At 57.7% G+C, this 68,740-nt stretch overlaps 1 protein-coding gene across 3 annotated transcripts; it reads left to right on the forward strand.

The window, feature by feature from the left end:
- Positions 1–7,595: 7,595 nt before the first annotated feature.
- On the forward strand, positions 7,596–38,407 carry GFRA2 (GDNF family receptor alpha 2). 3 transcript variants are annotated; one of them, XM_063358741.1, is made up of 9 exons: positions 7,596–8,062; positions 13,753–14,070; positions 18,147–18,230; positions 22,246–22,594; positions 35,331–35,440; positions 35,525–35,665; positions 35,750–35,925; positions 36,912–36,965; positions 37,388–38,407. In XM_063358741.1, exons 1-9 carry the CDS (start codon positions 8,023–8,025, stop codon positions 37,514–37,516), a joined length of 1,401 nt encoding a protein of 466 aa, XP_063214811.1. In that variant the 5' UTR covers positions 7,596–8,022; the 3' UTR covers positions 37,517–38,407. The 3 variants fall into 3 exon arrangements, with proteins under 3 accessions (XP_063214811.1, XP_063214812.1, XP_063214810.1); XM_063358742.1 differs by lacking the exon at positions 7,596–8,062 and adding an exon at positions 11,466–11,566 and having other exon boundaries at positions 37,388–38,405; XM_063358740.1 differs by lacking the exon at positions 7,596–8,062 and having other exon boundaries at positions 13,386–14,070.
- The last annotated feature ends 30,333 nt before the right edge of the window (positions 38,408–68,740 follow it).

Here is a 68,740-nt window from a genome sequence, read left to right on the forward strand (position 1 = left end):
AAATTTCAGATGGCTCGTGGCACGGAGCACCCTGGGTCCGCTCCCCTGCCCTCGGCGCTGCTGGGTTGTGGTTGTCAGCGGCTTCACCAGGGTTTTTGGTGGCCAACCCTGGGCTCCGGGCTCCAGGCTCCAAATCCATCCCAGCTGCTGCGTGCTGGATCCTTCCCTGGGAGAAACCAGCAGCGCTGCCCGTTCTTCCTTCCCTTCCCCTTACACCCGTCTTGCCTGGAAGCCTTGGCGTCTTTGGAGGAGGGTGCACGGAGAGGGTCCCCCCAGGGGGAAGGGGAGCGTGGAGGGGCCGTGACACCCCCTGGCACCCTGAGGGAGGAGGGGGTTGGCCGTGCGTCGCCGTCGCTGCCCGTGCCAACAGCCTGGCCGGGCGCCCGCGCGCTTAACTCGCCCTTCGTGCCCGGACCGACGCCGGGCCATCTGCCCGCCTGCCAGATGGCCGAGAGGGTCGGCTGCCAGTGTGACGGTGCCAGCGCGGAGGAGGTAGAGGAGGGACGGGGACCGGTGCACCGAGGCCGAGCCCAGCCCGGCAGCAGGTCCCGCATCCCCCAAGGATGCTGAGCACATACTGCAGGGACTCCAGCTCGGCCTGCAGCCAGGACAACCCCCCCGCCCCCAGCATATCCCTGCTGCCGGCGCTGCCAGAACACTGATATATAGGAATTTAATGCCGTTTCCCGATGTGGGCCCCGGTCCTGCTAATCCACTTGAGCAGCGAAGGCATGGGAAGCGTCAGCCAAGGATGCCGTGCCCACGCCGGCGCTCCCTGCCCCGGCGCAGACCACGGCAATTACTCATTTATCCTCCAGGGAGTGGATGGAAATCTCATTCCCCGGGACAAGGGAGAGCTGGGGCAGGAGGGGGCCACCCAGCCCGGGCTCCTGAGCTTTTAGTGAAACTCAATTTGCTTCATTGCCTGATCAGGGCTGAGTGCGCGACGCTGGAACCAGGCCTCATTATTGCCCTGCTTTTCCCCACGTCATTCCCAGAGCGTCTGAAAAGCCCCTTTTCTCCTCTCTTGCCTTCGCCTCCATCCCTGCGCCCTTCGTCCCATGGGAACAAGGAGCTGCTTGCACATGGAGGGGTCTGTCACTCTGTCCCAGGAGGGTCCTGGGATAAAATCCAGGGTGTCCCTGGGCTGGTGTACCCAGCAAATCTTCCCTGTGGGGGTCCTGGGAAGCTGGGAGCCTCCGCTCAGACCCTGGGGAGAATGCAGAGTAAAACAAATATGTTCTTTTGCAAGAAAATCCCCCAACCGCTTCCCTTCCAGCTCGGCGTCTCGCTCAGGTGCCGTGGGCTTTTATTAAATGTCAGCTGTAATTTGGGGCCGCGGAGGCTGACGAGTGTGTGAGCATGAGACCTGACAGCTCGGCTCCGTGTGTCCCGAACGGAGCTGGCTGGGATCATCGTCCCCCTCCCAGTGCCACCAGCCCAATCGCCTGTCCCCATTCGGGTCACAGCAAACTCCCCCCAAAAAAACTCATTGAGGGGAGGGGAACAGCTGCAGCATCCCCTGAGCAGACCATGGGGAGGGATGACCCAGCGTCACTGATGGCATCTTCTGCCTCCCCAACCCTGGGACACAGAATCCCAGAGTGGCCGGGGTGGGAAGGGACCTCTGGAGATCCCCTCGTCCCACCCCCGGCCAGAGCAGGGTCACCCAGAGCAGGTGGCACAGGGACGCCTCCAGGCGGGGTTGGGATGTCTCCAGAGACGGAGACTCCCCCACCTCTCTGGGCAGCCTGTGCCAGGGCTCTGCCACCCTCACAGCACAGAAGTTCCTCCTCGTCTTGAGATGGAACTTCCCACGCTCAAGTTTGTGCCCGTTACCCCTTGTCCTGTCCCCGGGCACCACTGAGAAGAGCCTGGCCCCGTCCTCCTGACACCCCCCTTGAAGTATTGATCAGCGTTGATAAGATCCCCCCTCAGTCGGCTTTTTTCCAGGCTGAAGAGCCCCAAATCCCTCAGCCTTTCCCCATCAGAGAGATGTTCCAGTCCCCTCATCCTCTTGGTGGCCCTTTGCTGTCCCCTCTCCAGCCGTTCCCTGTCCTTCTGGAACCGGGGAGCCTCAGGCATCAGTGGGACATTCTCTCCGGCAGGACGGAGCTGGGAGCGGGATCGATAGGGCTGGTGGCTGTCACCAAGGAGCTCTCACTAGCAAGAGCCACCAGACGAGCAGAGGACGGGGCAGAGGAGGAGCTGCTGGCGGAGCTGGCCGGTGACGGGCCGGCATCTTTGGGACCTGGCAACCAGCCCTGTGTTTATTCAGAGGGGTCAAAGTGACATTTGGTATCAGCTGGGCTCCTCTTCGTTCAACGCCTCTGAAGGTGCCGCTTCGTTCTCCCGGGATCCCCGGGACATCAGTTGAGGGGGAAGCAATGAAGGGAAGGGGCTGGTTTCCCCAGCAGAGGTTAAAAAAGGGAGAATGAGATGGGAAAGCAGCCATGAGGGAAAAAATAGCCTCCACTTTGCGTGTAGCTGTCGGGGTCCATCAGTGTCAGGGTGTTGTAAGGACTCCCGTAGCCGGTGGCTATGAGCCGGCTGCTGTCAGCAGTCCCGCAAATGTGGTCCCCAAGGAGACACCCGGAGGGAGCTGAAGCGTGACCCTCGGTGCCAGGGTGAGCCCCGGTGGCATCGGCGGAGGCAGCCCCCAGGGATCAGCTCTGCGAGGGCACCCGTGAGTGGAAAACCCGGGTCAGACACCGCGTCTGAAGGAGGACGGGGACGCGGGGCTTCCCCAGCAGCAGCAGCAGCAGCAAGCCGGCAGCGGGCTGCGGATGAGCGTTTTGCACATCGAGGAGCAGCGCAGCCATTCCCCACGGGCGCCCCGCGCCACGTGCATGGCTTCGCACGAGGAAAATCTCTGCGCACACAGAAAATGTGCCCGCAGTGAAGCAGCCGCGCTCCCTCCGCAGCCAGGGCTCGGGCAGCCCCTCGCCCGAGTTCCTTCTCCTCTTGTTAAAAAATAATATAAAATGGAGTCCCGTCTGGAGCCCCTCTGCTGTGGGGACAGGCTGGGAGAGCTTTGGGGGTTCAGCCTGGAGAAGAGAAGGCTCCGGGGAGACCTTGGAGCCCCTTCCAGTCCCTAAAGGGGCTCCAGGAAAGCTGGGGAGGGACTCTGGAGCAGGGAGGGGAGCCATGGGACGAGGGGGAAGGGTTTTACACTGACAGAGGGGAGATTGAGATGAGATCTGGGGAAGGAATTGTTTGCTGTGAGGGGGGTGAGCCCCTGGCCCAGGTTGCCCAGAGAAGCTGTGGCTGCCCCATCCCTGGAGGGGTTCAAGGCCAGGTTGGCCGGGGCTTGGAGCAACCTGGGCTGGTGGGAGGTGTCCCTGCCCAGGGCAGGGGGTGGCACTGGGTGGGCTTTAAGGTCCCTTCCCACCCAAACCATTCCGTGATTCCATGATCTTCAGGCAAGGGGGGAAATCCCAAGGCTTTGGAGCTAAAAGGCACTAAACAAATGGAACACGGCAGGACCCGTGCAGTCGCCCTGCCGTAACTTAGTGCCTCTCGTGGCGCGGCTGAGTGATGGGGTCCTGCCTGCCATCACTCACAGCCCCTGGGGAAATCCCTCCAGCGAGCGCTACGGGAGCTGCGGAGCCGGGGCTGGGGGCGGCCGGTGCTGTACGGCGGGGAGTTCCCGTTACTGCACATCCCGGGAAGGCAAAACCCCGGCCTGGGAACACGCGGCCTCAAATTGGGCTCCGGAAAAACTAGAGTTGCAGCTTGGGGAGACGATGTGCTGGTCCTGCTCTGCCCCTGGGTTGCAGGACCCCCCCCGCCCAGGGGAGCAGAGGGTGCTCGCAGCCATCCCCAGGACCCACGCGGGACCCTGCAAACCCCCGGAGGTGCAAAAAAACCTTGTGTGGGACCCAGGTTTGCTGCGGCTGCCTGAAATACAGCATCTCGTGGAGAGCAGAGCCAGGGTACCAGCAGAGGGGGAAATAGCATCGCTGTGAGCCCTGGACATCCAGGCAGGGACGTGTCCCCATCCCCTCGGCCAGGCGTCCCCTTGCCTGCGCAACCAGCCGAGGGCAGAAAGCCAGCACAAAGCCGCGGACCCTGGGCCACCCTCTCGCTGCCCGGGAAGATGCTCATGCTCTTCTCGTAGCTGTCAGGACCAGAAGAAGACACCGAGCGTTGGGGAGAGCTCGGAGGCTGGTCCTGCCCCCCATGGATTACACTGCTAATGCATAATCCATCACTTTAACAACCTTGACTCCCATTAATGTGATAACGCTTTGCAGAATTAAAGTCTAAAGTCAGGAGGGTAAGCAAATCCAACTCATATTAATGGGACTTAAACGGAAGGAGGGGAGAAATCCTCCGGTCACATTTATCAATTTCGGTGCAGAAACAAAGCCCGGCTGCCAGGGGTCTCCTCCCCGCCGCCGCCCAGGGGATGCTCGAGCCGCCAGGAGCGGGATGCTTTGGAAATGGAAGGTAATTTGGGGAGAGGAGGAGTAACCTGTGCCTGCCATCCGCCGTCTCTCACCCCAAAACGTGCCCGGCCCCGACGAAAGCAGCAAAAAGCGCCCGAGCAACTGGCAGCAGCGCAGGCAGCCGGCGCCAGCCCAGCCGCTGTGTTTCTTGTAATCGGCTTTGGCGATTAACGTTGTCATTTCACAAAGGGGCTGAATTTGCCCAGCGCCGTGGCATAATAAAGTTGTTGGGTTTGTTGTCGGTGGTTTTTTTTTTGTTTGTTTGTTTGTTTGTTTGTTTTTTCTCCCCCCAAGCATAAATATCTGCAGGGCTGTACGGGTGCTCACGCCTCTTCCCTGGCACCGCCGTCCCTGGCAGGACTCCCGTGGTCCCGCAGACCTCTGCCCCCCATCCTCCTCCCTCCCTGCCTCCCTTCTCCCTCCCGCCGACAGCAGCAGCTCATCGTCGGCCGCGCAGCTTCGCGCCAGACAGAGCCCCCTTTGTGCTGCCAGGGCTGCGGAAGGGAGAGCCCCCACCAAGCCGCCGCTGGAAGAGCCGCCTCCGCCATCCCCCCCCCCCATCTCCCCTTCTCCCAAAGGACGGTGCCACCTCCCCTGTCCCCCAAAAGGCGGGCTGGGCGGCGTGATGCTTGCCGTGCCTAGCTCCTGATTTAAGAGGCTCCCGGTGACACGGGCTATAAATTCCCCGGGAATAAATTCTATATGAGAGGCCAGAGCTGGCTGCTCCTGATAACTCTGGAGCGGGGACGCACCACAAGCGATGTCTGGAGTGGGAGCGGGATTAACCCCGCGGGACGCGATGCTCGTGGCCCCTGCCCGGTCCCTCCATCAGGTGGCTGTTGTGGCCATGCTAATAAATGCTAATAAATGTGCTGCTTTAGCTCGGGTAATTAGAGGTGGGTGCTTCCCCACAGTGCCCAGCACTGGCTGGGTGCTCACCCAGAGGATGAGGAGAGGGGCAGGGGCAGGGGTGGGACACACAGAGTCCTGGAGGGGTTGGGATGGGGTTGGCCGGACATCACCCATCCCGCAGGGTCCTGCACCACCCGGATCGGGCTGGGAAGGCCAAAGCTGCCCCTGCTGAAAGCAGCAGCAGCAGCCTTTGGGGTGGTGGTGGTGGGGGTCCCTGAGGGTCTCTGGTGGCCTCCGTGCGCATCAAGGAAAAAAAATGCAGGGAAAAACCAGGCTCAAAGCTGTTCCTCTCCCTTCCAGGAGCTGCTGTGGGGACAAAAGTCCTCAAATGTCACCTCAATGGCGGCTGAGCGACCCTTCCCCTCCGACACAGCCTGGCCTTGAGCCTGGGAAGGCAGGAGAGGGAGACAGCGGTGAGGCCGAAGAGCCGAGAGAAGAGCGGAGAGCAGTTCCCTCTTCTGGCCGAGGAAATCCTTTCCCTCCGCTCGGCTCCGAGATGGCATTAAAGCAGGTATTAAAGCAGGTATTTGCCTTCCAGAGGTGCTGGCGATGGGCTGAAGCAGCTATTGCTGCTCCTGCTGCCGGGATCCCATCTCCGGCGCAGGCAGGGGACAAGCAGAGGCACAAAGAGGACAGAGGAACGGCGGCTTTTTTTGCGGCAGTTTTTGGCACTTTCTGGGTAATCTTACTGCAAGAAGACAAGTGTAACACCCAGTGCAACGAGGCACTTTGAGACCTGACAAAATTAAAGCGACGCCGGGCAGCTGAGGACACTACTTTTCACTGCCGTCTCCATTTAGGCTCCCTGAAAGAACAAGAACATCCTGCGAAGTCAGAGCCTAGGTGTTTCGCCGGGTTTTATTTTTTTTATTATTTTATTTAAAAAGAGAAGGCGAGCCAGGGAGAGCCAAGAGCAGGAAAAGAATAGGACGGGGAAGGATGTTGTTCAACGGGAAGCCTCACTAATGCGTGTTGCTCTGATCTGTTGTTTGTCGTGCGGTCGTGTCGTGCCCCCCCTCCCCTTTCCTCTCCGTCTGAACGTCTCCTCAAAGCGCAGCGTGATCCTGCCTGCCGTCGGCCAAGGCGATGTGCCAGACGGTTTCTCGAAGCCCCTTGCTCCGGAGACAAGGCGATGCGAAGCGGGGGGAGGCTCGGCGCGGTGCCCCCCCCTAACCCCACACGCTGCCTGCAGGGCTTAGCAAAGAGGGGCTGCTCCCCCCGCTCCGCTCCTTATTGCATTGAGGAGAACGGAGCTGAGCATCCCCCCCACACACAATGACCTTCATGGGGCTAGGGCCAGGACCCCCCCCCCATCACTGGCACTTGTGGGGTCCTGACCCCAAGTTGGGGACATGGAGAGGGGGCGAGAGGCTCCACCACCCCACGCAGGGCTGGGAGGAGGAAGAGGAGGAGGAGGAGGCACCATGCCTCTGCAGCGAGGACCCTGCTCGCTCGCAAGAGCTGGGGTGCATCAGAGGGGTCAGGGAGGGGGGTGACCCCCGTTCCCAGCCCCAGGGAGGGGGGCGGAGGGGGCTGGGTGCCGGGAAGGGTTGAGGAAGGTGCTGCTGCCCGGGAAGCCGGGCTGCCTGTGGAGCCTCCGACGTGAATGAATAATTCCCCGGGCTGAATGTGCGTTGTGTGCACATGTACGTGTGTGTGTGTGTGTACATGTACGTGTGTGTGTGTGTGTGTGCACATGTACGTGTGTGTGTGTGCGCGATTCCTCCCACACCCCCCCCGGCAGCAGGGAGCGCACATCAGCTGGTAGGTCCCCGTTTGGGTGGGCTCCCCTTCCCACCCCCGCCAGAGCTGGGGGCCTTTCATCCATCCGGCGACGAGGCACCCGTGTCCCTTCGCCCCTACGAGCACCCCCATCCCCATGGTGGGGAGGGGGGGCCGGGGCTGCTCCCAGGCGGCTTGGGGTGGGGGGGGAGCCTTTGGGGCGCCTCGCGGGGGCGGGGGGGGCAGGCAGGAGGGTGGGAGGGAGGAAGGGATGGATGGGGAGCCGGGGGTCTGCACACACACATGCCCCCCGGTGGAAGGGGGTCCGCGGTGCGCGGCTCTGGGGCCCGGCGGAGGGGCTTTGTGGGGGGGGGATGGGAGCCTTTGGGGCGCCCCGGGGGGGGCAGGCAGGGGGGTGGGAGGGAGGAAGGGATGGATGAGGAGCCGGGGGTCTGCGCACAACCCCGCACCTCGGTTGAAGGGCGTCCGCGGCTGCGCTGCCCCCTCCGCGGTGCGCAGCTCCCGGGCCCGGCGGAGGGGCGGAGAGGAGCGGAGGAGGTGGGGGGGAAGAACCGGGGCGGGGAGGGGGCCGGGCTCTGCCCCTTCTCCGGGGCTCGGCGGAGCGCAGCCGCCCCTCGCCGTGCCTCCCCCCCCACCCCCGGCAGCCAGAGCCTCGGCAGAAGCCGCCGGGAGCCCGGGCGGGGATGCGGGAGGCGGCGAGCGGCTGAGGGCCCCGGCTCCGCGCCGGGGGGAGCACACACATCCCCCCCCATCCCTCTCTTTCACAGCCTCCCCCGGATTTGGGATCTACCTTGGGAATTATTATATTTTTTTTTTTTTTGTCACGCCTTTTTTTTTTTTTTTCCCCTTTTTTTTAATTAAATTTTTTTTTAATTTTTTCTTTGCACACGTGGAGGAACGCGTGGATTTTACTAACATGATCTTGGCAAACGCCTTCTGCATCGTCCTCTTCCTAGGTGAGTGGCCCCGGCGGGGGTGCCCGCCGGCCGGGAGGGATGCTGTCGCCTGGCCGGGCAGGGTGGCGGAGGTGGCATGTCCTTCCCCGGGGCTGGGGGCTGCGGGGGGGCTGGAGAGAGGGACCGGCGCTCCTGCGAGCTGGGCACTGCTCGGGGCTCGGTCTGCATCGGGAGACGAACGAGGATTTTAACGAGGGGCAACTTTATTTTCCTATTCTCTATCAAAACATGGGGACACACACACACACACACCCCCCCCAACCCCATCGGGGCAGCCCCCGCCGCTGGCACCGCTATCGCGATCCAGGGGAGCGGGCAGGCTGAGCGATCAGCAGCGCAGCCCTGATCCCCTCTCTCCTTGTCATTCCCCATGGATTTGCATTTCGCAGGATAGCTGTACCCCCCCGCCTCCAGCCCCCCCCCCACATAGCTCCCAGCGCCCTCCAGCCGCTGCTGCCGTGGCTGCCGGCCCCCCCGCCCCCCCACCCCGCACCGTTCCTGGGAACTCGGCGTGGAGAATCGGAGAATCGGGTTGGAAAGTTGAGCTAATTGCATGGCGGAGGCGGGGGGGGGGCGGGGGGGGGGATAGAGAATCGTCGTCCCCCTCCGTTGGAATTCATGAGTGTGGCTTTAGCTCCTGTGTGAGTTCTTGAGGAGCCCTGTCCCTGCCAGCAGGAAAAGCTTTGCATTTCCAGGGCAGGCTCCTACCGCCGTGGGGAAGGCGCAGCCAAAAGAAAAAAAAGGGGGAGAAGCCGGATCTGGGGGGAAAAGGAAGGCAAAAAGGTCCCTTTTTCGCCTCCTGCGAGGCTGGGTGGCCGCAGGGCGGTGACTCGGCGGTGTGCCGGGTGGCTGTGGTGTGTGGGATCCCCCCGGCACACCGCAGCGGCGAGCCCCCCGAAAAACTCCGCCGGGCTCGGCTGGGCTGGAGCAGCGTCCCCCGGCCTGCGAGGACGCGGAGAAGGGACGGGCAGCTGCTGAGGGAGACTTGAAGGTTGGCAGAGCGAACCCCCTCCCAGAGCATCCCGCGCTGCGGGGCTTGGTGGGGGGGCGGGCAGGCAGAGGGACCACCCTGCCTGGGGTGCTCAGCATCCCCGGGTGGAAATTGGGGGTGAGGGGCTCCTGCCGTCTCCTGCTCCCCAGCACAATCCCCGGTTGGCGAGGGGAAAGGGTGACGTGCCGCCGGGGGGGTGCTGGTGCCTCACATGCCTTTGCGTTGGGTGGGACACAGGCCTGAGTGCTGGGGGGGGGGCGGGGAATGAGCCCCGATTTGGGGTGTCCTTTCTCGTGACCTGCCAGCAGCAGGGCACGCCGGGGGCTGTTGGGGCAGGGGGGCACCAGCCCTGCTTTCCGAGGCAGAGGGATCAAAGAGGGATGCTCCAGGGGCAGGGTGGGGGGCAACGAGCGGGGTGACGTGTGGGCAGGGGAGAGGAGGGGCTCTCCAGCGCTGGCTGGGGGGGCAAGCTGGCCGCTGGCCGTCTGTACGCATGTCTGACTCGCTGCTGGACGTCTCAGGAGCGAGATCCAGGAGGACAGGGATCTCTGGGATGCCCCCCCTCCCCAAGGCATCCGAATCGTGGTCCGTTCCCCCTGGTGGGGGAGGTTGCATGAAAGCGAGACCCTCTGCCCCCAATCCTGGGTGCCCCAAAGGTTTCATGGGTGCAGGGCTGGGGGGGAAAAGGCTGCACGGGGAGGCTGTGACACCCGAAGCAGTCATCACCGGGAAGCCGTACCCCTGGATCGAGCGTTAGGGATGGGGTGCCTGGGGGGCTTCGTCCTGCTGCCTTGGGGAGCAGCCCCCCCGTGATGCGGCCTCGTGGTGAGGAGCCCAGCAGAGCGGAGGAAGCCCAAGCTCTCCACGTCTGGGCTCTGCTTTCCCATGAGCCAAAAAAGCCCTTTTCTTGGGAGAAAGCGATCGCTGCCACAGCGGCCGGGCTGGGAGGCTGCACGTTCCTGAGTGTTTTTTATTTTTTTTTTTTTGGAGTTGAGTCGCGAGGATAAATATTTACCTCTAAAGCTGCCTGTGTCCAAAGGTCTCTGACAGGACCAGTAAAAAGGAAACATGTATTAACGGCTAGAAAAGAGGCAACACGGCCTGATGCTGCCGGGGGAAAGCTGCGGGAGCGAGAGGAAAGCGGGCCATCGCGGTGTTTGCTGCCTGGCTGTCGGAGCCTTGTGCATCTGCCTGCAAATCCTCGCTGCGCTCCGACACCCCGGAGAACTGCTGAGGATTAGGTTTAAATGCTCTGCAGATGTTTTATCGATAAGGGTTTAGCGGGTGGTGGATCTGCGAGGCGATTTCTGTTCGGGTCGGGGGGGAAAAAAACCCCACCCTTCAGCCGGCCCCTCCATCCGATCTCCCGACCTCGCGCCTCCGTGGGGTTCTGTGGAGCTTTCCCCGGCTTGGAAGCGCGGGGGGAGGAAGCCCCCCAGGAAAAAACACCGAGCCGGCAGCCAGCCTGAGCGTGCTGCTGGATTTTGGGGGGGACCGAGCTGTCCTGTGCAGGCTGTGAGCCGCGGGGAAGGGCTGCTTCTGCCCTTCCTCCTCCAGCGGCATGGCTTTGTGCCGCGCTCCGGGGTCTGCTGGCACTCCCGGCGCGGATGCAGTCTGCGGGCACCCTCCTTCTGCCAGGCTGTGGAAGAAGCAAGGTGGCAAACACCAGGAGAACGGGGCCAGCTTGCCGCCACGCATCCCTGATGGCTCCCTGCCGGGTGGATTTACTGTTGGGCTTCCCATCCCGGCATGGAGCGCTGCCTGCCACGCCGACCAGGATGCTGGGGTCCCTCACGAGGATGCTCCATGTGGTCCAGTGCCTTTTGCATCAGGGCAAGGCTGTCTCCCTTCCCTGCCTGCCTGCCCGGCACTTCCAGTCCCTGCCTGGGAGGCCCATGGAGCCAGCAGGGAGATGGGATCACAGCCCAGGAGAGGCTTTGGGAAGAGGCTTCATGGCGTCGGCTGGAGAAGACGGAATTGGAGCCGAGACCTGGGCGTGCTCAGGGCAGAGGGCTCAGGGCGAGCGCCGGATGGATCTGCAGCTGGGCTGGGAGGAGGAATGGCACACGGTGGAGCTGTGGGATGGCTCTCTGTGCCTGGGAGCCGCTTGCCCTGGGGCTGACGGCCACAGCAGGAACGGATTGTCCCAGCTGCTGCGCAGGGTGCCTCGGGATGGCATTTCCCGGCGTGTAAAGGTGCAGGACTGGCCCTTTTCTACTCGAAGCACCAAAGCATCATCCATCTCCTGGCGAAAGGTGGCATTTCTGCCCTGAGGAGCATTTAGGGATGCCTGTTTCTCCTCCGCCAGTCCAGGCTCGTGGATCCTGCCTGCCTCCCATGTGGAATATAATCCTGAAAGGCCAAGGAGGGCCTTCCCAAGGGACATCTGCCACCCCAGATTGGATCTAACGTGGGTGTAGGGGCTCTGCGTGTGCTCCTGGCTACCCGGACGCCCTCCAGACCTCTCCGGACCCAACGGTGTTTGTTTGGGAGCATCGGCTGAAGACCAGGAGGTTGGGATCTGTTCCTTGGCCTGTCTGCAGGCAGCGGCGGCGTTTCCACCCGGGGCTTGCTCGTTCACTGCCGGCGTTGCCCCGTCCCTCTCGCAGACCCGAGCGTCCCCTCTCCTCTCCCCGTGGCCCGAGGAGCGGGTCCCGACTGGGTGAGGCGGGCAGCGGCGTGCGTGGCCACTTGGCTCCCGTGGCCACTTGCCTCCCGTGGCACGCAGGAGGCACGTGGGGTGTCCGCCCCAGGGTGGTGGCAGAGGACGAGCCCTGCCTGCAGGCAGCTGCCTGCCCTGGAGGAGCCGTCGCTGGGGCTGGATGCCCACCAGACCTGGGACCTGCCTTTGTGCCCCTGGCAGGTGGGGGGTGGGACACACGGGTGGCCCTTGTCACATGCCTGTAGGTGTCACTGTCCCCCTGCCATACCCGGCCGAGCGGGCACGGCTTGGAGAGGGGCTGGGAGCTGTTGGAGAGGGGCTGAGGTTTGCTGTGCCCATCTGGTGGTGCCTCGCATGTGGCAGCCAGGGGAAGGGGAAGCTGCGCCCCGGGGGCACCAATGGGGGTGGGCATCGCACGAAGTGAGGTCTCCCCCTGCATCACCCCCCGGGGAGGTGGGGGGGGAGGCGCTGAGGATGCCTTCCATGTCCCATCGTGCCCGTCTTTGCCTGCTCCGAGGGCTTTCCCTGGCCTGCGGCTCCAGGGGGTCCTGCCCACCCCGTCCCCATCGCTCGGCTGGCGTGGGAATGGGGGGACCGGCGCTGCCTGTCCCCCTTCCCCGACAAGCCGTGATGGGACGGGTCGGTGGCCTTGCCGGGGGTGGACTTGGCAAGAATCTGTCTCGAAAATGCAAAAGCAAATGAGAAAACGGTGTGAGAGCCAGGGGAGTGCCGGGCGGGAAGGGGAGGACGTGCCGAGGCGGGGTCCCGGGAGCGGGCAGTGGCTGTGCACGGGCAGGAGCCAGGCGAGCTGGACGGTTGCCACCCCGAGGGGCGGCTAGCACGGAGGCACGTAGGAGGCCGTCCCGGGGTGGGGGGAGAAGATTTCGTACCGAGCTGCAGCCAGTGTGCAGCCCTGCCAAGCCCGAGGGCTCAAAAACCCATGAGTCAGATGCCCTAAAAACCCTGTGTCAGGCCTGAAAACGATGAGATACAACATAAAAACCCAAAAAGCGACGGGGGCAGAAAGTTTGGATGGGCTTTCTGCTTCCCTTGGCTCTTGAGAGATCGTGCCTGGACTGGAAAAATGCTGTGTTTATTTTTTTGCTTGTTTGGTTTTAATCGGAAACAGAGAGTCCCGCGGCATCACGTGGCCTCGTTGGGTTGACCCTCCACCTTCCCCGCCCCGTGCCTTGGGCCTCGTCGACCGCTGCCGGGGGGTGGCCCTGTGACATCCCGCTTGCTTTTTCAGGCTGGATTTTGCCATGTTTGGCAGCCCCCGGTGGGGTTATGGCTGGGGACACATCCCGGCTTAGTTTAGGCGTGATGGAAGGATGCTCTCCCTTTCTGGAGCAGCCCGAAGGTGGCTCTAACACCAGGGACCAGCTCTTGGTGGGGTTATGGCTGGGGACGCATCCCGGCTCGGTTTAGGCATGATGGAAGGATGCTCTCCCTCCAGACCAGTCCAAAGATGGATCTAACATCAGGGAGCAGTCCAAAGGTGCTCTAACACCAGGGACCAGTCCGAAGGTGGGATTATGGCTGGGGACACATCCTGGCTCAGTTTAGGCATGATAGAAGGATGCTCCCCCTCTCTGGAGCAGCCTGAAGGTGGCTCTAACACCAGGGACCAGTCCAAAGATGAGTCTAACACCAGGGACCAGTCCTCAGTGGGGTTATGGCTGGGGACACGTCCTGGCTCGGTTTAGACATGATGGAAGGATGCTCTCCCTTTCTGGAGGAGCCCGAAGGTGGCTCTAACACCAGGGACCAGTCTGAAGGTGGGGTTATGGCTGGGGACGCGTCCTGACTCAGTTTAGGCATGATGGAAGGATGTTCTGCCTCTCTGGAGCAGCCGGAAGGTGGCTCTAACACCAGGGACCAGTCCAAAGGTGTCTCTAACACCAGGGGCCAGTCGGTGACCGTGGCACGGGCTGATGTGTGGGGTCCCGGGGAGGGGACGCAAGGGTTTCACCCCACCCGGTCGCCCTCCCTCACCTCTCTGTGCCCTCGTCTCTCCTCCCCCTGCCCCTCGCCCAGATGAGATCCTCCGCTCGCTGGCTGGCCCCCCGTCCCCGCCGGGGCAGGACCCCCCCCATGGCTGGCGGGTGGCCGTGGACTGCGTGCGAGCCAACGAGCTGTGCGCGGCGGAGCCCAGCTGCAGCTCCCGGTACCGCACGCTGCGGCAGTGCCTGGCCGGCCGCGACAGGAACACCATGTTGGCCAACAAGGAATGCCAGGCGGCCCTGGAGGTGCTGCAGGAGAGCCCCCTCTACGACTGCCGCTGCAAGCGTGGGATGAAGAAGGAGCTTCAGTGCCTTCAGATCTACTGGAGTATACACCTGGGGCTGACCGAAGGTACGGGGCAGGGCTCTGCGGGGTTGCACTGGGGTGGAGGGTGTTGGAGGTGGTCCTGACCCACCGCGAGCTTGGGGAGCCCCGAGGGCACCTCGGTGCTTTGGTAAAAGGGGACTGAGCAGCGCCCGGGGCTGCGCGGGCACCCCGGGTGTTCTGGTTTGAGGAACCCACACCAATTTATCGCCCTTTAGACAGTTATTCCATCACCCGATGAGCCCTCCCCGCCCGGGAAGGGGAGTCGGGAAAAAAACAAGGAAACCCAAGGGTTGAAATACAAACAGATTTAATAGAATACTACTAAATAATTAGCACTAATAATACTAAAGAACCACTATTGATCCAGATACCAATATAAAACACACAAGGACTATACTCAGACCACTCTATCAGGAGGAAGCCGGGCAATCCCACCAGGGGACTGCAAATGTCGGATGCTGTGGCTTCGGGAGGAAGGAGGAAGGTCCGGCATCAGGGCAAGAAGTTCTCCAGATCAGAGCCATCATAGGAGAGAGAGAATTCCTCAGCAAACTCTCTAATTTCTATGGAATGTGATGTTCATGGTATGAAATAACCCTGTTGGCAGCTTGGGGCAAGTGCCCGGGTCTCGCTCCTCCTCGTCCTCACACCCGGGGAGCTCGAAAACACTAAGACTGTGAAACCCACATACCATCGCTGGCGATAAAGTAAATATTTTCACCAATTCAGACACCGGAGTCTTTAAAAGTGTGGTTTTCCCAAGCGTTAGAAGATGTATTAGTCCTATGTCGCTCCAACCAGGACACCAGGCGAGGCAGATCCCACTTTCCCAGGGGATGCTGAGAGCTGGTCTGCCCGACGTGGGCACGGGGAAAGGGAGGAACGGGCTGGGGGCTGCAGCAAGAACTGACCGTGGCCATGGCAGAACTCTTGCGCCAGGGTGTCCGGGCACCCACAAGCCGGGATAGGGCTCCCTCCCTCCCGCCTGCCCCGGAGGAGGAGAAGAGCCACAGAGGGGCACGGCTTTGCCCCTCAACACCAGCCCTGGGGATTTCTTGGGGTGCAGAGGTTGTCACTGCCTCCTCGCCCCGCTCCAGCCCCCCGTTAGCCCTCGCTCCGGTGGGGTTTTTTGGGCTGGGGAGCCGCAGGGGGGGCTCGCCTTGCGCAGAGAGGGTGCACCGGAGCCTGCCGTAATTGCAGCCTGGTGGAGGAGTAAATCAGAGGCTGGAGCAGTGCAGGTAATTGAAATTGGATTTTACTAGCCCCCGGGGCTGCTTTCTTCATTGAAGGCAGGATTATCTACTGCCTGAAGTCAGGGGGAGGCCGGGGGTGAAGCCCTGGCCCCTCTGCAGCGGCATCACCGGGGCTGGGGGCTCCTGCTGCTGGTCCAGGGCTGCGGAGGGGCACTTGGCTGGGCTCGGAAGAAGGAACCGGCTGTGAGGAGCTCAGCTGGGGCTGCTGCCGGTGCTGGTGGGGGTTTGCTTCACTGTCATGTCAGCTTTGCCCCCTCCTGCCACCCCTGCGCGGCTCTGCCGGGGCCCGGCTGGCCCCAGACTGGAGAGGAGCAGCGCCAGCATCAGTTGAGCAGTATAGATCCCTTTAATGGGCTTACGACCGGCTCTGCACGTGGAAGCTCTTAAATCCAGCTTCAGCTTGTGCAAAACTCCGTACCAGAGCCCTTGAGCTGCGGCACAGTCCTCGCAAGGGCACGTGCCACCCGCCTGGTGGCACCTTGCGAGCGGACGGACCCTCGTCCACCCACGGCACGGAGCGTGTTGGCGGCTTGGCCCCGCTTCCGCCAGCGGTTTGAGCCTGTAAAAGCGCTTGTTCCTCTGCCGTTTCATTAAAGCCGCCTCCTTTAGCGGCTTGAGCCAAAGTGGGGGGGGGTTGGATGGAGCCTGCGGAGGAACCCCCCATCCCTGGCAGCCGCCTTCCCGCAGCGGGCGCGGGTCTCTCACCTCCCTCCGGAGCTGGGATTGAAGCCGGAGGAGGCGATGGAGGTGCTGGGAGGGCTTTGGTGGCAGCGGCGAGGATGCGGAGGAGTCGGACCCCCGTCACATAAACCCCACCTTGGGTGAAATTGCCTTCAAATCTGGGTCAGCACAGGCAGGAGGGAGAACCGGCCCAGAGCAGGAATTACTGCTTAATTGTTTTCTACCCCTCATTAGCGGCCCTGGTTCAGCAGTTGCAGAGGGCTTTGCAAATGTGAATGAAGGATGCTTTAGTGCTTGATGGGTACTCCAGGAGCCCTACCTGGAGGAGGAGGAGGAGGAGGTGGGAAGAGAAGTGATTACACCAAATTTTAAGGAGACGTAGAAGCTTTGGGGACATCCAGCAGCTCATCGCTTTTAACGAGCATAAACCGATCCGCGTAAAAGCCACGAGGAGCCCAAAGTAGACCCCAAACTTCTGCCTTTTTGGCAAAGACGCTGTGCCTCCCGTCGGTCCAGCCCCTCGTCTGCGGGAGCTGGGCTGTCCCCACCATTAGGGAGGGCTGCGTTCACTCCAGTCTCATTCCTGGAGGTTAATTGCGTCTCGGCGAGCTCAAGAAAAGTCCGCTGCCCTTTTAATGCTCACTAATTTTCCTAGCAAGCAGCAGGGTTCAGCTGGTATTTAATTATTTATTACATTGGCAAAGCAATATGCCGGGAGGTTACAGTGTTTCCTAAATGCACTTTAATAAAGGTGCTATTTGTCATCGGAGCATTAGGAAACCCGGCGAGGTGAAGGGGTTTGGCCTGAAGCGGGAGGGCTCGGAGCGTGTTTCCTTCCCCGCCCTGACCAGCAGCACCATCGGGGGCTGTTCCCCCCCTGCCGTGTAGCATCACCCTGAGGGTGGCGGCAAGGCCAGGCGCGGGGTGATGGGCTGAAAACCCCCAGCTGCTGGAGATATTGTCCCATTGGGGTGTCCCTGCTTGGCCACCCGGTTCTGCCCCCCCCACCCCCGCCCCAAATTTCCAAGGAGCTGCTGGGTTTGGAGCAAGCCCTCCCGCATTGCTCCCCGCCTCGTAATGAGCTTGTTTTCCAGCACAGGGCTCCGAGTGGCTCCTTAATTACACGGGATAAATGCTGCCGCCTTGGGCTAATAATAACTGGGTAGAGCCCGTGTGGGCTGGAGTGGTTCCGGCTGCCGGGGACCGTCCCCGGGGCCGACCGGGCTCATCCGCAGCGAGGACACCCGGGCAGGGATGCTGCTGCCAGGCGCAGCGGAGATCGATGCTCCAGGCTGCTGGTCAACCTCCGACTGGGGCTTTCAAAGTCCAGCCATTGATTTTTATTTTTATATATATTTTTTTATATATATGGTTGTTTTTTTTTCTTGTGGCTGATGGGGTTGGAGGAGAGCATTTCCTCTCCTGAGAGCCGTGGCCGGCTCTCTTGAAATCAGCATCTTCTGGAGATAATACGAAGGGCAGGCAGCAAAAGCACGTGGGTTTGCACTGAAATCACAGAAATCGAATCGGGGGCTTTGCTCCCAGCCTGGGGAGAGAGGGAGCGTCTCAGGTTCCCTCTGGAAAGTGCGGATTGCGATGGATGAGCCCCTGGAGTGCAGCGTGGGTGATGCTCTGGCGCTCAAATGACGAGGGTCTCTGTTCCCCTGCTGGAATGATTTCCATTTTCCCAAAGTGCAAGAGAGACAGAGCAGAGTGGAAAACAATCTTTACAGTGGTTTTTTTTAGGCAACTGCTTTTTTTTCTTTTTTTTTTTTTTTTTATTGCAACAACGATAAAACAATCCAGCGTTGAGTGTAGGCCCTAAGACTTGCTGCTGGCCCCGACTCTGCGGACGTAGTCACGAGACATTGACCTTTCGAATCTAAATTCCCTCAATTCTTGAGGTCAGTTTGAGGAGCAGCCGCTGCCAAACCTGACTTGCAGAAGGACAGCCAGCAAGAGTTAAGCCGAGTGGTCCAAAATGGGCTTTTCCTTTTGTTGCAGGGCAGGGATTTAAGCATTTTTTGGTTTTTCCTCCCCAAGTCGCATATTGCCACGCCGGGGGGTTGCCCGCACCCGGCCTTAACCTCGGCGGTGGCTGAGGTTATTGGCTGTGGTTTTTAATTTGCTTTTTCTCCCCCTTCTCTTTCTTCCTTCCCACTCTAGGAGAAGAATTTTATGAAGCTTCACCCTACGAGCCAGTCACCTCTCGTCTCTCTGATATATTCAGACTTGCTTCAATTTTCTCAGGTAATAAAAGCACCGGGCTTCCGCTGCTTTATCTTCTCTCGCCCGTTGAAGGTAGACCTGCTACCGAGCTCCCCGGCAAGGAAAACCTGCAACTCCTTCCCCCATGGCTTGGTTCTTTGCTCCTCCGGCCCCTGTGGCCGCACTGAAGTCCCTCCTGCCCCTCTTCACCCATCACCCCAGACCTGACACCTTGAGCATCCCCTGGGGGGGGACACTTGTCCCCCCTGCAGCCAGCCGGGATGCCGGTGCCCGGCAAAGGGGAGCGATGTAGGGGCTGGTTCCCGAGTGCTGCCGGGGTTTGGTGCACTTTGGGATAGATTCTCTCCGTTTCCGACCTTCCCGGTGGGATCAGACGTTGCTGGGAGCGGGTGAGCCCCGGCTGAGGTGGGGGCGAGGGATGGACCAGACCCTCCCGCTGCCCATCCGTGGCTCCATGTAAAGCGTTTTGTCTTCTGGAAGATTTGGGACTGGCAGAAGACCCCGTCTGTGGGGAAGGCGGGGTGGGCCCCCCTCGCTGTCCCTCCCCAGCCTTGAGCCGAGCTACGGGATGCTGCTGAGAGAAGGATGCCGAGCCCGTTGGAGCATCGCGCTGCCTCCTCATCCTCCTCTCGGGAACCGAACCCCACCACCATCCTCAGGGAATGCCGTCTATTTCCATGACAACCCTCCGAGCTGCCACCCCCCCCCCCATCCCCCCTTTTTCAAATTAGGTCACGAAACCTTGGCTTCTCCTTCCTCTTCCTCCGTTTAACGCTTTCCCCAAGAGCCACCCGCCACTGGTTTTGGGGCTCCCTCTGTCCTCATGGGGTGCACATAGGGGGTGGTGGCACCTCGGGGACCCAGCAGTGATGCTGTACCCCCGCCTCCGTCTCACCTGGGGACACCTGGGAGGAGGGCTGTGACGCCGCATCCCCTCGCTGCCGTCACCCGCCGGGCTTTTAGCTCCCGAAGCGAATTTGCCAAGGCTCCCTCCTTCCCTCCGGGGAGGCTTAGCACCGGGTTCGGGATGACGATGCCACCCCCTCCCGTCTCCCGCACGCCTTTTTGGATTACATTAGCGTCAGGGAAATATTTTAGCTGCTGGAAAGTATGAAAAGCAAAGTGTCTGGAGTGGGGGATTAAACGCTCATGGGTTGATTTATTCATAAAAAGCAAAGCGAGAGGAGAAGGAAGCCTGTCTGGCAATTTTGGGGCTGGGGGAAGGGGGGGGGGAATTGGCCGTTGTTACGTGCCGTGGCCATCGGGGTGGCCTCGATGCTTCTTCAACCCCTTCTTTGCCCGCCTCGTGTGGGGCTGGAGGGGTGGGAGCGGCGAGCGGTTGCCCCCCGGGGACCCCCAGCCCCGACCTGGAGCCCGAGCGATTGAAGCAAATGAGCTGTTAGTGTTGTTTCTGGCTAACGAGGCTGAGGCCGAGCGCTGCTAATTGCCTGTGGGGATGGCGGAGGGATTACTTTACCCTTCTAGAGAGACGGGGCTGCGTAAGCGAGGCGAGCGAGCACCGCAGCCCTCCCCAGGCGGGGGGCTTTGCGCTCCCGGACCCCCCCACGGAGCAAGAGCATCCCGGGCCGGCGGCGAGGATGCTCTGCCGGAGTCTGCCCTGCGGAACCCACAGCCTGCGGGGAAGAAGGATGAAGGTCCGGTTGGGAAACCAGCCCCGCGCTGTGTTTCTGCCCGCCTGGGCACCAACACGGGGCGGGTGGGGGGGGGTCAGACCCCCAGGCTCTGCCTTCCCCATCGCCCTCCTCCTCCTCCTCCTCTGCCCCTGACCCCGTCCTGCGCCGAGAGGTCGGGAAGAGCCTGCCGAGGGGACAGCTGGTGACACCACGCGGTCCCTTCCCTGGCTCCTTGGCCCCCGTTTCCTCCTCACCTCATGAAATTTTCATGCCTGTGCTTTATTAATGAGCTCCCCAGGAACCCTGCGCTTTCAAGCGTCGGCTCTATTAAAATGCATCCAGGTCCCTGCAGGTGCCGGGCAGGGCAGGAGCGGCGCTCCGGAGGATTAGACAATAAGCTGGCACTTTGCACAGATCCCGCGCTTGTGCCGGGGAGCCGCCGCGCTGGCTGTTAACCACTCGTGGGGCTCGGAGTCCTCACCACGTCCCCCCAAAACTGGGAGCTAATCTGGGCAAGGAAAAAAAGAGAGCCATGTGCCCCCCAGCCTCTTCAAGCATCTTTTTCCCCTTCTCCTCTGACATCAGTGTCATGAGCTGGCTCCATCCTCAGCCCTCGGCTGGAGGGACCCCGTAGCACTCTCCAGGTCTGGGGTTTCCTGCTGTGAAATGGCAATTTCTGCCCTGTCCCATCCCTGGGGAGGGTGTGAGCCCCAAAAGACTGGCTTTATTCCGAACGGGGCTCCAAGAGGAGCAGGGAGGAGGATTTCTCCCCCTGCCCCCGCCCCGGGTGCAGCACCGGTTCGTGCTCCGACCATCCGTCAGCTCAAACGTCTCTCTCAGCTCAGGCGACCTTCTTGCCTCGCGCTGTTTCCCGAGGCAGATCTACTTATAAATCATACATCATAAGAACCATTCGCTTTACGTACGTCTCATCGAACTCCCCCGTCCCTCCTAGATCTCCACGGGGGGGGGGGTGTGTGGTGCGTGTTCATCGCTGGGATGACACGTTTGGCATTTTGAGGGTTCTCTCCTAAAAGTTTTGCCCCCGCCCCGGCCCGTGGCTGTGGGGTCTCATGGCATCGCCGCCCAGCTGGGGGGGCTGGCCCTGGGTGAAGGGGGTTATGGGGACCCCATGGCCATCATGGGAGGGGTCAGGACCCCATGGCCATCACGGTGGCACCGAGCCCCCGGCAGCTCCAACATCCCCCCAGGGCAGCGAAACATCAGGTTGGGTTTGCATGGGACAGCATCTTGGGGTGGGGGGGGGGTCTTCCAGCTTCGCCTGTTTAATTGGGACCCATTAATGTAGGCGGTGCTGTGATTGCGGCTCCCGCCTCAGAGGCTCACGCCGAGTTGGGTGAGAACATGGGAAAAGGAGACAAAGTTGGGTGCCGCGCTGGAAATGACACCCCCAAAACGCTGCCCCCCTGCAGGGCAGCCCCCGTGGGCAGCTGGGGGAGGTGGGGGGAAACGCTGGCCCGGGCAGCTGCCTGCCGTTCGCTAATTAGCAGGGCCCTACAAACAGGTCTGTGAGGAAACCCTCCTCCGGGCTCTCGTTTGTCTTTGCCAGCAGGAGCCGGGAGACAAGGGAGAAATCCACGGATTTGGCTGGGCCACGGAGGGGAGGAAACTAGGGATGTGGTGGCTGGGGCAGTCAGGTGGCTTCTAAAATAGCACCTGGGCTGCCGAGAGCCATCCATCATTTTGACAAAAAAAAAAAAAAAAAAACCAAACCAAAAAAAAGTGAAATTCAGCGTTTGTTCCCACGCGGTGGTTTGGCTTCATCCATCCTTTCCTTTTTTTATTTTTTTTTTTTTTTGCTGATGGCTGGGATTCCCAGGGTGGACGCGGTCGGTGCGGGGCTGGTGGCTGGTCCCCAGCTCCGGTGGCAACCTTGTCCCCATCGTCCCCGCCTGGGTAATGCTCAGCCCTGGGTGAGGGGGGGGGCGGCTGGGGGTGACCCCGTTTTGGGGAGCCCCAGGAGAGGAGGCGGGGGCTGGAGGGACCCTGTGCAGCTCGGCAGATTATTCTGCTTTGGAGCAGGCTGAATAATTAATAATTATTCTTTGAATAATTGACAAGGAAAAAAAAAATATATATATATCGCAAATTCATGGCATGAATTATGCACCGAAGGCTCTTTGACCAGATCCCCCTGCTGCAATCAGTGTGAATTAACCACTTCTGTGCTGGAGGATGGACCCCAAAATGGTGTAGGGTGATGGGGATGAAGGGGGGGGACACCGCGGAGGTGCATCCAGCCCTCCCCAGGGCAGGGAAAAGCCATGCCAGGGGGTGTCACCAGTGCCATCCCCCTTCCTCATAGCATCTCCCCAGCGTGAGGGCATCTCCCCATCCCTTGGTACCGCGCTCATCCCTCCTCCCTCTCGCTCTCCGGGCAGGAATGGACCCCGCCACCAACTCCAAAAGCAACCACTGCCTGGACGCGGCCAAAGCCTGCAACCTGAACGACAACTGCAAGCGCCTGCGCTCGGGCTACATCTCCACCTGCAGCAAGGAGATCTCGGCCACCGAGCACTGCAGCCGGAGGAAATGCCACAAGGCCCTGCGCCAGTTCTTCGACCGCGTCCCCAGCGAGTACACCTACCGCCTCCTCTTCTGCTCCTGCAAGGACCAGGCTTGCGCCGAGCGGCGGCGGCAAACCATCGTCCCTTCCTGCTCCTACGAGGATAAGGAGAAGCCCAACTGCTTGGATCTGCGCAACACGTGCCGGACGGATCACCTCTGCCGGTAAGGGCTCTTCGTGGGCTTTTCCCAGCCTTTCCCGGTGCCGGAGCGAGACCCGCGGGCTTTGTGCGGGGCAGTGGATGGGTTGCGTGACCCTATCGCAGGTTTTTTGGTTGCGTCTTCCCAAGGCCGTGCGGTCTCCTCCAGTAACGCCTGTGCGCAAAACCAGGGCAGAGACAAGGGGTTTGGGCTGCTGGTGGAGAGGCTGAAGCCTGGCTTTGGGTTTAGTCCTTCGTGCTGTGGGGGGATGCCGTGGGTTTGTGCGGGGCTGCGTGTGGGTGGCAAGCGGAGGGGCTGCCAACCGAGCCCCCCACCCCACCCTGAGCTCTGATCTGCTCCGAAACCCCTGGTGTAAAACTGTGGTTCTGCTTGGCTCGGGAGGCTGCCGTGGGGCGATGCCCTCCAGGGTGGGGTAGAGACGTGGGGCAGAACTAGAGCAGCGGGGAACGGAGCTGCTTTTCTGCCCTGAATGGTGGTGGAGCGGGGTCCCCGGGGACCACCCTGTCCCTGTTCCCCACCCGGGGCTGCTCCATCTCCCGGTGCTGTTGCAGAGGGGATGGAATTAAGCCAGCGATGGGCCCTGGTGGCCAAGAAGGCCAGGGGCATCCTGGGGGGCATCCAGAAGAGCGTGGCCAGCAGGTGGAGGGAGGTCATCCTCCCCCTCTGCTCTGCCCCAAGGAGGCCCCATCTGGAGCCCTGGGTCCAGTTCTGGGCTCCCCGGTTCCAGAAGGACAGGGAACGGCTGGAGAGGGGACAGCAAAGGCCACCAAGAGGGTGAGGGGACTGGAACATCTCTCTGATGGGGAAAGGCTGAGGGATTTGGGGCTCTTCAGCCTGGAAAAAAGCCGACTGAGGGGGGATCTTATCAACGCTGATCAATACTTCAAGGGGGGTGTCAGGAGGACGGGGCCAGGCTCTTCTCAGTGGTGCCCGGGGACAGGACAAGGGGTAACGGGCACAAACTTGACCGTGGGAAGTTCCATCTCAAGACGAGGAGGAACTTCTGTGCTGTGAGGGTGGCAGAGCCCTGGCACAGGCTGCCCAGAGAGGTGGGGGAGTCTCCGTCTCTGGAGACATCCCAACCCCGCCTGGAGGCGTCCCTGTGCCACCTGCTCTGGGTGACCCTGCTCTGGCCAGGGGTGGGACGGGGTGATCTCCAGAGGTCCCTTCCCACCCCGGCCACTCTGGGATTCTGTGAATGACGAAAGGCAGCCGGAGCATCCAGACCCTGCAAGCAGCAAAATCCATCGGCGTGCTTTCAGTGTCCCCAGCCAACTTCACGGCTGGCAAAAATTCCCTGTTTTCCCCCTTGGCGGAGCAAAGTCGGGAGATCAGCCTTTTCTTCCATTATGAAACTCATTATTCATACGGCAAAAAACCTCCCGTCACCCTCCGGGGGCTGGATCAGCCTCATAAAGAACAGGTTTCTGAGGAGGAGGGTCTTTTTGCCATCAAGGTGATGGAGTTTCCCGGAGCCTGGTGGCGAAATAAATAAATAACGCGGCTTTGGGTCCTCCTCTGGCTGCGAGTGCGTGTGGAACGTGGGAATGGGGCTTTTTATCAAAAAGTAATACAATAAGGCAACGTCTACGAATAAAAGATACCAGGGCCCGCGCCGAGTCGTGGCCGAATTAATGGTAGCGCCTCTCCGGCGGCAGGCGTGATGCTCCCTCGGATGTTGGATGCTGCGGATGCATCCGCTCGCGGAGGGGGATAAACCCCCGTTAGCAGCTCATTGAGGGCAGGGGGGGACACCAGAGGGGCCACAGAGCTGCCGAGCGTTAATTATAAAGCTGTTCCTGCATGGAGTGAAATTCCACCAGGAAGAGGTGAAGCAGGGAAGGGGGGAGCGTGAAGCGGCTGCTCTGGGAGCTCGCTCCGAGTTGGGAATGCGTTTTTTCCAGCAGCACCACGGATGCTGCCCGGCCCCGCGTGGGGGCTTTCGCTCTGCAAAGCCCCCAAATCCGGCATTTATTTACGCGTCCAGCTTTGGGCGCTGGTTTGCGGAGTTTCGCCTCGACCTCGGCTGTTTTCTCCCCGGGATGGGGCGGCGTGGGGCTGCCCAGGGATGCGCCCCGCGGATCTGGGCTTGCAAGAGCAGGTCCCCTCCCACCCGCTTCTCTCCCGGGGGGCTCTGGCGGTGCCCCCCAAGGCTCGGGCAGGTGGGTTTGCTCCAGACCCCCCATTAAAAGCGGTTCCATTACCCAGGCTGCAGCAGTGGGGTATGAGAGGGGTTACGAGCCCGCGGCGGGGCGCCGGGGGATGCTCGGAGCTGCTGCCATGCTCCAGCAGCTCGTGTCACCTCCTCGTGTTTGCAGCTGCGCAAGCGTTTTAGAAGCGATGACCTCCCCGGGGGGAGCTGTGCCTCGCACCTGAGCTCGGGGTGGGGGCAAAAATAAGGATTTTTCTCTGTTGATGCTGCGTTGCGAGTGGGAGAGGGTCTGGCTTTTTTTCTCCCAGGCTTTTGGGATGGAGAGGGATCTGGCAGAGCCTTCTTGCAGGGGACGGGTCTGCCCTCCGTGCTTGCCCTGGGAGCGAGCGCGCACGCGTAGGCTGCACTTTATGGTCCTCGCTGCTGTTTTGCCCCCTCCGTCTCTTTGTGAGGGAGTGGAGCGATAGGACGAGGGGAAAGGGTTTTACACTGACAGAGGGGAGATTGAGATGAGATCTGGGGAAGAAATTGTTTGCTGTGAGGGGGGTGAGCCCCTGGCCCAGGTTGCCCAGAGAAGCTGTGGCTGCCCCATCCCTGGAGGGGTTCAAGGCCAGGTTGGCCGGGGCTTGGAGCAACCTGGGCTGGTGGGAGGTGTCCCTGCCCAGGATAAGGGGGTGGGATGATCTTTAAGGTCCCTTCCAACGCAAACCATTCCATGATCTCTGTCTGGAGGTCTCCTGCTGGCACATCTTCCTCAGGGATGAGGGAATGGCCCTGCACGCTGTGCCTGGGCATCATCACCTCCCCTGGCCCATGGGGAAAGGATGGGGGGCAGAGCTGGTCAGGGAAAGCCGTCATTTTCCTTGGAAACTCAGACAAGCAAGAGACTTCTCTGAGAGCCCTGTCTGCTTGGCACTGGCTGCCCGACTCCAGCATCCGTCAGTCCGTCCACCCCGGCGCTGCCCCAAACATGGGCAGGGAGTCGCGGCTCCCGTTGCTGTGGGTCTAACTTCCCAATTTAAGAGCTGGGCGTGGCTTTACCCAACGGCTGAACCCCTTAGGATCATAGAATCATAGAATCGTAGAATCATTTAGGTTGGAAAAGACCCTGGGGATCATCGAGTCCAACCATCAGCTCCACTCTACGAAGTTCTCCCTTACACCGTATCCCGTAACACCACGCCTGAGTCTTAAACACATTCAGGGATGGTGACTCCACCACCTCCCGGGGCAGCCTGCATCCTTCTCCCGCAGCCTCCTCTCCTCCTCCCTGCACGTCCCTGGCGTTTCCCAGCTGCTCCAGGCCGAGAGCACCCAGTGAATGAAGGAGCTGAAGGAACTCTGGGCTGTCTAACCGCCCCGTGGGTGATACCAGCTCCTCCGGCAGCTGCTCTTTGCGCTTCCTCGGCGGGTTTTGACCGATGGGGGGGTGCCCAGAGGTATCCAGGGAGGATTTGGCTTGGAGCAAGGCGGGGCTCGTTCGGCAGCGGTGCAGAGGGGCTCGGTGCACCCGGTGTGGGGCATCCACAGACTCCGGTGTGTGGCTCCTGGACCCCTGGAGATGCTGGTCCAGCTCTGGGGGAGCAGCTTGCTGGGCTCCTTTGCAAAAGCCTGGTGGGGTTTGCACCCACGTGCGCCCAGGGTGGGTTTGGTTGGTTGGTGTCCCCTTTGCTGAGTGGCTCCAGGCTTGTTTTGCAGGGACAGGGTGGTCTGCAGGGTGCTTGGGGCTGGGGGGGGGCTCTCCTCTCTCTCCCCTGCCTCTCCAAGCCCTCTGCGTTTATAAATAACAAAGCATTGGCAGGCAGCCGCTGCCAAGATCATCACCAGGTGCCGGGAATGTGTATAAATAGAGCGTGCAGGCTTTGTCCTCCTTCCCACGGCATCTGCACCCACCAGGAGCACCCGGGCATGAAACCCCTCCGTGTCCCGTCATGCCGAGCCCCTGCCTGCGGGCAAGGCAAGGCTGGGGTCTGCCCTGGGCTTTCCCAGCCATGTCTGCGCTTAGCGGGCCGGCATCGCGGACGGATGCTCGTCCTCCTTATCTGCACGTGGGACTGGCAAGGGCATTGAACTTGGAAGCAGATCGGCAAGCTGCTCCGAAACCCAGCGGTGACAGGAGATGAGATAATGTTCCCCGCGCGGGCTGCGAGCATAATTAAGCCTCCTGGCTGATCGCCTAATGAACGGCGAAGCCCTTGGTACCAGGATAGGACTTTGCGGGGAGATTTTTGCTGCCATCTCGCCGCGGTGCATGGGGATGCTCCTCGTAGGGGCTGCTGCTCCCGCAGGACACAACCCACCCTGGGGTCGCGTTGTTTCCATCCTGCAAGAAGCAGAGGAGTTGGGGAAGAGGGGAAATCAATGGTGCAGCAAGGAAAACAGTCATTCTGGAAGTTTTAGTGGCTTTTTCCCTCTTTCCAGCTGCTCGGGGTTGGTGGCTAAATGGTCGTTGAACACCAGCCCATCAGCGGTCACCAAGCTGGGGAGATAAAAGCCACCAGCTTTTCCATCACTGCTGATGGAATGTGGTATTCTTGGACTGGGGTATTTTAACCAGCAGGCAGTGTCCCAGTGCGGGGGGGGGTGTCTCTGGATCACCTGGGAGTCCCTGTGGCTAGGAGGAGGGTGCTGGGCAACCCCTCCATGTGCTGCACAGTGTAGAGGCCGAGGGCATGAATCGTAGAATCAGGGGATGGTTTGGGTTGGGAGGGACACTAAAGCCCACCCAGTGCCACCCCCTGCCCTGGGCAGGGACACCTCCCACCAGCCCAGGTTGCTCCAAGCCCCGGCCAACCTGGCCTTGAACCCCTCCAGGGATGGGGCAGCCACAGCTTCTCTGGGCAACCTGGGCCAGGGGCTCACCCCCCTCACAGCAAACAATTCCTTCCCCAGATCTCATCTCAATCTCCCCTCTGTCAGTGTAAAACCCTTCCCCCTCGTCCCATGGCTCCCCTCCCTGCTCCAGAGTCCCTCCCCAGCTTTCCTGGAGCCCCTTTAGGGACTGGAAGGGGCTCCAAGGTCTCCCCGGAGCCTTCTCTTCTCCAGACTGAACCCCCCCAGCTCTCTCAGCCTGTCCCCACAGCAGAGGGGCTCCAGCCCTCCCAGCATCTCTGTGGCCTCCTCCGTCCCCGCTCCAACAGATCCCTGCCAGGATGCGGCCCCGGAGCTTGCGTGCATCCCTGCCATGGGCTCAGGTACTGGCGAGGGCAAGCACTCAACTGTGCCCTTCTCAGGAATAGGGTGCCCCAATCTGGGTTATTCTGGGCTGAAATCCTGAATTTTGCTCTAGGCGAAGCAATTCGAATGGCCTTGACCCGTGAGGCTGCTAAAAAAAGTCCCCGGTGAGATGCCCGAGCCCCTTTTCCCAGCTCCCGTCTGCGAGAGCGGGAGCAATCAGGCTCAGATCGCTGTAATTTGTGAAGCTTTTCGTGCCGGGAAGCTTTTCCCAGCACAACGGAGGAGCCTGACAAACTCCCCGAGCTTTGCGTCTGATTGCAACGGACAGGTTTTAGCTCCCAGAATATAAAAACCTTTCACAAAACACTAACCTCAGCTAAGGGGAAAGGGAAGGAAAGGGGAGAAAAGAGCTGATTTCAGCAGCTGCAGTTTGCTGTATTTTTCATCTTGCATCAGCAAGTCAGGAACACAAATAATCTGGTCTTATATGCTTCAGTGATGCTGGTGCTGAAGAATTTCCCTGCCTCCACTGGCTGTAGCTCCTCGGCATCCAAAAGCAGGGCGACGATTCATTTGCCTGAGGTTTTCCCCCTTTTTTCAGCATATCTGTGGCTCTGGGGAGGGAGTCGGATCCTGCCCGGCTCCTCGCCGGACCCCTGTGTCTGCGCCCAGTGGCAGAAAGGGCAGAAACCATCACATTTTGGCTGGGGGGATGCTGACTCAGGAGCGATACCCCAGGGAAGGGGGAAACTTTGCTTCATCGCCCAAGGACCCGCCAGGGATGCTTGGCTCGGGGAGGGATGGATCCAGCCTGGCTTGGTATTGATTAAACACCAAACATGGGAACAAAACGCTTTTTTTTATTATTATTATTATTTTATTTTTGTTTTAAACCCACGTCCTCGCCTTCACGCTCTTTGTTTAGCGCGGGCAGAAATGCCATCTGTAATGGATGTTTCCTTGATAAACAGCCGCGCGGCAGCTCAACTTTCTCATTACGGCGTGTAATGAGAGCGGCTCAGAAGTACGGCCGGGCTGTCCATAGAGCTGTCTGGGAAGAAGGAGGAGGAGGGGAAAAAAACGCTCCCGGATTTTCACAGCGGCTCCGGGAGCTGGCGGAGGGGAGCGATGTGCGTGCCCGGAGTCGGGGGGGGACAGAGCTGTCGGGTCCCCAGGGTTGAGTGGCTGCACCGGGGATGTGATAACCTGCGGGGGGGAACCTTAAATTAGCAAATCTGTAAGGGTTGGTGGCTTCGGCTTCCCTGTATGATGGGGGGGACAGAGGGAGGGGGACAGTGGGGCAGCACCCCACGGGTACTTCTCCACCGGGGACCCCACGGTCACCCCATGGAAGGGGTCTCTCAGCTCCCCGGCCACCTTGCTGAAGGCTAAGCGCGCTCTTAACACAATAATAAGTCAATTTGCACTGAATAATTAAATAGAGAGCCTTCATAAGTATTGACTTAATGTGACAGCAAGTCTATACTGACTCAGGGTTTGCTTATGTAAACACAATCTCCTGTTCGGCTTAGTTAGCAGTTCAATGAAATAGAACAGTCCTTCAATTAAAATCAAATGATGCGTGCGTTTAATTCTTCCCCTCTCTTACGGGGTAATGATAGGGTTTGAGCAGAGGCAAGAGGATTAAGAAAGAAAAAAAAAAAACAACCCCCAAAAAAGTCTTTCAACTGCTCTTATCTGTGATGAATCAAGATGCGGCGTCCTAAAAATACATACGGCGAACGGAACTTCTTAATTAACGGCTCCTAACTTAGCAGTCGGTCTGTTGTCTGTCTGTCCGCATTTTCCTCCCCCCCCCGCTCTCGCTGGCTTAGCTCTGCTTTAATTTGGGGGTTTCCAGATCGTTCTCTTTTTGCCTCTTCCCCGCTGCCCCCGTCTCCCTGGGCGAGGGGCGGCTTTGGGATGGGGGACCCCATCTCCCACGGGGAGATGCTGTGCTATTGCAGGGGTGTGATTTTTCCCTAAAAGCAGGAATTAAAACCCTCCTCGCTCATAACCAGAGCAGGTGACTTTGGCCTCCAGAGGTGGCAGACAACTTTTCCTGGATAAAACAAATATTTCCATTGATCTTTTTTTTTATTTTTCGCCCTGTGATCTGTTTACTAGTTTGGCAAGGGGTCATCCCAAAAAGCAGAGTTTTGCTCCAGCAAATTATTTTTTTTAGCTGATCCCCATCCCCGGGGCTCTTTGAATTCCCTGACTGCTCTTCTTGGTGTTTGAGGCTCTAGTTTGTTTTTTTTTTTAATCTCAGCTTCTCCAGGCTTGGAAAGCCTTCATCCCCAGCAGGACGAGCAGGCAGAGCGCGTGTCGGGAGGAGGATGCCCAGCGGGCCGGTGGTTTTTTGTTGTTTTTTTTCATGTCTCGCTGAGTTTTTGCATGTTGTCGCAGCTTCTTGAGCATCCGCTGCTCTGCAGGGGGGGAAAAACGCTTTTCCGAGCCGCCTCTCCACGCTCGTGTCTATTAAAACCATTTTTCCTTGGTCCCTGTAAATTGCCTGTGAAAAAAAAAAAACCAACAACACGCAACGTCTTGAGTAATCTCCGCATCTCGGACATTCTCTGCATGAAATATTCAAGAGCCTGATGCCGTTCGCTTTGATGGGTGGTGAGTTATTACCAGCGCCCGGCTTGGACTTCTCATAGGCATGCGGTGACGGGAGCAATTAGCACCCAATTAGGCACCTTGCATCTGTTCCGGGGATTTTTCTGCTTAAAAAAAAAAATAAAAAAAAATTGCGACGCACCAACGAGCCGGGGATGGCGAGGCGGGGAGAGGGAAAATAAACTCGCAATCAAAAAATCCTCTGCTGTGTAGGTAACTTTTAATGTCGGAGCGAGGGTGTCTCGCTGGCAGGTTGAATTTCTGCGTGATAACAAGGGTAGGAGATGAGTTGGCGACCAGGAGGGGATGGGATGGTCCCTGCAGCGACGCACGAAGTCACCTACGTGGGAGATCTGTGCACTGAGGGATACAGGCACCCCAGGGACCCAGGTCCCTGGGAGGTGTCTGGAGATGGGCAGAGGGAAAGGGACACATTAAAGGCCCCGGCACCCTGGAATTGCCTCCCCTTGGTGTCGTCCTGCTCTTTTCACCCAAAAAACAAATGTGTTTTTTAGATGGATCAAAGAGAAACAGCTTGTAACCCCTTCACTTGGAACCGTTAGTAAAAGATGTCCCAGCTCACTGCGGGGGGGTTGGACTCGATGACCTTTAAAGGTCCTTCCCAACCCAGCACAGTCTGTGATTCTATGAAACGTAGCACTTGGAGCGGGTTTGGGATATGATATATGTGTGTGTATATAGAATGATGGAATGGTTTGGGTTGGGAGGGACACTAAAGCCCACCCAGTGCCACCCCCTGCCCTGGGCAGGGACACCTCCCACCAGCCCAGGTTGCTCCAAGCCCCGGCCAACCTGCCCTTGAACCCCTCCAGGGATGGGGCAGCCACAGCTTCTCTGGGCAACCTGGGCCAGGGGCTCACCCCCCTCACAGCAAACAATTTCTTCCCCAGATCTCATCTCAGTCTCCCCTCTGCCAGTGTAAAGCTCTTCCCCCTCGTCCCATGGCTCCCCTCCCTGCTCCAGAGTCCCTCCCCAGCTTTCCTGGAGCCCCTTTAGGGCCTGGAAGGCTGCTATAAGGTCTCCCTGGAGCCTAAGTATAATATATATATAATTAATCACTTTTTAACTCTTTTTTTTTTTTTTTTTCCATTTGGAGGCCTTTCAGGAAAAATACCCTGTTGGCCGGGGCAGTGCCCCGCAGCTCCCCGTTGCCACCGTCCCCTTTCCCCGTCCCCAGCCCAGCTCTGGCCCTTGCAGGCAGAGCCTGTCCAGCCCCACCTGCTGCCTGGAGCTGCCAGCCGTTGATTTGGCACCAATTCCTCCTGTTTCTGCTAAGATGGACTTGGCTCCCTCTCCTTTTATTTTTTTTTTTTTTATTTTTCCCGGGCACTTAAAAGCAGAAATCTGAGAAACTATGGGCCGGCTCCAGTAGGGATTATTCCTGGCAGTTAGAGCCTCATCCAGTGACTGCGAACTCATTGTATACAACGGAAAGAGTGACATCTGGCTTGGATATTCTGGAAAGATTACCAGCTGGCTTGTCATGTATTATGAAAAGAATAACATTTGCCTTAGAGGATGCTACAAGCCAGGAGCAGGGCCCCGGGGAGCAGCGTGACAAATTTTCGTGGCGCTCGGTGATGAACTTGCCACAGTTCTTTAAGAGAATTGACGTGCCTTCGCCTCTAATTTGGGGAGAGGGGGAAATGCTGTCGGAAACTTTATTCCTCTCCCGCGGAGGGGAGGAGGAGGGAGTCCAGATACCTTCCCTGCGACGGGGATTGTGTGAAAGGAGCGGGGTTGGAGCTTTTCTGCTCTTCCCGGGCTCTTCCTTCTGCTCCCAGTTGGCAAATGGGGAGCAAAACCCCTTGAGCCGAGGCTGAATTTGGCTGTGGGGAGGGCTGAGCGCTGCAAACACACAAAAAAAATCCCCTGGCAAAGCTTTTCTGCACACGCTGGGCTTCGTGTGCGGCTCCAGCAAGGGGAGAACGTGTGCCGAGGGCTGAGCATCAGCCCCGGGAACGGGCGCAGGATGGGAACCCCCCTCTTTCCTCCTGAGGGAGGAAAATAAATGTGGGTCCGGCCAAAATAAACCCGCACACGGGGTGAGGGGAGTCGTGTTTGAAGGAGGGAGGGGAGGGACAGGCGGTGCCAGTTGCGTTACGGCTCTTTATTAGCATCCAGCGTGCCCGGGAGTTCCCGTCTTCTCGTCGGGAGAGCTGGAATAACCCAGATGGAGAGGCTGACCTTGCCCTGGAAACCTGCAGCCTGTCGGGAGGTTGGAAGTGGGTCAAGGCAGCTGGTGGAAGTGGGAAAATAATCCAGTTCCCGCTGCTGGCAGCCCGTCAGCGGGCGACAACTGAGCGCAGCCGGCCCTGGGAAGAAGCGAAAAGAAGGTACCCAAGTGCTCGGGTACCGAAGCTCGCGGTGGGGCGATGCTGGGATCCCCAAAGGACTGGGATGTCCCCAGAAGAGGCTCAGCCGCTCCACAGAAGACGGTTGCGCCGGTGGCTGCGAAACCCCGTGACCTGGAAAAAGCCCCAGTCACGGATGGCTGGAAACAGCAAAAAAAGACTCCAGGAAACCGCTGCGTTCCCCCATGGAGCATCCCGTGCTCTGATCCAGCCCCCGGCAGCTGTGCTTTATTCCTTCTTCTGTCCTTTCCCCAGAATATAGACCACGGAATGGCAGTGGCCGTCTGGCTCCAGGCTCAGCCGCAGCATCTCTGCTCCCCCCCGGCACTGGCTGCATTTTGGGGGTACCTGCCCCCCCCTCCCCCCCCAACCACTCCCTCAGCGCCCTTGGGATCAGGTGCCATGAAAAGTGCCGGATGGATGTAAAGTATCGCTGCAGGTCCCTCCTGCTCCGTTCAGTCACCGCTTCATTTGTTCCCACCTTTAATTTCATCAAAACCTGCTGAAAACAAATCATTCCTATTTAGAAAAAGGAAAAAAAAAAAAACAAAACCCCACCGCAATTTCTACCCTTTATTTTCATCCGTTCTTATGGCTTTAGGCAGGTACTGTTGGATGATTCAATCCCCGGTTGGACAAAGATGACATTTAATTAAGAAGGAAGGAAAAGGGAGCTAAAGAAAATAATGTATGCCTTCTTCTTTCGGTATGAAGTGTGGGGGGAAAAAAAAAGAAGAGCCGAGGAGATTTTCTGTTGTGAAATGCAAGGTCTCATCGACAGTGTCAGCAACTTGGCGGCTTCGCGGCGATTCCTGCCCGTGATTGAGATCCAGCCTGGGCCACGGTTCAGCCTCGTGTCGCTTCGTTTAATGACTGAGTCCATTTGGAAAACCGCAGCCCATCCATCTGCCCGCCTGGTCCGTCTCTCCCTCCTCTTCTGCATCCTTCCCCCGTCTTTATCCTCCTGCCTCGGTGATTCGGTTCATCCCAAGGGGGGAAAAGAAAAAATAAAATAAAAATCCCCAGAGCATCGCGTGGGAAGCGTGGGTTTGTGTCGGCAGAGCCAGATTATGGATACACCTGGAAATAACTGCGCTTCCATCGCTCCTTGGGCTTTTTCTGAGCAGTGGGAGAAGATGAGAACGGGGTAACCAAGCCAATAATTGGGTTAGGAGTGGAAATCGCCTCCTCTTGTCCCTTCTGTATTCCTCCTGGTCCTGCTGCCGCTCTCCCCATCTTTCTGCCCCCAAAGCCGAGTCTGGCAGGGCACGAGCATCTCCATGCCCCGAGGCCTCTGCGAGGTTTCCTTTGGGGTTTTTTTTTTCCCCTCTTCTCGGCTGCCAAAGCAAGAGAGGAAAAAACGTAACCCCCAACCTCGGGTGCTTTAATTTGCGCTCTCCGGGCTTTAACATTTCAGGGGAGGGAAGGTAAAAACGAGTGGTGAAATTTTACAGTCGGGTAACGGCGCCGGGAGCAGCGCGGCCGAACGAGGTGGTGAAGTTTATGGTGTGCTCTGCCCGGCGGGAGGCGCTCGGGAAAGGGCCGGGGAGGTGGGGAGCCGTAAAGGATGGGGGCACGAGGGTCCCACACCCGGGGGATGACCCCCCATGGGTACCCGCCGCGGGCAGACACCCCTCCCTCGCCCGTGACCGTCCGGCAGGCTGCGGTGAGACAAGAATTATCACCTCCTGAGTCTAGATCTCATGTCAATCTCCTCCCTCTGTCCCATTTATCCTCTTTTTTTTCGCTTTTATTTTTTAAAATAAAAGGTCATCCCCCCCCTCTGCTCTGCCCCAAGGAGGCCCCAGCTGGAGCACTGGGTCCAGTTCTGGGCTCCCCGGTTCCAGAAGGACAGGGAACGGCTGGAGAGGGGACAGCAAAGGGCCACCAAGAGCATGAGGGGACTGGAACATCTCTCTGATGGGGAAAGGCTGAGGGATTTGGGGCTCTTCAGTGTGGAAAAAAGCCGACTGAGGGGGGATCTTATCAACGCTGATCAATACTTCAAGGGGGGTGTCAGGAGGACGGGGCCAGGCTCTTCTCAGTGGTGCCCGGGGACAGGACAAGGGGTAACGGGCACAAACTTGACCGTGGGAAGTTCCATCTCAAGACGAGGAGGAACTTCTGTGCTGTGAGGGTGGCAGAGCCCTGGCACAGGCTGCCCAGAGAGGTGGGGGAGTCTCCGTCTCTGGAGACATCCCAACCCCGCCTGGAGGCGTCCCTGTGCCACCTGCTCTGGGTGACCCTGCTCTGGCCGGGGGTGGGACGGGGTGATCTCCAGAGGTCCCTTCCCACTCCGGCCACTCTGGGATTCTGTGACCCTGTGAAAATTGTCTCTCCTCGCTGCTGAGTTGCTCCCTGCCGTGAGCGGCGGTGAAATCCCATCCCTCTCCCTGTTCTTCTTCACACCCAGGTCCCGGCTGGCTGATTTCCACACCAACTGCCAAGCATCCTTCCAGTCCCTGACCAGTTGCCCCGGGGACAACTACCAGGCGTGCCTGGGCTCCTATGCGGGGCTCATCGGTGAGTGCCGGGGGGGTCGGGATGGCAAAGGGTCTCTACCACCGCGGCCCTTCATCCCTCTTCCTCCTCCTCTGCTGGGAGCAGGCTTCGACATGACGCCCAACTACGTCGACGCCAGCACCACCAGCATCACCATCTCGCCCTGGTGCTCCTGCAAAGGCAGCGGCAACATGGAGGAGGAATGCGAGAAGTTCCTCCGGGACTTCACGGAAAACCCCTGTCTCCGTAAGGCATTTCCCTGTCCCCCTCCTCACCCTGCCCCATCACCCGGGGGGTGCAGCCCCCCAAATAAACATCTCCTGTCCCCAGGGAACGCCATCCAAGCCTTCGGCAATGGCACCGACGTGAACCTCTCCCCCAAGAACCCGTCACCCCCCATCACCCTGCCGCCGAAGACGGAGAAGAGCCCGGCCTTGCCGGACGACATCAACGACAGCAACACCATGTACGACACGAGCGTCATCACCACCTGCACCTCCATCCAGGTAGGAGACCCGAGCCCGGTCCCTGCTGCAAACTGGGGGCACTGGTCTGGACCCTCGGTGGGTCCATCAGACGGGAGATGGGCTGCAGCCCATGGACAGCAAAAAGTCCCTTTTTTTTGGGTGGAGTGGGTGGACTCAGTGCATGCAGCTCGGTCTGGGTGCCGTGTTGGTACCCAGGTGCCCGGCAGGATCCGGCCATCCCTGGTATGGGAGGGTCTGGCGTGGGGAAGGGAGGGATCCATGCCCTCCCCATCCCCTTCCCTCTCTTGGGCATCGCCTGGCACAGGGCTGTGCTGGTGTCCTGGGGCAGGGGGGAGCCAGGGAGGGGGGTCCTGGGCTGGTGTAGCTGCCCTGAGCCCAACTTCTCCTGCCCCCGGCTTGTTTAGGGTGAAAACAGCTCGAATCCCACGTGGTTTTGGGAAACCTGAAAAAAATACCTATTTTCTTGTGTTGCGCCGGGCTTGTGGGTTCGTGCTTCTCTCCCTGGGTGGGAAGATGCTGCCGGGAGAGGAGTGGGATCGGGGCGGGCTGGGGGGGGGGTGCTGTGACCGGTGGGTGTCACAGCGGTGTAGGCAGGAGGATTTGCGGCAGGGAGCAAATCTGCGTGAGTGCTTCCAGCCTTATTTTGTTTGTCCTCTCTCCTGCTTCGGGCGGGAGCCCAGCCAAGACCCTGAGCCGCCGGGGGGAGAAGGGATGAGCCCTTTTCCTTTCTTCTCTCCTTTTGCCGAGCTCTTCTGAGAGCCCGGGGCGTCTGAGGAGCACACGGGGAGGCTTCATGCTCCGACACCAGCTTGTGCTCTGGGTCAGGATTGCCGATGCCCCACGCGCAGGGCTGCAGGCATCGCTTCGCACCCTCACAGGGCAGCTCTGCAGCTCCCGGGGGGGATTTGGGGACCCCAAACCTCAGGGTGCGACCCCCGGCAGGAGCAGCCCCGGCTACACGTACCTGCCCTGAGCCTTTTGCCTTTCTCCTCTCTCCTCTCCAGGAGCACGGAGCAAAGCTAAACAAGTCCAAAGAGCAGAGCCTGTGCTATTCAGAGGTACGTTTGGGGCAGGGGGGAGCCAGGGAGGGGGGTCCTGGGGCACAGGGGAGCCAAGGAGGGGGGTTGTGAGGCAGGAGGAGACAGGGAAGGAGGGTCCCGGGGCAGGGGTAGCCAAGGAAGGGGTGTCCTGAGGCACAGGGGAGCCAAGGAGGGGGGTTGTGGGGCAGGGGGGAGCCAGAGAGGGGGGTCCTGGGGCACAGGGGAGCCAAGGAGGGGGGTTCTGGGTCAGGGGGAGCCTGGGGAGGGGGGTCCTAGGGCTTGGGAGGGCTGCAAATGGCTCGGGAAGGATATGCCAGACAAGCGCCGTGGCAGGGACCGCTGGTTTCACTGCCCAGAGGGCAAAAATAGGTGTTTTCCCAATTTGGATGGTTTCCCCCCAAAAGGAGCCTGGTGAAACCCTGCTCTCCCCTCGCCCGCAGACCCAGCTGACCACGGACATCATGCCGGACCAGAAGACGTTCGTGGACCAGAAGGCAGGCGGCAGCCGACACTGGGCGGGCCGGATCCTGCCCATTGTGCCCACCCTCCTGCTGAAGCTGGTGGTATAGAGGGGGCGAGGAAGGTGGCCGGCGGGGACGGGGACGCTCGCCCAAGCGGGCTACCGGCACCCTCGCTCCCGCCTTGGCTCCTGCTGCGGCCGTGGGGAAGGGAAGGACCATCCCGGTGCCGGAGACTGAAACGCTCAGAACCAGCGGGGAAGCCGAGCCCGGGCACGCCGGCGGCTGGAGGACCCTCACCACGCTGGGAAACTTTGGTGGTTTTCTTCCTATTTTCATTTTTTCCCCTCTTTTTTTTTTTTTTGTTTGGTTTTTTGGGTTTTTTTTGGGTCTTTTATGGTGCGTCCGGGTTTCTTTTCTAAAGCAGGAGCCCACGGTTGGTGGTGAAATCCCCCCAAAGTGCCCTGCCGCGGGGGATCCAGAGCTGCGAATGGCACCGGGGAGGGACAATAATCCTCGAGCGGAGGTTATTTGCCGGACCCATCGGCCCGGGTGCGCTGGGGACGGCGAGGTTTCCGTATGGGAGCATCCCGAAGCATGGACGTGCCGTTGGGAAGCTTTTCCGCATCCTCCGAGGGGAACTCGCTCGAGCCCTTGACGTTGTTAATTGGGGTTGGTTTTTATTTTCTTTCCCGTGGTTGGCGAGAGTTTTAAAATGGAAGAGAAAAGAAGCTCCTGTTCAAACGTTGTGAGGTTGTCCTGGTGTTCTCAATCTGTCACTCGGAGGGGGAGATATTTTTTATTTTTATTTTTATTTTTTTTTAAAACCCGTGTCCGGTCGAATTTGGGTTGGGATCTGACCCATCAGTGGTCAGAAACCTCTATATATTCCTCTCCATTTTCTTTCTTTTATATATACATATATAGTATATATGTATGTATATAGCGTTCACCTATACCTACATATATGTATGTATATACATAACCATATACATCTACAGTGTGGCTTTTTTGATTTCCTTTTTTTTTCCTTTAGTTTTCAAAAAAAAAAAAAAATAACGCTCAAATGGCAACAGCAACTTAAAAATGTATTATTGTAAAAGTTTATTTTTTTTAATAATGTCTATAATGGAGAAAAGAAAAAAAAAAAAAAAAACAAAAAAATAAACCGAGAACAACCAACCGAGGACCGAAGCAGCACGAGCTCCGCCGAGCATCAACCTGTGCCGGGGTCTGTATCGGGCCGAGCATCCCGAGCCCCCCCGGGGAGGGGTGTGTGTGTGGGGGGGACACGATGGGGGGGACCCTTCAGCTGCAGAAACCGCAGGGATTTGGGTCAGTCTTCAACATTTTGCAACGCTGCCAACAATCCCCTGACTGTTTTGCTCCGGGAGACAGGCAAACAAGCAAACATTTCAAAGGAGCTGACACGTTCCCGTGCGGCAGGGTGGGGGGTGGTTTTTGTTGGTTTTTTTGTGTTTTTTTTTTTTTTTTTTTTTATGTGCAATAGCTTTGTTTTTGAAAATACCATCCCTTTCCCTTAACGTCTTCTTTTTTTTTTTCCCCCAACCTGACAACGCTTAGAACCAAACCGAAACATTGAGATTTGGGTCACGCAAAACATCGAGCTGCTCGAGTCAGATGAAGATATTTATTTAATTTTTACGGTTTTCTTCCCCCCCCCCCCCTTTTTTTTTTTACGGCTCGTGCCAGGGAGCAGAAACATCCACCCCCATCCAGCTCTGCCTGCGGAAAATGGGGTGTCGGGGGCATTTTGGGGACCTGGGGATGCTGAAATCTGAGTTAAAGGACTGGCTGGGCTGTTTGCAGGGCGCTGGTGGATAGGGGAGGGAGGAATATATATATATATATATATATAAAAAATATATATATTCCCTTTTGCAGCGTGGAAAAAAAGAAAACACGTTTGATGTGGAAGTTGGCGCGGGGAAAATAAACATGTCACGTCTCTCGCAGGAGTCGCATTGCAAACCCCGGCTGCTCTTTACCATATTCTCTCTCCTCCAACAGCCAGGAAAACGACAGCTCTCGCCAGCCAGAGCCAGATGCGCCGAGCGGTTCAGCACCCCCAAAATAAAATAAATTAAAAAAAAAAAAAGGCATCTAGGCGTGGAAGGCGGCATTTGAGGGGTTTTTCCAGCAAATTTTGGGGTCCCTCCTGTGAGCTGAAATCCCAGCTGCTCCCAGCCGACCTCCTGCTTCAGCCCAGGGTTCAGAGTTTCAGGATGGACCCCCCCACCGTGCACCGGCAGCGTGGTTTTTTTAAGGAAAGGGGATGTAAAATAGAGTGCGGCTTGCTCTTCTTGGGGGTGGTTTGATTTCCTCCTTCCCCGAGGAGGCAAGAAACGCTCGAGGCTGTTCTGAAAGGCGTGTGAACTCCTTTGCGGGGGAAGGTCAGGGAGAAACGTCTCCGTCCTGTAGCTGATGCCGTGTCTGGTTCCCGATGGATACCCGCACCCGCAGGAGGTGTCCGTCCTGCTCTCCGGCTCTTCCCGCGAAAGCGCAGAAAGCAAAGAGCTTCCAATGAGCCTGAGCTAAGAGTTGTCCCCTCGCTTTTGTGGGTGTTCTGGCGGTGCCCTGCCCTCCCTGAGCACCATGGCCGTGCTGGTGGGACAAGGGATGGGGCAGCACCCCGGATCCCAGCTCTCCCCCCGCTTCCCGGCTGGGTCCTGTGCACAGAACTTGGGCTGGAGCTGCTGAGTGTCCGTCCGTTGGGGATGATGGCATTAGCCGTGCTGATGAGCCGCCTTCATCCAGGTGCCGGGTACCTCCAAGCTGCCGGAAGCAAAGCTCTTCGAGGTGGACGCGCTGATGCTGGGGCTGGGGAGGCCGAGATGCAAAATCCCGGCGAGCGAATCCTCCCGAAGCCTCACTCAGCCGCTCTCTCCAAACACAAAGCCTTTCCTGGAAGGAGGGCGAGGGGACGAGACGGTCTCTGCTTGCGCAGTGGCGGGAGGAGGCCGGGGGAAATCGTTGTGGAGGATGCGGCGGAGCTAACGTGGCGTGCTAAAGCGCTGCCCTTCCCGCTGGCGGAGGCTACGTGAGGGACACGAGGATTGCGTTCGCGTGGTGGTGTTTTGGGGACGGTCCTTTTCGAGGAGCAGCACAAATGGAGCCGTGAGGGTCCAGGGGGTTCTCCAGCCCCTCTCAGCTGGAGCCAGACCTCATCTCGCCTGGATTTGGAGACACCCCAGAGATGCCGGTGGGATGTTTGGAGACCTTGCGCGGGCTCTCCGGGGGCTGCATTGCAAACGGCACCGGGGACAGTCCTGCTCCGAACCATTCCCACCCTCCTCCATCATTGCAGGAGGGATGCGTTCTGCGTGCCAGAGGTGGGCGTGCGGGCAGCGGAGATGCTCTGCTGGTTTTTGGCTAGTGGGAGCTTCGGCGTGACCAGAGGACCAGAAAACAGCCTGCAAAATCCATGACCCCAAGGAGCCGTATGGAGCCGGTGGCTTCCAGACGTCCCAGCGGAGCGTGGGGTCCAGCGACTTGCACCTACCCGAGGGCTGTAAAGCGGGAGGGACCAGGACTGCCTGCAAACGGGATTTTCCTTCTCTTTTTCCTCCGCTGACACAGACAACACAAGCAAGATGGTGCAAGGAGGTGTCTGCCACCGCTTCCCAAGTCCTGGGGAACATCCGAAGCCACGCATCCCACGGGCAGTCAGTGGGCACCAACCACTTCCCTGCCCGATGCCGCCGTACCCCTCACCTGCGCCCATCCTCTCTCCACGGCACTTCTCCCCCCCCGCAGAAAAAAAGGGATTAAGGGCAGTTCATTTCTCTAAGAGCAAGTTTTCTGGTGCTGCTTGTTTGGGGTTTGGTCCCCCATGGCACAACCCGTTGGGTTTCGGCCCGTCTCTCCCGGCAAGGGCAGCTTCACCGAGAGGCTTTTCCAACGTGATTGAAAATAGACGGGATGGCACCTTTGCCCTCTGTAATTAATTCGGTGTTCTCCTTTAGGCTTTAATAAGCGCCTGAACCAGCGTGGTCGCCCCGGTGTCATCTTCCTCCTCCCTCTTTTTAATCCCCTGTTAAATAAGTTGTCACCTTGGGGCTCTCCTGACACCTCCAGGTTTCCCACAAGCAGATATTTTTGTCTCATTAACTTTCCCCAGCTGCTTCACTTCACAAGAAACATTTTTATTTTTTTTTTTTCCTCTCCCCATTGTGCTGTGTTTAATTTTAAAGGTGTAAAAAAATAACCCTTTACCGGCCACGTGGCGTCGAGCAGAGCTGCGGGTCGGGGATGGGGATGTGCCTGGAGCCGGGATGCTCAAGATTAGAAACCTCTTGATCCTTGAGCCCAGAAATTCACTTGATGCTGGACCAGTGGGGGGAGAAAGAGGAGGACGTAGGAAACTGGTCCCTTTTGTTAAATAGGAGCAATTCCCACCAACCATCTCCTCAAATCACCCATCCTCGTTAGCTGGGATAATCTCACCAGGGGAGGAAACCAGCAGGAGCCTCGGTGAGGGCTCTGCCAAGGCGAAGGAACCAGAATTGATTAATTTTCTTATCTTTAATATTGAAAGTGAAGCTTTGGAGACTCTCACAGGTCCTGGGGCCTCGGATTGCCCCGGGAGATTTAAAGGATTTGCAGGAGCGGGATGCCAGAAACAGGAACACCAGGACCCTCGGCTTCAACCCGGGGGAGCGGCTGGAGAGGTGATTTCACAGAATCCCAGAGTGGCCGGGGTGGGAAGGGACCTCTGGAGATCCCCCCGTCCCACCCCCCGGCCAGAGCAGGGTCACCCAGAGCAGGTGGCACAGGGACGCCTCCAGGCGGGGTTGGGATGTCTCCAGAGACGGAGACTCCCCCACCTCTCTGGGCAGCCTGGGCCAGGGCTCTGCCACCCTCACAGCAAAGAAGATCCTCCTCGTCTTGAGATGGAACTTCCCACGGTCACGTTTGTGCCCGTTACCCCTTGTCCTGTCCCCGGGCACCACTGAGAAGAGCCTGGCCCCGTCCTCCTGACACCCCCCTTGAAGTATTGATCAGCGTTGATAAGATCCCCCCTCAGTCGGCTTTTTTCCAGGCTGAAGAGCCCCAAATCCCTCAGCCTTTCCCCATCAGAGAGATGTTCCCGTCCCCTCATCCTTTTGTTGTCCCCTCTCCAGCCGTTCCCTGTCCTTCTGGAACCGGGGAGCCCAGAACTGGACCCAGGGCTCCAGATGGGGCCTCCCTGGGGCAGAGCAGAGGGGGAGGATGATCTCCCTCCACCTGCTGGCCACGCTCTTCTGGATGCCCCCCAGGATGCCATTGGCCTTCTTGGCCACCAGGGCCCATCGCTGGCTCATGGTCATCCCGTTGTCCCCCAGGACTCCCAGGTCTGTCTCCACAGAGCTGCTCTCCAGCAGGTCACCCCCAACCTGTCCTGGTGCAGGGGGTTATTTCTCCCCACACGCAGCGCCCCACTCCTGGGGAGGTGGCACGGCAGGGGTCTCTGCCCTATGAACCAGGGCTGGGGACACCAGGGAGGCAAAAGGGGGTCTGGACTTGCCCAGGCCACTTGCAGCCACTGTCCCTGGGCAGAAGAAGGGCTCGGGGGTGCCCAAGAAGTCCCCAAAGCTCATGGGGCTGGCTTGAAAACACAGAAGGGTCCTACTTTATATATTAGCATAAAAATCTGTTTTTCCCATCAGCATGAGTGAGCTCTACCACCTCCCCAATAAAAAAAGGGAAAGTTTATTTCAGTGGCACCCCCTGATCTCACCAGGCAATTAGGAGGTGGGTAACGAGCCCGGGGCTGTGGGGCTTTGCCCCAAGTTGTCTCAGCTGCAGCATCTCCCTGAGGGGAGCCGGGCTGGAGGATCCACGCGCTCCTCTCAATTACTGCCCGAATGGCCTCATTCCAGCAACAATTAGCAGCCTCCAAGGGACTCCGGTGTCCTGCGTTACACTTTCCTAATATAATTACCGCGGTAAATGAACAATGAATTAAATCAAGGAGAAAGGCGGGAGGAGGCACCAGTTGTGCGTGGCTGCCAGGGGTCACAGCTCCGGCTCTCCGGAGGCAGGCGATTCCTGGCGTGTTCGAGGCTCTTCTTTTTTGGATCATCTTCTTCTTTGGGAAAGGGATGTCAGCAGGGATGGCGAGGAAAGTCCCGGCTCCAGCATGAAGAGGCGCAGGCGAGCACCCAGGTAGGTCCCCGCAGCATCGCCCTGCTGCCGTGCGGGTGCTGCACGAGCTCCTCCGGAGAAGGCAGAGCTGCTGGAGGGATGCAGCAGCCTCCGTGCCCGGAGGGGATTCCCAAAAGTCCGTTAAAATCGGGGAAAAAAAACCCAGGGCCGGAGCAAGAGCCCAGCGCAGGACGCAGGCTGCCTGGGGTGGAGAGCAGGGATGGATCTGGGGGCTCCGAGCCAGCGGTGGATGGAGGGACACATCACACCTCTGCTGTGAGACCTTGTGAAAGGTGATATTTATTTTTCTTTTTTTATTTTAAAGCAAATTTCACGCGCTTGTAGCCACATGCTCCCATAGCGAGGCACCATCACAGCCCTTTTAACACGCTGGTACCCAGACAGCCCCACCGGATCCGAAAAAAGGGGAGTTCTCCCTTCCCTTGGGCTGCTGGCGCAGCTTTGTGAGAGCAAAGGGGCTTTGGAAGAGAAACGTGGAGCCCCTTCCCCCTCAAAGCTTGCTGTCATCCTTGCTTGTGTTTGCTTTCCTGCTGTGGAGGGATGAGATCTGCATTTACCGAGGGTCTCTGTGCCCGGCGCGGGGCGTGGGATGCTGCAAGGCTCTGCCGTGGGGATGCTCTTCTGCTTTTGCTGTCGAGAGGTGGGAAAAGCTGGAGAAAAGGGACTTCAATGTACGTTCTGCTCCGGGGGGAGCTGGCGCTCGCTCTGCCTCGCCTGCTGCGCCGGGGCTGGTGGGGGAACGGTCCTTGGGGATGCCCTTCTGGTTTTGGTGTCGAGGGGTGGGCAAGGCTGGTAGAAAGGGGACTTCAACGTGTGTTCTGCTCCGGGGGGGAGCTGGGTGCTCGCTCTGCCTCGCCTGCTGCGTCGGGGCAGTGGCGGTTTCGAGTCCCTGCTGCGGTGGGGGAATGGTCCTTGGGCTGCCCCGCACTGGGTCAGGACTGGGAGGCTCAGGCATCCCCTGCGCGGGGACGGGGCTGAAAGGGTCCCTCCATCAGCGCTGGAAAAACCTCCTCAGCGGAACGTGGCCGTGGGGAGGGAAGGCGACGAGGAGGCTGCTCGCGTCCTCCTGGCTCCGGATGCTCGGAAACCCCAGACCGATGGCAGCAGCCGCTCGCGGGAAGCAGCGACCGGTTTCTGTGCAGGCGCAGGCTGCGGCGAGCGAAACGCTGCTTCGGCTTGTGCGAATTCAAGCACTGGCCCGCGTTAGAACGGCAGGAGCTCCGGGTTCCCTTTCTCCCGGCGTGGGGAAGGTCCCGGTCGGAGCAGAGGTCCCCGTGCTAGTCCCTCGCGGCTCCCAAAGCAAGCCTGGCTTCGGGGCCACCTCGTCCCCCGGTCACGGGAGTCGTCCCAGCCCGGCTCAGAACCCTCCTGCCTGGGCTCGCTCCGCTTTCCCGGCATTGCCATCCCCCTCCGGCTCCGGTGGCCAATAACTCATCTCCAACGCACGCTCCTCCAACCCAAAACTAACCCCTGATCCTTTCTCCAATGTATTCCGAGTACATTAATTACAGGAAAGAAAAATGCCTGTGCTTCCAGTTACTGCGTAGTAGTGAAAAATGACTGAGTGTAAAACATGTCTCCTAGATAATTAACTTCATAGATAATTTCTTCTTCATTTTGACTCAATTACTTCCCTGATACGAGAAAGTGCTGAAACCACTATTTTTTTTTTTTTTTTTGATGTTGCGTAAAACAATAATTGAAGAAAGCCGCTAAAGCTTTCCCAGAGAGAGCCACGCTTTCCTGAGATAAAGGAGCCAGGGAATAAATTGTATTTAATTCTTGCTCTAGAGTTACAGCTTGTGGCTTACACTCCCGCGCGTCGCTTCTTGGTAGGGGAGGGAAAAACAGCGCTCTGTTTTTGCTCTTTCTTTTAGCAAGCCTGGCAGAGCCGGAGCGCCAACGTCACGGCCCTTGCCCGGAGGGAAGGCTGCCCTGGCGAAATTTGGGCTCGCAGTGAAAGGCAGGGCTCGTGCCGGCCGGTTTGCAACTTGGGGCGAGCTTAAAAGAAGAGCCTGCACCCCTGAGCATCGCTGCCTTCCACCCGGGGCTGGCACCCGGCGCCCTGTTACAGCGGCTCCTCCGACTCTCCCGCGAGAGCGGCGTCAAAAGGGGCCGCAAAATCGCCTAATTAGAGCAGATTAATCCACGAGGGTTTCCCCCGCCGCTTACTGGGCGGAAGGCTCCGTTCCGCGGCTGTGCCTCGCGTCCGACCGGCTCGCAGGCAATTTAAACATAGCGAGCAATTTAACCGAGTTGGAGACCAAAGCGTCTTGCTTTAATGCTGTGCATAAATTTCCGAGCTCTTCGCTCCCGGCCATGAAAGGAACGGCCAAATGCTCCGTGTCCCCAGAGCCTCGGGGGACGCTCGGGGGCAGAGGGGATGGGAAGTTTGTCTCCGTTAATGGTTTCACCTCCAGCATCCTCGCTTGCTGGGTGGGTTTGGGTTTTTTTTCCCCTTTTCCTCCCTGGGGGACTCACCTGTGGCCCCTCGCTCGCTGCCATAAATCGAGCTCAGCGCCGGCACGAGGTCAATTCGAGGCAAATTGCTGCAAACAGGCTTTTTAAGCGGTGGGAAAAAAAACACAAAACAAACAAAAAAACCCCCCAAAACCAAAACCTTCCTGCACTCCTTGCAGGAAATGCCAACTGGTGGGAGTGCTAAGAAAATTAAAAAAAAAAAACAAAAAAAGGGAAGAAAAAGTGTTTTCGGAGACGTTTTTAAAAATAGCTTCCATTTGTAGCAAAAATATACGACTGTACAAAGCTAAGGTACCATCAAGCTCGGGGATGGGGACGGAACGGACATATTCTAGAAAGCTGGTTTTAATAACTTTGTGTGAAGAGTGGTTTATGGGAGGAATGGCACGGTCTGGGGGTCCTGGGCGGCTGGGAGTCCTGCAAAAACAGGTAAAACAGGGGTAAAAAAGGGCAGAGGAGGGATGCAAGGCTTTCCAGCCACTTGAGATGTAAGAGGAACCGTCTCCAATGCTTCATCCCCTCCTCTCCCGAGTTCAGCAGCTTTGCGGGACAGACCAAACCTTCCAGGGGAGAAAAGGAGATTTAAACGCCAGTAAAATTGCCCTTGCGGTGGCCGTGTTGGAAGAACAAACCCTCGTCTTCTGCCAGGAAAATTTACAATCACCAAAGCTCTTTTATTTACCCTTTGGCCTTGGGAAGAAATGCGTGGACGCGAGAAGATCCTGGGCTTTACGTAGGGTTGTATAAAGCTAGTTATAAAACGCGCTTGTAGTAATTCTCGGCTGTGAGATACGGGGCCTTACCCCGGGGTGGGACAACGGGGGTTGTCGGGATGTGGGACATTCGCCAAAGGAATGCGTTGGGTTGAGCTGGTATATTTTGAAAGGGCGGTAAAGTTTGGGAAAACGGTTGAAAACCTTTGTTCTGGCCAAAGCCCGGGCAAGGCACGCGCGGGAGCGACTGCTGCCGGGCTCCCTCCTGCCCGGCCCCGTCCTCCTGAATTACTCCTCGCTGCCTGCTCGAGTGCCGCCTCTTGGCATACCGTAATTAGACTCAGTGGGTGAAATAAAACCCAGAGCAGGCGCTTCTAACTCCCTGTCCGTACATTCGTTATAGAAGCGGCGGCAACTGGGGGATGTCAAGGAGGATTAAGTAGAGAGCTGGGAAGTCACAGGTGGTTGCAGCACGGATTGCCAGCCCTCCTGGCGTGCAGGGCCAAGCTTTGCATGCCGGAGGAAAATTTGCTGCCCCTAAAAGCATCCTCCGCCTTCCCCATCGCCCCTCCTTGGAAGGGCACGGGATGCTCCGCTTTCCGATGATCCCGAGAAGGGAAAACCCCCTCCCCACGCTGGCAGTGAACTGGTTAACGGTGTCTTGCTTGCAGCCCTGTTTTGCTGGGGTGTTGATAAATGGGGCCCGGCTGCTCCAGCCCCAGGAATCCCCGTTCCCAGACCTCGCTGCATAAAGGCAGCATTTTGCCGAGCATCCTCCCGCCGGCTCCTCGTGCGGGCGAGGGGGTCGATCCCCCGGGGCGGGGAAAAGGGAGGAACAGGGACTTCACTGTTTCCATCGGGCTCTGTGGCCTCGGGGTCCTTTCGGTGACCTTGTACGGCTGATTTTTGGAGAAAATCACATGTGTGGGGAAGGCGGCGGGGGGGGACATGGTCAGCCTTGACATTCCCCACCCAGCTCTGCCGGGGGTCCCAAACCCTCCCTGGTGCCTGGGCAATGCTGGGGGGGCACCGGGGGCTACGCTGTGGGTACCCAGCTTGATGTCCCTGCGTCCACGTTGCTCACCCTTCCTAATTAACAAAATCTCTAATTACCAGTAGAGCTTTTTAGGAAGCAAAGCCTCAGCTCGCCCCCGCAGGACGGGTGTCTGGAAGCCATCACGCGTGCCCGAGGGCGAGCGGGAGCCCAGCTGCACCACGCTGGCCCCAGCAGCGTGGAGGTGGCCCGTCGAGGCAGCCGGCTTGGCCAGCGGTATTTAATTAGCTGCGAAACATGACGCTTGTTTTAATTCCGTGCGTTCGGAGACGTGTGCTGCTGCCCACACACACCAGTTGCCATAACAACTTTAATTTGTTTTGTAGCCTCCGCTCTGATGGATTTGGGGATTTTTTTTATTTTTATTTTTTTGTTTGTTTGTTAATCTCCCTTCCCTCCCTCCTTTTGCCCCCCTTCCTTCTTCCTAATTGCGCTCGCTCCCCCTCTGGTTCCCTGTGTTAATAAGAGGCAAAAAGTCATTGCGTGGGTCCTGGGCCCCCAGCCGGGCATCTGCAGCCCCCCCAGCTGGCAGCATCCATGATTAATCCCAAGCAATCCCAGTGCAATAGCAGGGGCGAAGCCGGTGCCTTCCCAAATTACTGCTCTGCTACTGAAATGTGAAGAGATGCACGGCTTCCCTGTCGCCCACCACCCTGTCCTGCAGACACTGGGTTGAAAACCATGAAAACCGTGCAAACCATGCCTTGGACGGCAAGGCTGTAGTGTCAGGGCCTCAGAGGGATTGTTTGGGTCATTGAAAACCATGAAAACCATGAAAAAGAGGCCTTGGAAGGCAAGGCTGTAGTGTTGGGACCTCGGAGGGATTGCTTGGATCGTTGAAAACCATGAAAAGCACGCCTTGGAAAGCAAGGCTGTAGTGTCAGGACCTCAGGGGGATTGCTTGGATCATTGAAAACCATGAAAACCATGCCTTGGAAGGCTGGGCCGCGGTGTCGGGACCTCGGAGGGGTTGCTTGGATCGTTTTAAAGGGATTGACCATCTGCTGAACCATTTAGAGAGAGAAGTCAATGCAAAGCGCAGGAGGGAGAGCCCTGACTCCGCACGCACGGGTGGGAAGCTTGGAAAGGTCCCCCCTGCTTTTGGCAGGGCTTTGGGGTCCCCTCAGCACCCCGAGGGGTGCTATGGGGGGCTGGAAGCCATGGAGCACCCCCACCGGCCTCTTGCCTTTGCACTGGAATGCAAGGTGGGTCTCCAGGTGGCTCGGCCACCACCGGGGCGGCTCCAGGAAGACACTGAGATGGATCAGTTGGTGCCACCAGGTCTTTCCCTGGTGGAGGAGAAGTCATAGGGTTGGGATATCTGGTCCTTAGCCCTTCCCTTCCTGAATCCCCCTCCCCTGCTCCCGCCTCCGGGGTCAGACCCCGCTCCAGCCTCCTCCATCCCGTCCAAACGCTGGCGTGATGCAGCCGGAGAACGTGACGTGAAGCTGCTTCTGCTCAGCCTGGGGGCTTGGTTTTGTTTCTGCTTTGCTCTGGGGTTTCTCGGGAGGGAGGGAAAGGCTGAGACTTATTATACTCTCATCAGAGCAAAATGATGGAAAAAAAACCGCAGTGCTGGCCAAACGGGACAAAACGAAAAAGAAAAACCAGAGTTATCTGCAGCTCCTCTGGATTCGGCGGCAGCAGATGCGCTGGGGGCATGCAGAGGCTGGTGGGGCGGTGGGGATGTGCTGGGAAAGGGGTGACCTGGAGGAAGAAGAGCTCGGCGGGGAGGAAGGTCAGGCTCTGGGCCGGCAGGACGCGAGGTCAGGGCTGTCACACTGATTTACAGCAGCTGCCAGCGGGTCCGTGGCCCCTGGCTCCCCCTCCTCGCCCACGCGGGTTTTACCTCGCCGTACGGGTGGGTGCTCGGCCCCCTCCCCGGTCCCGTGGGGGTGACTTTCTGCAAAGGGACTGGGCTGGGAACACAAACTGGGGAGTGCTCGCGATGGCCGGGGTGCAGGGAGCGTGTCCTGCCCGCCGACATCCACGGCCCGGGAGGCTTCCGCTCCCTGAAGGATTAATTTGCACAGGAATAGGTTTGCAGCGGAACCGGCATTAATAACAGGCTGAGTTAGAGCCCTGCTGCGGAGCGGAGCGGAACGTCAATGGCTCTGCGCAGGGATGGAAGGGGGCTGTTATTGAAAACAACCTCCGGGCTGGTGGTTTTTGCCGAACCCTGGAATCGGGAGGAGTCTGTGAGGAGGCGAGCCCGTCCCCAGCCCCCGGGACAGGATCCAGACCTGTGGCCCTATGGCAGGATGAGCCCTGGATGCTCCGGCATCACTTGGAAAATCCCAGCGCTGGTCCCCAAGCAGTTTGTTGGCTGGTCTCACCAAGCCTTACGTGTGGGATGGGGAAGGGTGACCACGGGCAGATAATACTTGGGGGGGTTGAAATGCGTTTGTGTTGGTCTTTGGTCAGCCCTGGGCGTAAAGGGGATGTAGCCAACTGGGATGCAGCTGCCTGGGATGCAGCAGAGGGGGATGCAACAGCCTGGGATGCAGTGGAGGGGGATGCAGCTGCCTGGGATGCAGTGGAAGTGGGATGCAATGGCCAGGGATGCAGCAGAGGGGGATACAGCAGCCTGGGATGCAGTGGAAGTGGGATGCAGTGGAAGTGGGATGCAGTAGCCTGGGATGCAGTGGAAGTGGGATGTAATGGCCCAGGATGCAGCGGAGGGGGATGCAGCAGCCTGGGATGCAGTGGAAGTGGGATGTTATGCCCTGGGATGCAGTGGAAGTGGGATGCAGTGGAAGTGGGATGCAGTGGAAGTGGGATGCAGCAGCCTGGGATGCAGTGGAAGTGGGATGCAGTGGAAGTGGGATGCAGTGGAGGGGGATGCAACAGCCTGGGATGCAGCGGAGGGGGATGCAGCAGCCTGGGATGCAGTGGAAGTGGGATGTTATGCCCTGGGATGCAGTGGAAGGGGGATGCAGCGGCCTGGGATGCAGTGGAAGCGGGATGTTATGCCCTGGGATGCAGTGGAAGTGGGATGCAGCGATAATCATCTTGGTAGCTGTGGTTTTACGGCTTCCCATAAACCGTCCCCTCCATCTCTCTCTCCGTTTTTAATTACCTAGAAAATAACCTCCATTCAATTTACAGCTCATTTGAAGCCATGAGCAAGGGCCCATAAATATTTAATGTGTTTAGAAGTGGCACCAACTGTCCAGGGCTTTTTTTTTTCCTTTTCCAGGAGTTGTCTTTGGTTTAGCATATTTATTCCCCCACGTCTTTACCATTTTCTACTCCTTCCACCTGGAAAATCTGGTGGGAAAAGACATGGACGTGCTGGCAAGGGGTTCAACCCCCGAATTTTCTTAGGGGTTATGGAGCAAAATAAGCATTTAGAGCAGCTTTTTGTCTAACTTGGGTAATTAAGTGGAGCAGCTTCCCCAGCATCTCTGAGCCCTAGAGCTCTCCGTGCCGGTGCCTCTTCCCGGGAGAAGCCAGGTTACGATCCGCTCCCAGGCTGGGTTCCAGGAGCTTTTGCTAGAAAAAGGGGATTGCACACCAGGATTTCTGCCTCCTAATTGTGGCTGAGCTTAGGAGCGGGCTCTTAAAGCAGAATTCAGCCTGAAAGTCTGCCCTGCCCTACTTAAAAGTTAAAAAAACCCATATTAATAGTTACCGCGGTTAAGAAGAATAACAGGGAATTTCTGTCGATGCTGTGACTTCAGCTGCTGAGATCACGTTGCTGTGCCATCCCTCTCCGAAGGAAAAACTTCTCCCGTTTTCTGAAGTCCTGACAGTTGCCCCGAATCCCAGACATTATGCAAACAAGCGACTTCTACTCCTGGATTTTTGTGGGTTTACCCAGAACACATTTTGGTTGTGTGTATTAATCGCTACAACACAGATTTTATTGTAACATAATAGATATATTTACTGTACGAGGAGTGACAGCATTTATTAATTATGCACAAGCGGGCCTAGAAAACGGATTTGTTTGCTTTGATGTCTAATGCGGCAGACCTTTTTTTTTTTCTGCTTGTTAAACTTAATCAAAAGCAATCAAAATACGCTCCCATAAATTATAGCAAATTAATTTCAAACAAAAGGGAAAAATATTAGGTAGCACAAATGGAAATAAAATTAAAAAAAAGAATAAGCGAGATAGGAGTCAGGCTAATTTAAATACTGTATTTGTTTGTAGTTTTTTCCTTTCCTCTGGGTGGACGGACCAGGACTAGAAAAGGTGCAGAAATGGGGTCTGAGGGGCCCAGGGCTTTGGTTTCCCCTTGAGGAGCGTGTTGGCACAGCCGAAAAATACCAGAGACTGGGATGCTCGACACAGACCGGGTGTTTTATTGCACCTGGGTGATGGTGTGAGCGGGTGGCGCAGGATCAGGGCTGTGACACCGTCCCCATCCCTGCAGCATCCCCGCGGGCTGGCTGTATCCGCATCCCCGCGAGCATCCCAACCCCGAATTGCCCCGTGGTCCCTCCTTTTACCCTCTCCACCTGGGTAGAAATCGAGCCTCTCCCCCTCCTCTCCTGCCGAGTGCTCAGGCTCTCAACCGTGATGCTTGACATGGGCTGGGTGTTTTACTGCACGCGGGTGCGCGCAGGATCAGGGCTGTGACACCGTCCCCATCCCTGCAGCATCCCCGCGGGCTGGCCGCATCCGCATCCCCGCGAGCATCCCAACCCCAAACCACCTCGTGGTCCCTCGTTTACCCTCTCCGCCCGGCTGCAATCCAAGCCACCGCCTCTCTCCTCTCCTCTTCTTTCTCATCCTGCCAAGTGCCCAGGCTCTCAATCGTGATGCTCGACATGGGCTGGGTGTTTTACTGCACCTGGGAGACGGTGCGAGTGGGTGCGCTCAGGATCAGGGCTGTGACACCGTCCCCATCCCTGCAGCATCCCTGCGGGCTGGCCGCATCCGCATCCCTGCGAGCATCCCAACCCCAAACCACCCCGTGGTCCCTCGTTTACCCTCTCCGCCCGGCTGCAATCCAAGCCGCCGCTCTCCTCTCTCCTTTCCCATCCTGCCAAGTGCTTTGGATGTTTAGTACATCCTTAATTAAAAGGCGAGCAGCTAATCTATTCCTGTCAATTGGCGGTTGGTGCTAAAGGACATTCCCCCGTGTATGGGCACCTTCTCCCGCGCGTGCAGGGCTGGCACACGCCGCCAGCGCGCTGGGCTCTATTTACATAATGCTATTGACATTTTGAGGGTGAAATTATGTATGCCGCTTTAATTCACTGTTAAATTAAATTATGAATGTTTGGAACGTAGTAATTTCTTTTGTTCTAGGAACAGATTGTTTTATATATCTGCCTATATTACCAAGTTATTAATTTAATGATTTCATAATAGCGGTTCATTCCTTTGGGTAATATAAAGCGAAAAGTGTGCTCGGTGCACAGCTTAGGCTGACTTGCTTGTCCCCCCGCAGGTTGCAGGGGGTTAGGAATAAAGAGGTCGGGTTTGGCAGAGAGGTTTAGGAGGTTGCAGAGCGGGACGAGACACTCTGCTCGTGTCCGCTGCCAGGGATGCGGGATGCCAGGCAGCCTCCGCGCTCCGGGGTGTCCCCGAAGGGACAGGGCAGGATGCAGGGGGGCTGCTCAGCACTCGGAGGGTCATGTCCCTCCTCTGCGTCCTCGGCATTGGGTTTTTTTCCAGGTGCTCAGCTCCCAGCCACGTGTTTGGAGCCAGGCTCTGCTTTCCAGCTGCCTGGAGCTGGGGGTGTTCAGCCTGGAGAAGAGGAGGCTGAGGGGAGACCTTCTCGCTCTCTACAACCCCCTGAAAGGAGGGGGTAGCCAGAGGGGGTCGGTCTCTTCTCCCAAGGAACAGGCGATGGGACAAGAGGAAACCGCCTCAAGTTGCGCCAGGGGAGGTTTAGGATGGATATTAGGAATAATTTTTACACCAAAAGGGTTATTAAGCATCGGAACAGGCTGCCCAGGGCAGTGGTGGAGTCGCCATCCCTGGAGGGATTTGAAAGCCGGGCAGACGTGGTGCTGAGGGATGTGGGTCAGTGGTGGTTCGGGCAGTGTTGGGTGGATGGTTGGACCTGGTGATCTGAAAGGTCCCTTCCAACCCAGGCAATTCTATAATTCTGTGATTCTATGAAAGCTGCGTGCCCAAATGGATGCAGCCCCTTGCCCAAGGACGTCATCCAGATGCTACTCGCATTAACGGCAACCTCGAGGCATGAGCAGGGCTCGCCAGGACGCTGATGCATGGGGAGAGGAGGGAGTTGCACCCTTCATCCCCACCCCTGTCCCCCTCTGCTCCTCCCGAGACCCCACTGCTGGCACCAGCCCCCCACAAACCCATGCCATACCGACCTCCCCCCCCCCCGGCGAGGCTGGCTGCATTTCCACTTTTCCAAAACTTTGACGACTCTGCTCAGCCGCCTCTTTTCATTGCTAAAAAGTCTAAACAGCTCTGCAAATGTCAGAGGTGACACCAGGTCCATGAGAGCATCCCTGCCAGCCCGCCGGGGCGGGTACCAAACCTGGCGACATCTCAGTGCGGTGCATTTAAGGGCTGAGCTCCCGGAGCCAAGTGACTTCGCAGGCACTTGGATATATATTTATATATATTTATCTTTTTATCCTCCCTGGCACCACCCGCTGTGGTGCGGGGGTAATCTGGGAAAATTTGTCCACCTACACGCTCAGAAATCAAGGAACAGGAGCAGAAGCGGCGCCTGCGAATTTGTCCTTTAAAAACAGGACTTCGATAAGCGACGTGACGCGGGGCCGGGGACCGGGGAGTGGGCTGCCTGCTGACGCGGGCGGATTTTAACATCTCGGGGCGGTGGGGGGGGAAAAAACGCAGCAGAGTCATCATTTCAAGCCGCTGCTGGCTTGTTGTGGCCGGGGAGAACTTGGGCAAGAGGGAGCTCAGGAGGGTCAGGCTCCTTCCACCCCCGTCCCCAGCTCCGTTTCCCGTCTCTAATCTGCTTTTCCAAACACACGGCACCTTCCCTGCTCCCCGAATTTCCCAGCCAGCTGCCGCCTGGGTGCCCGTGCACCCTATAAATGGCAAAGCAGCGAGTAAATCAACAACCCGGTGAGGTGGCGGGGAGAATCGCTGAGCCCTGAACCATCCCTGCCCAGCCCCGCCAAGACTCCCCAGTATTTTCCATTCCAATCCGTGCTGCTCAGCTTCTAAGAAGGTAATGGCTCCTACGCCTCTTCCTTGTCCTTTAGCTGCACAATTTATGGCTCCTGCTTTAGCTGCCTCGTGCTCCTGAGGAGGAATTATTCCTTGGAATAATTCCACTTGGAATTATTCCTTGGAATTATTCTACTTTTGCGTTATTGGACTTACGCATGATGGCATTGCAGTAGGGTGGTACTGCTGCGTGATTCCCTTCCCCTGGGGATCCTGCCCCACAGCAGCAGCTCAGGTCGTTACCGGGTGCTAACGATGTTAAGGGCAGGGATTTAAGGGGGCTGGGGAGGCCTTTAAGGTGGCTGGTTTGGCAAAGGCAGGAGGAGGATGATGGAGTGTGGTTAAAGCAGGTCTCTGCTCCGGGCTGGGACCTTCTCAAGGTGCCCACCAACCCTCCTCAACCAAGTCCTCCTCAAGCAAGAGTGCCCATCAGGCTTAACAGACCCACTCCCTTTCTGAACCCTCTTGTTTGCTTGGGTTTGTTATTTTTTTTTTTTTTCCCAATTCTACTGATAAACATATGCTGCAAGAAGGGGAAATCCAGGTTCTGTCTTCCCCCAAGTCACCGAGATCTTAGAAGCAAACCCATCGGCGCAGCGGACAACCCCAGCGCACTGGGAGACCAAACCAGTCCCCAAGAGACGTCCCCCATCGCCCTCCAGCGTCACCCTGTGGATGAGGGAGTTCTGCCCGTGCTGCCACCGGTCCGTGAGTACGGTGGGATGAACGCGTTGAACTTCTAGAGACGGATTTGTGCGTGAGACACCCGCGAGCCCCATAGAGTCCGCGTGGGTTGTGTCTCTCTGTCCCAGAGATCACACAAGTTGAGACTGGGCTGGATTTTTAGGAGCGCTGGGTGGGCGCTGGAGGGGCCGTTTGTGTTGTGTTGGAGTTCGAGCCTCGAAAGGGGCCGTGAAATCACCTGGAAATAATCCGTTCTGGCTGCTTTATGTATCATACGCCTTCCGATCCCACCCGGCTCCCCTTGCATAGCGGGCAGAGGTGGGTGCTGGTCCCCGGAGAGGGACCTGGCCTGGATTCGAAGCCCTTAAAAACCGCCGAATTCACCTTTTTTTGCTGGCGTCCACTCCAGCGGTTAATCAGCCTTGCTGTTCGAGCATGTGCCTTATTTTTCCAGTGGGAAGCTGAAGCCAGACACGATCTACTCCTGCCTCTTGTTATGTCTGTCTTCACTAGATTAAAGATGCTTTAGTAGCCCGTGTTTTCTCCCAGGAAGGCACTTACTCGTGGCAATCAAGTCACCTCCCTTGTCCTTTTGATAAACTAAGCAGCCGGAGCTCTTTGAGCTCCATCCTCCGCAGAATTTTTGCCAGTTCTTGTAATTTGTCTGTGCCTCTTCCCTGCTCTGCCCGAGGGTTTCTGTTCCCAGGTGATTTTTTTTTATTTATTTATTTTTTTTGCATAGAAATATCCATCCCCGGGACAGCCGGTGGAGTCGGGGAGCAGAGAGGGTTTGGTGTAGGACTGTCCCCAGCGCCGTTGTTCCCTCCAGCCCCTTGGAACACCCGCGCGATTGCCTTTAACGATATTAGAAGAAACAACGAAGTGGAAACGAAGCGGCGTCAGTGAGTGATAGTGAAGTGAATTGATGCCGTTTGCGATGTAAAGATGGTTGGGGGTTATTTTGGGTGTCTTTTCTGCTGCCGCCATCGTACGCACTCTGTCTTGTATCATCTCTCCTGGTCCCGCGACATTTTTATGACCCCCCAAGCGTGATACCCAAGGGACGGGGGAAGCTATTTCTGCCCCCCTCCCAGCCGTGGGGGGAGAAAATGCTGGTTTCCCCCAAAACTGGAGGGTGTTTCCTTGGTGCTCGGGGCTGGGATGGATGCCTGGGGTTGGGAAACACCTGAATGGGGACTGAAAAATGGGGAGAAGCGTCTGGAGGTGGGAAGGGAGTCCCAGAATGGGGGGGAGTGGGGGTGGTGTCTGCATTGGGAAGCAGCCCCTGCGTGCCCCCAGCTCCCACGGGGGTTTCGCGTTTGCGAAATATCGGGTCAATGCATGGCGATATGGGCTGGTTGGGATGCACGTCAGCAGCGGTCCTCGCTGCGAGGTCTGGGTGATGGCGGTGGAGGGGAAAAATACTGCAGAATTGTTTAAAAAAAAAAATAAAAAAATAAAAAATAAAAATGGGAACAACCTGTTAATCGGCGCCTGGCCCCGCTTGCACCCGTCGCCTTCCAAATACGCAGCATCTGAAATGAAAGCTCTGGCGTTCTAATTCTCCTCGCCGCGGCTCGCGCCGTGCAAAATACCCTGGATGCAGCGCTGGGTAAATGAGGCAGTTCAAACATTAGAATATTTGCAAAGTGGTGCTCTCCAGCAACAGACACTTGAAATAATCTGTTTAGGCATCGGGTGAATTTGCTCCTACCAAAGGGCCGTCATCGATGTCAAAGGCACTTAGTGTCAGGCCGGCGAAGTACCTACATCTCGTTAGCTACCCAACGCCCAACAGTAAACACATTTTGCTGTTTTGCCACCTTAAGAGGAGGACAAAAAAAACCCTTTCTGACAGCTTGGTTAACCTTTCCCCCATCCCTTTCTCACTTGTAAGCGCTGAAGTTCTCAGCTGAGGGCAGCTGTGAAGAGGAGAAAGCGGGGTGGGGGGGAAATGTGTCGGATATCTGTTTTTTCGCGCTGCCTAAAAATACAGAGCGTCTCACACGTTCTGCCTTCTCCCTCGTAATTAAAAGGCTGGTTTCACGCTGCTGCAAAGGGTAACCCTAATTAGAAGGTGTCAAAGGAGCTGAGGGCTCAGCCGCCCCGGTCCCCAGCTTGCCTTTGCACTCTGGTTTTATGGCTGCAGCAGATCCTGCCAGGGGAAGGGGGCAAAAAAAAAGCTAATTTATTTTAAATAATGAAAATGGTTGTTTCGGTTTTCAGCCTGGGAGACGTAGAAGGAAATTACCCAGGTGGGGTATTGAGGGGGGAGGGGGAGAAAATATGGAGGAATACTTGGGATTGAGTAGCAGTCGAAGGATGCTCCATTGATGCCTCCTTGCTGGAGGATGGGAATGGCTCCTCGGCCAGTGTGTGGCACTGCCAGGGGGGTGGGTGGTGCTCGCTGGGGGTCATTTCACCGGGGGGGGGTCCGGTGATTGAGCCGTTTCAGCTTTTCTCCTAACCCCCCTGGCTCCTCAACGTGCTTTGACGGCTCGTGAGTGAAGGGGCTGGGGGGGGCTCGCGGTTCGTTGGCAGCGGAGCTGGGAGGGCACGCAGGCCGTACGCTGTGAGCGGGAACACCTCATTGTGAAGAAAATATACTAAAACCTGGGGAAATGTGGCCTTTCTTTCCATCTCATAGATGTAGGGAGAGACGCTGGGATGAACAGATTATTCAGGTCGAATCGCTGCTGCTGCACGGGCTCCCCTCCTCCCACCGCTGCTCCAAAGCCTCTTTTTTGGGGAACTTTAGCAGCAAAACATGCTCCAAAGAGGTCTTTTTTGTGCCTTTTTCCCGAGAACAGCCCTCCTGCCCGCACCGTCCCTGCTGGCACGGGGGCCGGGCGCTGGCTTGTCCCCTCTCAGCCGGGGACCCGGTGCCAATGACGCACTCGCTTCCTTAACGCGGCACCAGCGCGGAGGAAAAGACCCAAAACAAAGCCGAGGCTCATCAGCTAATTGCGTTTTAACAGCAAATAATTGCGTGAGTCAAAGCGATTTACTAAATTAAGTCGTTCTGCAGGGGCTGGGGATTTTTATTTTATTTTATTTTATATTTTTTTTTCCCCCCCACTTTAAATACGGAGCTTTAACGATGCCTCTCGCTGGTGGCGTGCTGGGGAGGCTGGCCCTGTGCCACAGCGACGGGGTGCCGGCACCGGCTCCTGCTGGGACCAACCGCCTTGAAATTTGGGCAAAATTCAGCGTTTTGCGGCTCCCGCCAGGCTGATGGGGAGGGAAACAGCATCCCTGCTATTTCATCCTCCCACTGCAGCATCCTCGGTCCCCGGCTCCGCTCCCCTCCGCGCGGACCTTGTCCCACGCACCCGCATCCCTCCTCTCCCCCAACCCACGGGGTCCCACAGCTCCTGCTGGGGGTCCCCAGCCCGTGACACCCCCCTTATCCCAGCTTCCTGGTTCTCTGCCTTCGCAGGTGGCAGCTCAGACCCTTCTGGAAGTGAATATTTTACCCTTTTTTTTGGTTTTTCCTCCCCTCTCTCTGACTTCAGCCTTGGGTTTGTGGGAGCTGTAAAATCCCCAGCAACTGAGAAACTCAAGCCTTAAAACCTTGGCAAATGCCGGGCTGCAAATCTGGACCTGGATTTGGATTTCTTTTTTTTCAATTAAGGGGTTTTTTTTAAATTTTTTTTTTTTTTTTGTGGTGTTAAGACGAATTAATTGATATTTACTTAGTGTGTCAAAATAGCTCCGGTGCGTTGGAGTGCTGGTTGGAACGGGGTGCTGGGGAAGGGAGGCATGAGTCAGTGGTAAATGAATTAAAAGCAGCAGCTCCTGCTCAAGGCCAATTATGTTTTGCTCGGCGAAACGGGAGGGAAACACATGGACTGAGGAGAAACGGCTCCCGGGAAACCTGCCTTAGTCTCTTTTTTTTTTTTTTTTTTGGAGGAATTTACCTTGTTTTCCCCTTTTGCGTGGCGAAAGCAGCAGCACCCAGTTGGTGTATGAGGCAAAGTGATGGTGTAAAGGACGATAATCGTCCGTGGAGGACGGGGAGAGGAGGGGGCCGTTTGCTTTGGGGGTGCTGGTGGGGGAATCTGGGCTGTGGGTCCCACCTCAGGTGGCTGGATAAAGACACGTGCAGGGGATGTGTTTCTCTCTGGTAGAGAGGCCTTTGCATATCAGATGATTGCTCAGGGAAACACGGCCTCTTAGAAACTTTAATTACACCTGTTGTCTCTCTCTATAAAAATAATATAGAGCTGAGAAAACGTACGGGTGAGGGGTCTGGGGGTGGGGAGGGGGGCAGGCAATGGCTTACGGCAGCCCGTCAGCTGGAGCCTTGCAGGGACACGCGGGCTCTCATCCCCGCTGGCGGTGGGATGCTCAGAGCAGGGACCTGCTGCAGCTCCCGGTTGGCCCAGCAGCAGGCGGGTACCGGGACAGCACGTGGCCCCCCATCCTCGTGAGCGTCACAGCGCCAAGCCTTACAAAAACTTTGGTGGCTGAGTGCCGCCATTGCTGTCCCGTGACCTAGAATTGCTCTGTAAATTTATTTTTCTTTATTCATTTTTTTTTTCTTTTTCCTTGTCGTGCAAGTGGAGGATGCTCTGGGATGCCCATAAAATAGATATCCGACACGTTTCCCCCCCCCCCCCAACACTCAGCATGGGATGGGGGCTGTTTGAGGGCCCAGGGAGCCCTGGCAGGGCTGGTCCAGGGTGATGAGCAGGGGGATGCCCGTCCCAAAGAGCCATGGCTTTGTCTGGGGACGTCAGCCTCCGCCCATCTCTCCTAGAGACTCCTTCTCCTCGCGCTGCTCTCCACCCAGAAATCCAGCAAAAATAGGCGCGGGATGGGGGGGAGAAATGACTTTTGGATGGAGAGCAAGTCTGGGGCCGGGGGGGGGGGTCTCTACAGAGGAGCACGGACCCTTGTGAATGCACCGTGGCTGCAGCAAGAGCATCTCGTCCGCGAGCTCCGGGCAGCCCTGGCTGCAGCAGAACCCGGGGCTGTGTTTGATATGAGCTTTACCCGGCTCCATTTGCCCGGCAGTATATGAAAGCCATATTTCTGGAGTTACCGGGGTTACGGCTTACACAATTAAAGCCCTTTTCTTGGTGCCCTGCTGCCCTCCATCCTCCTTCTCGGCTCCCGTTTATCTGCTCTCATTTGTCATCTTTATTAGTTCTTAATCTCCCATCGGTGCTGCGGAGTTAAGAGTGGGATTAGGGGGAAGTTTAATTGGATGGCACTCCACGGCCCTCCCAACATCAGATTCAATAAAAGTTTATGAAAAGATAAAAATCGCACTGGGTTTTATAGCTCTGGACAGAACAAAAGGGACGGGAGAGGAGAACAAGGTAACTTTTTTTTTCCACCTCCTATTTTTTTTTTTCTTTTTTATTATTTAATTTTTAATTCCCTCCCAAACCCCTGCGAGCCGTGTTTCAGCTTGATTAAACAAGGAAGGAAGGATTTGTGTGAGCGGCAGCGTTATCCCCTTTTTGCCGCCTGTAAGCGGTAAGTGGCCTGCCGCCGCTCGCCCTCTCCCCGCCGCTTCCCCTGACAGCAAGATGAATTGGGCTCCGGCAGGCGAGAAAATAACATTTATTTCACATTGAAAAATATGCTGAACTGTTAGAGAAGCTGACCGGGGAGGTCAGGACTCAGGGAGCGGGGACGCCGATGGGATGGGAAGCCGGAGGTGCTGATCTGGGCAAGAGCTGGTTGCACGAAGAACCCTCGGTTATTCCAGTTTGGTGGGTGCCGAGGCTCTCGTTTACCGTCCCTGATGATCTTCAGGGGCAGGAGATTTATTGTCAGCCCGGATATTTCGATGGGAAGGAGGAATTTTGTTGGTTTTGGGACTACAGACCCTTCAGCCTCGTCCATCCTGCATCTCCATCCTTGCTGTGCTCATCCCGTCCCGCGCTGTCACCTCTCCCCGGCACGTGGAGGGGACCCCGCTGTCCTTATCCACCGCCTTTTCATCCGGAAGATAAGAGAAATGATTAAGGGCTTTCAGAGGATGCCCAGGGTATGGGGAGAGGATGAATGGGAGCTGATTGATGGTTGGGGGGGGGTGTGTGTGTGTGTACATGAGTCCAACCCCCTCGTCCTCCGCCACCGAGCCCCAAATCTTCCCCCGGGGGGTGCTCTCCTTGCACCCAGCCCAAAGAAAAGCTGGGTGCTGTCCTTGTACCCATCTCATAGCAAACACGGGTGCTCGTGACAGAGCCTTCAGCTGCGCCGCTGCTCTGGAGGAACATGCAAAACCCTCCGGAGCTGGCTGAGCCTCGCAGGAAAATCACTGCAAATTAAAGTTACGGGAAAATCTGCCCTTTTCTTGTTGGTTTTTCTTCTCTCCCTCATGATGGAAGCTGTTACTGGTAGGAAAAAAAAAAAACAACAGAACAAAACAAAAAAACCCCAACAAACCACCACCCAGGCTAATCTTCGTTATAGCAGCTTTCCATTAGGGTCGTAATTGTTTCCATCCCTGTTAAAAATAATCCTGGTTGTTTTTTCCCTGAAACACCCTGCTCTGCTTGTATTTTTTTCCTCTTTTGGGTTCCAATCTCAACTTTTTTCTTCTTCTGAAGTAACATATGGGGGGGTGGGGAGAAGTGGGGGAAAGTGTTAAGAAAGGAGGCGGAACAAAAGAAGGGCACAGAAATAGAGAAATGGGGGCTGGCTGGCGGGGAGAGGGTGAGGTGAGAGCTTGCGGCTCTCGCGCAGGGGTGCAGACTGTGACCCGCATCCTGCCACATGGGGTGTAAAGTGCCCAAAACCAGGGAAAAAACTCAACAGAGGGGAGGGTCCGGTCCTGGGTGTGTGCAAAGAGCATCCCTCTGGGCTGGGGGGTTGGGGTCAGAGCTGGAGCATCCCTCTGGGCTTGGGAAGTTGGAGCTGGGGCTTCCCTCTGGGCTGGGGGCGTCGGGGCAGGAGCATCCCTCTGGGCTGGGGGAGTGGGAGACGGAGCATCCCTCTGGGCTGGGGGAGTGGGAGACGGAGCATCCCTCTGGGCTGGGGGAGTCAGGGCCGGAGCATCCCTCTGGGCTGGGGAAGTGGGAGCTGGAACGTGGGCTGGGGGAGTTTGGAGTCAGAGCATCCCTCTGGGCTGGAGGAGTCGGAGCAGGAGCATCCCTCTGGGCTGGGGGGTTGCTCCAACCTCTCTGGGCTGGGGGAGTTGAAGCTGGAGCTGGAGCATCCCTCCAGGCTGAGGGGGATGCACATTCTCCCTTCCTGAGCATCTCCTCCCTTGAGTTCCCATGCCTGTCCCAGCCCACCCTGGGAATCCTCTGCCCGGCAACAGGGGAACTGCAGGCAGTCACAGGCAGAGAGAAAAATCTCTTTCCCTGCATCAAAGAGGACATCTGTTCAGTGCCGGCTCCTCTGGGGACAGCGGGGGAAATACCGGGGCATTGCCAAGTTCTTTCAGGACCCAAATTCTGATTTCGGGAGAAGAGTTTTACAAACCGTAACTGTCATCCTGGCTCTTCCAGGCCAAATGTCCTGCTGGTGTGGAAGAGGGGCTGTATCTGAGCAGGGCTGCGGTGTCTGGCCTGGTAGGAAGGTCGATCTTCAATGGAGTTGAGCTTTTAAAATACATATTTATATATAGAATTGCTCCGTGCCTCAGTTTCCCCCTCTGCCGCCCGGGGTTGGACGTGTTTCCCCTTTGCCTGCCTCTCCCCCTGCTGTAAAAAATCAGATTTTCGAGTGCAGTTGGTGAAACCTTGGAGCAAAGTGCCTTGGGCTGGGGAATCTCCGAACCCCCGCCTTGCCCCGGGGGAAGGTGCTGGCAGCCCTGATCCTGCAGCCCCCCCGCCCGGCTCCCCCTTCCCTGCCGCTTTTTCCGGGTGCCCTGGGGATGTTTTTGCACCCCAGAGCTTTTTGTGGGTGCGTTCCTGGCTGGAGCTGCTGCTCTAAGGGGTTGGGGGGGGGCTGGGGGTGGCAAATGAGTCGAGGTGTATCTGCTTTTCGCGCGGCGCTGCCCTCTGCTCCCGCAGCTTAGCGGCACCGTAATGGACTATTTCTTGGGAGAATGAAATGGTTTTCCCGTTCGGTGACCCCGACTGCTCCTCGTAAGCAGGCTAAGTACTGATTCAAAAGGAAAATCCCCATTTCCCTCGCCTTGTGGTACTCGATACCAACGTCAGCGGAGCGGGAGCATTGTCAGGCTGGATCAAACCTGAAGCCTGTCTAGCATCGTCTCCCCGCCTCGGAAAGTCGCCGGGCTCAGCTCTTTTAAAGAAAGATGCAGAAAATCAGAGAGAAAGCAAAGGCTGGTTGAATGGAGGGGTTTGGTTTTTTTTTTTTTCCACTTTTCTGCACAGAGAAGCTGTTTTTTTGGCAGGAGGCAAAGCAACCCCGGCCCCGCTGAAGCCAGCAGAGCCGGGCTAATGCGAAGCCAACGTGAGGGAGATGAAAATACGATCCTCTGCAGATAAAAGTGACCCGGCATCATCAAGAGATGAATTAATTGCCGGCAAATCTCTAATGAAGCGTTATGAGTCAGCGGCGCTACTCCGCGCCGGCGGTTTGATCTCCGGGAGGCAGGCGGGGAGTTAGTTTGAAAATGCCTTCGCTGGGTTGGTTTTGAAGCTGGACCAGTCGCCGTCATCCCATGGGGACAGGGGACGTTTGCCAATGGGGGTCCCAAAGGTGTCCCCGGTGCCGGTGGGGTGATGGGTGCCCCAGGGGACCCTGTCCCTACGTGATGCTCTGGATGATGTGTTCCCTCTTGGTGACCGAAATTGCTCTTGGCCATCCCATGGTGGCTCGGGGCACGAGCTGGCATCGTCCCCACGGGCAGCTGGGGATGCACCACCCCCCCCGCTGCGCCAGCTCCTTTGAGGATTGATTTTACGTTATAAAACACGCAGTGAAAGCCCACCCCTGGTCTCGCGTGGTCCTGCGTGCGATGAGTCCCACGTCAAAGGTCACAGTCCCGCCAGCTTCCGAAAATCGGCCGGTAAAACCCTCCCCAGCAGCGGCATTGTCCCGAAGCGATGCCCTTCCAGCCGTGTCTCCGCATCACCCACCGCTCGGGAGAGAACCGTGGCGGGGGGGGTGGTATGGTGGAAAATAAAACATGAAGGAAAAAAAAACAAAACCCAAGAGGCGGTGAAGAAGGGGGAGGCTCTTTTCATCTGTATAATAGCCTGTTTCTGACAAGGAGCCTCTGTTCTCTTCCCGTGGAAAGCTTTTAAGAGCCCCGAGAAGGACAGGCAATTACAGGAAGGTTCGTGTACCCGATGGGGTGTTGTTATAAATCACTTACCGGCGTCCCCGGGCGTTTTTGGAGCGTGGCCGTGGCGGGCTGATTGCCGTGATGGTGGCGGGGGGAGAGGGTTTGGCGGGGAGAAGCGGGGGGCTCGGGGCCCCCGGCAGCCCCCATCGCCCCGGTGCTAATGGAGCATCAGCTCGGGGGAGATGGAGGGCTCTGCAATTAGCGAGTGACATTAAAGCCGCTCATCAGGTGTGCTCCCAGCGGCGGGCTGGAGGGGAAGTTAATGCTCATCAACAAAAGTCGCTGAGAGCTCGAAAGGGCAGACCTGGGAGAGAGGGGAAGCGCGCTAATGAATTCGGGTTTTGCCAAAAGAGCAATCGGCAGCCAGACCCGCATCCTTCCCGGAGGGGGCACCCGTCCCCCTCCCCGCGGGGGACAGATGAAGGACGGGTGGGTGGTTTTCTGGTATAAAACACTTTTTGGAGCCCAGAAAAGTCTCCTTTGCTCCCTGGCCTTGTGTAGCATCCTCTGCCACCCGGGAAAAGTAAAGCGAGTCCAGCAGGCACCTCCACAGGGCCTGGGCTGGAGGGGTGATTTAAATTGGGATGCTAAAACCACCTGTTGCGTTTTCGTTCCGAAGCCGGGTCAGCTGCGTTTCTTTCCAATTGCGGGGATTTGGAGGGTGGCGATGGCTCCTGGGAAGAGCCGCGGGATGCAGGGTGGCTCAGCCTCCTCCATCCAGGCCTTAAAAACCCCTTAAAAGCCCCTAGCGGCCCCCGTCCCCAGGGACTTTGCGAGGGGAATAAACTGCTGCAGCCTGGGAGGAGCAGGGGCCGGGGCGGCTCGGCCAGAGGAGCCTTGTTCTGAATTAATTCGAGTAAATTAATGAAATCCAGGAGCTAAAGAGTGGTGCTGCTCAGCAGAGAGGGGGAGCAGAGAGGGGGAGCGTACCCCGTGTCCCTGGCAAGGTTATTTTTGGTTCATCTTAATGTGCTTGAAAGCCACAGAAATATTGCAAAAAGCCTCAGCCATAGGACAACTTAATTAAACTTTACTTAAGAGAGTTAAATATTCATTATTTGGCTTCAATAACCGCCTTTGCCGAATCCTCCCCACACTTCTGTTTTCACGGGGGCTAATTAGTCTAATGGCTGCTACTTGTTATAACCTGTTTGGGAAAAAAAAAAAAGAAAAAAAAGAGCAATGCACTATTGCCTGGTATTACCCAGGGCTGCTCTGCCAAGGGACGGGGTTACGGTGGGGATTTATGGTAGGAATTTACGGCGTGTTGGCTCCCGGAGCACATCGCGGGTCCTCATCCCGCCGCGGGAGCATCCTGCATCCGCCGCTCGCTCTCCCGCCGCCCGGGTGGGTTGGGGGTGCGGATTTGACGGGTGGTTTTTGGCCAACGGAGAGGGGCGAGGGGCGAGTTCGCAGCCCCGTTGCTGAGGTTGCCCCTTCCCCGCTGGAGCGTGGGTTGAGAAAAGCGCTTTTGCAGCGGCGTTTTCCCCCCGCTCCCGCTCCCCGCTGGCGTGGGGCTCGGCGGGGGGATGCTGTGCAATGTCTGCCCGGCAACTGGAGACGTCCCAAGGCAGGATGCCAGGAACAGCTAGGTATTTACGTGACCGTACATGTGCATTTGCAGCCAAGCAGTGGTGTAGACATCCCCTGTTCCCGGCTGGCTTGTTTTTCCGAGCTCCCCGTGTTGGCACGAGCAGGGTGTGCTGGGTTGTGCAGGCCCTCGCCGGAGCAAAACGCACCCTCTCCCCTCTGCCAGCCCTGTGCTGTCCCCAGAACTTGCCACCCACCATGAGCCCTTTAAAGGAAATGAGTCCAGAAACGTGTCCGAGGGCTGTGATGAATTGCAGCCCTTGGAAAATCTCTCTACCATGTACCGAAGTAGGGGGCTCGGCGTGGGGCAGGGAGTGCCGGGGGTTTGGAAGTGCCACCGGTGCATCCCATGGGGCTTGGTCGGGGATGCTGAGCAATTCCCCGCATCCCTGTCCCTGTGTCCGTTTGCCTGCGCCCCCCTGTGCACCCACCTCCCCTCCGGACCCATTGCCTCCGCTGCCAGCCCTGCGCGTCCGACTCATAGGGTGGATGGAATGGTTGGAAGGGACCTTTCAGACCGTTGAGCCCAACCATCAACCCAACACTGACAAAAACCATCACCAGACCGTATCTCTAAGAACTACGTCTACACAGCTTTTAAATCCCTCCAGGGATGAATCGATGCGAGGCAATCGGCACGGCCCCAACGCTGCCAATCAATACATAATTATATCGGAGCCGCTCCGTTATCCCCGTGCTCCTTTTGATCCCAAGCAAGCAGGTTTTTTTTGGCTCTGGGGACGGGTCGGAGAGATGAGCAGGGCCGGGAGGCTGCGGGATCCATCCCCGCAGACATCAGGGATGGGAAAGGGATGGGAGGGAGCGATCCTGAGCTGTACCAGCACCTGGGGAAAAGCCAGCAGCGACTTGAAAAGCAGCTGTAAAAGGTGAGATGTGTTTCTGGCGGCGCAGCTTGTATTGCCCTTCGTTGCAGCGTCGGGAAAGGCAGAATCTGCAGAGGAATACACTTCCCTGGAGGCTGCATCGGGAAAATGCTCTCTCTAAGCTGCCTTTTGAAGCCTGGGCTGGTGGGACAGCTGTTTGATGGTCCCTTTCCGTGGATATCTGCTCCACTTTTCGGGTTTTTTTTAGCTGCTCCACTACAGTCAAGGCATTGAGGGCAGGGAAAAAGTGTGAACGCACCAAGATTATCCAAGGGGAAGGTTTGGGGGTGCGTGGAAGGAGCGTGGCGTTGGACGGCTGTTGGTGGGTGGCACATCTGCCCGGCTTCGGGGTGTCCCGGCCCCTGGAAAGCAGCGGGAGAAGCCGGGCTGGCAGGAGTTAAGCGAGCGGCGAGCATCCGACAGGCCCTTCGCGGGAAGTTTTCCTCCTTGCAAGTGGGTCAGAGCAGCTCTGCGCAGCTGGGACCCGTAGCATCAATTTTAATTTCCCCACCGTGCGCCAGCCTGCGCTGGCCGCGACTTCGTCTACTTCGAGCTGCCGGGCTGATTTTATTTAAGGTTGCTAAACCCACTGCCGCGGCTCCGGCTCTCCCCAAAGAGCCGAGCAGACGGCGCTGCAGGCTCCGACGCCATCCCTGCCCGGGGAAGGACCTACCAGCAGCTTCTTGACACAACCGACAGTCGCTGGATGTCCCAGGAGAGCCGTGAGAGCCCGGCAGCCTGCTCATGGAAATATCCAGCCCCCCATCCCCTCCTCGCCCGACCATCACCCTGGCATCTGGGCTCCCCCTTCCCCGGGCGCTCCGGCTTTCCTCGGCTTCATCGTTGAGCCTGAGCCACGGATCACATCTGAGAAAGAAAGTTGAGTTGGGGGGTTTTTTCCCCTCGTACGCACTGGAATTCATCGTGGTTTTACCCATTGCTTGGAAATGTCGCTATTTAAATGTGTTTTCACTTGCATCCTAATTCTGGAAAAAGGAGCCTTTCAATACCGCGTTGGTTTAATTTGTTTTATTTTTTTCCCCTCTGTTCTGTATTCCATTAAAGCTGCCATGGCTTTCACTTGTCCGGGATGGAAACCCGTGTCAAAATTCCCCGTGAAACCCTGATATTTCTACTGGCGCCCTTCGGAGGGGGAAAGTCTGAGCGAGGAAAAACCTGCCTGATGCCCTGGAAAAGCCTTCTTTTTTTTTTTTTTTTTTTTTCCGGCGCAAAAACCACGCTGCGCTAAGGAAGCCAGCAACATCTCCCTTAAACTCGTGTGCAAGCTGTTTGGCGGCGGATTTCTTGCCTTGAAACTCGTGTGCAAGCTGTTTGGCGGCGGATTTCTTGCGTCACCAGCATCTCAGCGGGTCCCCGTCCACCCCCTGCGATTTTTGCCCTTT

This window comes from Chroicocephalus ridibundus, chromosome 23, assembly GCF_963924245.1.
Source record: "Chroicocephalus ridibundus chromosome 23, bChrRid1.1, whole genome shotgun sequence".
Lineage (NCBI taxonomy): Eukaryota > Metazoa > Chordata > Aves > Charadriiformes > Laridae > Chroicocephalus > Chroicocephalus ridibundus.

Excerpts from the sequence above, each read along its gene's own strand:
- GFRA2 (XM_063358740.1), top strand. The coding sequence starts at position 13,650 with ATGTGTGGGGTCCCGGGGAGGGGACGCAAGGGTTTCACCCCACCCGGT. Across the intron at positions 22,595-35,330 it reads CGGACGGATCACCTCTGCCG|GTCCCGGCTGGCTGATTTCC; the intron begins GTAAGGGCTCTT and ends CTTCACACCCAG. Across the intron at positions 36,966-37,387 it reads AGAGCCTGTGCTATTCAGAG|ACCCAGCTGACCACGGACAT; the intron begins GTACGTTTGGGG and ends CCTCGCCCGCAG.